Raw genomic sequence first — 72089 nt, 5'->3', positions numbered from 1 at the left:
GACTTTGGGGTGGCAGTAGTGATATGGTGTTTGTTGTCAGATGTAGCAGTGCAAAGACAGTATTTGCATGTGTGGTGTTTAGTGGTTAGATAGCCAGCGGAAAGAAATGTATATTATATAAGATAATTTAGTAAAGGAAGTTTGCTAGGAAATAAGGCTAAAGATCATTAAAAGTAACTGCTTGGATTACTCTTCTCACTCTTTGCTTTCTCTGCAGTTTGCAGCCATCACTTGATTGGATCCCATTCCTTAAACTCTGCCCTTTGCCCCACCTTGTCTAAACTTGACCTTACTACTAAAGTCACCAACTCTGACACATTTTGTGGGAATCTTCAATTTGCAGTTCAAATGCTACTTTCCTGCAAACTTGAACAAACCTCCAGCAGTCTGACTTGTTCTCAAATAATAATGCATTAAATTATTTGATAACAGCAAGTGAGTTTGTTGATTTAACAGAAAGAATACCAGATATAATGTCCAATGTCAAATGTCATAATCCACTGACACGTACTGACATTGAGAGAGTTTTAGTGTGGGAGATGGAGCTTCTGTGTTGGTAAAAACAGCAGAGCTGACGGCTATCAGTGCTACATCTCCAATGTATATTGTGTGTGATGCACAAATAGGCATGGAACAGAATATGAAAAATGGCAGGCCAGCATTTAACAGCAGTACCCCCCCACACACACACAGTGCCACAATGCACACATACATCAGTTATCTGAATGAAGTGTGAGCAGCAATAAGTAAACTTTCTACTGTTAATATAAACTAAACTTTCTACTGTTAATATAAACTATCTCAATGGAGTGAATGACTGAACTGACTACAAAATTTGCTTTTGTTATTTCAACTAGTACTGTATTGTTGGAATTACATTACTAAATTGCTTGGTATTTATTCTTTTGTCTCAAAGTTAAAAAATTGCAGCACACGTTGGTTTTGGGTGGTCTTCTGAAACACACTCTGGTGTTACTTCACGAATTGAAACTCAGTGACCAGTACTGTCAAATCTGGGCATTTCATTTCAGGCACCCAATTTTCTGTGTATTAAGTATTTTTTAGTCAGCCAGGTCATTTATCTGGCTATAGTCATTGATTTACAAAAGTTGATGCAGAGGTGTAAAGACATGTATAATTGAAGATGAGGGGCTGCTTGCTTTTGTACATGTCCATCTGGAAGAAGCAGTAGGACTAAAGTAGAGTAGCTTCAGTTATCTGCGTTCATGGTTAAGGACTTAGTACAAAATAGCCAACAGCACTGGCTTGCTGATCTTTAGCAGGCATTTAGTTAACTTAAATGGTAGCAGCTAGAAGTGGCATGTTAAATAGCAGTACCCTTTTCTACTTATAGTGATGCAGGTAATGTTTGGTGGGCAGATGTGATAAAAGCTGCAGGTAGGGCTGAGATGAGATATTTGTATCTTAGGTTGTTGAGCTTGCAAGAAACCAATGCTAAAACTAATTTGTTTTAGTGTGAGTCAGAACCTATGTAGATTTCTGAGCAGGAAATACAGACTACGGAATTCACTTTCTAAGGAATGTCAACCCCTGTTTTACATAAGTCTATTATAAGGTATGGCATCATATGTACTATCAGGGTTGCCAGATTTGGAAAGGGACAGGTAGGGAAAAATAAGTCCTTCACGCTAAGTGAAGACCAAAAAAAAAAAAATATCTTACATGCAGAACAGCAGGCAGTTCTGCATTAAACAGAAGTTGCTCCACTTTGCGATTTTTGATCGGCTCATATGCCGTTATATGAGCCAATCAAAAAAATCACACAGTAGAGCCTCTTCTGTTCAATAAACAGAAGTGTCTCTGCTTTGTGTTTTATGATTGGCACATATGCCGGTATATGAGCCAATCAAAAATCACAGAGTGGAGGCTGTTTTGCCAGGATTTTAACCGGCAGTGAAGGACTCGGGTTAGGCTGCTGATCCCAGGACAGTCCCACTCAAAAATGGACATCTGGCAATCCTGTGTACAATATTCATTCGTGGTTAAGCCACTTCTATCCAAGCCTCTCTAGTCAATATACCAGATGTCAGTCATAATATTGGGTGTGCTTTATGCTCTGTGTATGAGACAAAGCAAAGTCTTTATTTGAACATGTTAAAAGGGAGATGTGTAATTGTGACTGAAGGATAGTTTCCCATGGAGTTTGGGAGCCTGTGAACTGAGCATTAGCTTTCTTGAACTAATAAGGTTCCACATGTCCTGCCTTTCACTAGTCACCATCTCTATATGTCAGTGAATTATAAAATAGTAGAAACACAAAGTTTGTCCAATAGTAGTAAAGCGGAAGGTCAAAGGCAAGGGTAGACCATGGGTAATAATTCAGTTACACTTGTTACATTTATTACCCACCTTTTAAAGACTGTATTTGCTTGTATGTTAGCCTTCCTGATAGTTCATTCTAGAAAGTTTTTCAAGTATGGAATCCTTGCTGCAGAATGTGAGGCACGGGTTCACTCTGAGGAACAATATTAGACACAGAAAAAGAAACACTTCATAATAATTTCAGAGTAACTTAAGTGTCCATGCCCATCAGCTGTTTTGGTCGTGAATCATTGCATCATTTTAAGATTAACAAGCTGTTTTGCTAGGTACATACAGATGTATCCAGTTTGAGTTTTTTTCCGCTTATAATAATAGATCAGAGGACTTACTTGCTTATAAAATGTGACTGCACTGCATTTGTTTGCATTGCAACATTGTTTTTATACCAGGAGCAGGCCAAATCCAAAACCTGTAGGAGTACTGATGCATCTGATCTGAAAAGGGCAATAACATTTAATTTGCTATCAACACCAAACTTAGTCATCCAAAGGGGGTTGCTGTCAAACTAAGAATCTGAGGAAAAAGATGCTAAAAAGCAGAAGACAGAATGTAGCCCCTTACAGCACACACTGGTGACTTCTATTGATGTGGATGGTTGATCATATATCCTTTTGTTGGTTGTTCCAGACACTCAGGTGGCTATGCAGAAGACCACATAAGTATTAACATTAATCTAACCATCCATCCAGCCCTCCATCCCAAAAACCTTTTTTCCATTTTGCACATGGGCTAGGGGTGTCACATCGACAGTGACAATCATCTGGAGTCAATTTCCACACCTCCAGGTAGGTAACACTGCTGCAGTTGTTCTTCCATATCACACACTCACAAGCACACTCAAACCATTGGCTAATTTAGTGTCTCAATCTACCTACAGTATGTCTTTGGAATGTGGGAGGAAACTTGAACCCCCAAAGAAAACCCACATGAACACTGGGGGGGGCATGTGAATTCTACACAGATAAGTTTATTTATGACTCCAATGTGTGGGATGATTTTGAATGCTTTGAGACGATACCAGTGGTTTGCATGCACTGACAATTCCTTGTCTAGAGCAGTTGTGAGTTCCTCAGAAAAGGTAGCTATGATCCGCCCTTAATAAGCTCATATGGATACATACCGGGTCTATATTAGAACATTGAAATTTCATTATTTCGAACGTTCTAACATCAAACCCTATTCAGTGAACGCTGAAAATAGTGAAACGACAGATAACTGAATTTTTTCATAGGGAAGAATTTGGTTGTCCGTTTCTGTCGTTTCGCTATTTTCAGCGCTGTGGTGGAAAGTTACGGGTCGAGTTCAGGTAAGTGTGCGATTTGGCATGGGTTAGGTGAGTTAGGGTTAGGGCGTGAGGGAGGTATTTGTGCGATTGTGGGGATGTGAGGGTTAGGGCGGGTTAGGTGAGTTAGGGTTAGGGCGCGGGTGAGGTGAGTGTGTGATAGTGACAGACCTTAGGGTTAGGGTTTGGGTTAAAGTAAGTGGATAGTTAGTGGTGTTTGTAGTTTAGTGTAGGGTTAGCTGCAAGATTTTGGGTGTATGTGTGTGGATTGCTGTTTGTTTGGTGTGCTTGAGTTGTGTGTATGTGTTTTGGAACAGCAAATTTTTTCCCTAGGAAAAAATTTGCTGTTCTAAATGTTCGATGTTGTCAGCGTTTGCTGAATAGGATTCAATGTTAGAACATTCGAAATAATGAAATTTCAATGTTCTAATATAGACCCATACATACCTATAAGTAGCAAATGACCACAATTCAGTGGAAGATCTAGGGACACATGTCTTTAAAGTCCAACAGTTGGGGACCCTGTCTCACTGAAACAGGGTACTGACTATTGAATTGGCTGAAGGGGGATGAAATCCACAGTGGCAAAATACTCCACTCCCTGCAACATGCAGGTAATTATTAGGACATGCTGCTGTGAGTAACTATGGGGACTCAGCAGTGAAGTGCAGGCATTCTAGGGAATGTCAACCAATGTACAGTCCAAAGTACAGAAGTATGTCTAGTGAATGCCAGCCAATGTACAGTCCAAAGTACAGAAATATGCACAGCAATGATTGGAGTTCTCATGTGCTGTAACTCTGGAGCAGCAACTGTGTTCATTCCCATCATTTGTTTATTACAAGCCCTCTGTCCACTTCTGCACAGACAACAATCATATGGCCAGTACATATAACGAACACACGGATATGTGGCAATATAGGTGTCTACTGTGGCCCACTGTATAACCATTCCCATGACCACAGCTAGCATGCCATCCTCTTTGTTGTTATGTCAATATCTAGATGTTAATTTCCTATTTATATTTTCCTTGGAAAGCAGTCAGACAGGCATTTATTCTTCTTAACAGCTGTAGCTGTTTCAACTCTTGGTGATTTGTTTCAGTGGGACACGACCACCACACATGGGTCTTTGTGGCCACATGTTCCTCAGCCTCCCAGCCAGATACTAAATTAAGAGAATGCTTTCAAATTAGTTTCAAGAATATTCTCTTGGGCTTGGATGGCAAGCTGAAAGCAGCAGAGTTCTTGAACTCTGCAGTCTTAATTTTTTCCTGACAGGATTTTTTATTCAATTTCACCAACAAAGATCTAACACTACTAAAATCAGATTTGGAAGGTGCAAGCTACAAGTGGTGTAATTTTTAAGCTAAACATTTCATATTTTCCAGTCAAACTTTCCAATTGAAGGGATATTGAAACTATGTCCTCAAAGGAAGATGAGCAGCTCCAAGTTTTCTCAGCAAGAAACTCCAGTGAAGAAAGAAATACAGGCAAGCCTTACTACAGTTCAAGACTTGGTGGGTAAAATTGACAAATTAAACTTAAAAGTGGACAACATAAAGGAAGATACCATCAAGCAAATAACCTTATTAAATGCAGGCCTTAAAACAACAAACTGACCAGATTGCTGCTTTACAAGATTCTGTAACAGATATAGGCTACAGGTTAACAAAAAGAGAGAAAAACATAAGACATTTTTCTTCAAGAAAATACCAGACTCATTGAAAAAATAGATGGCATTGAGAATAGAACAAGAAGAAATTACTTAAGAATTTATGGCACCTTAGAGCAGATGGAGGGGGACAATTTGATTAATATCCTGACTTCTTGGATTCCTAAAATCCTAAACCTACCTGAAGCACTATCCTTTGGGATAGAAAGGGCATATAGGTCTTTAAATACAGCTTCTGTATCCATAAAAAAACACCAACCAAGGTCTATTAATGGAAATTTTATCTCCACTGAAGACAGAGAACTTGTTTTAAAAATTGCCTGGTCCCTTGTTCCATTAAAAAATGGTGACCAAACTATCAGGTTTGACAGTGACTTTTCACCCTAAAAGAAGAGAATGTGTCCCTTTAATAAAATCACTAAAAAAGGAAGGAGTCAAAGCTCAACTCATATTCCCAGCAAGAATAAGACTGTCCTTGCCAGAAGGAAATAAAATTTTTGACTCTCTCAAAGAAACATCCACAGTTGTCTAAAAAAGAACCTTTTAAGTCAACCTTAACCAATGGATTCTTCAATGAACCTAAAAAGACAAGCTTCAAAAATGAGTGGACTATTAAAGAAAACAAAAAAGAAACCCAGAGACAAATGTTTATTCATAACTTCACATTCCATGCAAGTTCTTGTTTTCTCCCTTTTAAATAATGAGGAATCATACACAGAAGGTAATGCAACTTCTTTTTATTTCTCTCCTATTATCTTTTCCACAACTTAGCTAACTTTATAAATAACATATTATCCTCAAAATTCAAGTAAAGCAAAATCTCTTCCAACTGCAAACTATTATTTTATATCTTTATCTCTTTACATACAGGGCATAGTACTAGTGAAATTATATACAGCCACTCACTCATTTCAGATATCTATATTTCCTTTATACCCTATACTTATTTTTTCATGTATATGCCTTCCCTTTCTGTTTTAGCCATAGTGCCATAGTATTTAATCACTGCAGGAGAGAGAAATGCTTACTGTGTTACTTTTAAGTATTTAAAAAGAAAGTGGTGACATTTTATTAGGGTCTACTTTAATTAAACAAAAGCAGAATCCGTCGACTATGAATCCGTTGACAAGTAAACAGCGAAATGAGGAAATGTCAAACGCACTAAATAGTGAAATCGGAAATGTTGAATTGTTATAGTTGGCCTGTCTGCGGTATAGCTCCGTAAGGTAAGTGTGCGATAGTTATGGACCTTAAGGTTAGGGTGCGGGTTAAGGTAAGTGCATAGATAGGTAATGAATGTAAGGTTTAGTGTAGGGTTTTGTTAAGTGTATGTGTGTGGAATATTTACTTTGTGTGGGTATAGTTCTGTAGGGTAAGTGTGCGGTAGTTACGGACCTTAGGGTTAGGGAGGGGTTAAGGGTAGTGCATAGATAGTTGTGTATGTGGGGTTTAGTGTAGGATTACAAGTGGGGTTTTGGTGCTTTAATTTAGGGTTAGTAGTAGGGTTTTGGTTAGTGTATGTATGTGTTTTTTGTTGTGTTTTCATAGGTAGTATGTTACGGGGCTGGGGTTGGTCGACTATTGCGGTTTTGATATATAAATTTTGTGGTTTTGCGTGTTCAACGTTATCGCATTTCACTGTTTATGTGTCGACGGATTCGTATTCGACGGATTCCGCTTTCGTTTAATTAAAGTAGACCCATTTTATTATTATACATACATTTACTATTTAACTGAACTTCTGCAATGTGCTCCTTTTAACTAATATATCTTATAGATGTGTTTGGTTGATAATTTGGAGCTTTTATTTTAAATATTCACCATTTTATAAGTAATTGCTTCAAAAACAGCTTTTTTACATTGCTCGCGGCTGGTATCAACATCTGTGAGAGGTTTTTCTTTCTTAAAAGTGTCACTTTACTAGAAAATTCCCACCTACTTGCTTTTTTGATGGATTTTGACAACGTTTGTGACAAGCTCATGCTTCTAAAGGCTTCAGGTAGCTTGCAGACTTTGAGGAACAATCTGTGATGTCTTTTAGGAAGTAGGCATGACCTTTGAACTTGTTTCTTTTCACTGAGCTCTAACAGCCTATCAGATTCAAGAATGATCATTTTGAACTGTGTTTTCATTCATTTAACAATTATTTTATCAAAAAAGTCTTATAAGTATATGTTTTACTGTAAATAGTGATTTATTTAATCTGAACTACATTTACATTTAAATAATAATTACAAATATGTTTCTGACAGTGGCAGTTTTAAATGCATTTTTTTTCTTTTCTCTCTGCTTTAATGACATTTTAGTCCTGTATTTACTCATAGGAACAAATTATTTTTAGGATTAATCAATTTATCTTATTTAGTCTGTTTAGATAAGAAAATTCTAAGATATTATATACAGCTTCATGTTCGTAATTCATGCATACATAGTATATTAAATCGAATTTCTCCTTTTGTATATTTTTTTACTCAAAAAGTTTTTATTAATTTTCTTCAAGATATAATAAACAACTTATTAATGTTATATAATGATATAATGAAATAAGCAAGATAACATTACTATATACAATATTTACATAGATCTGAAAAAATATAGAATGAACCAATCTGATCAAATTTGAAAGACATTTAAACAAATGTTCTTCTTCAACTACGTTCCTCTTTAAGTAAGGTCTGGGTCAGTTCTAAGTGTCTCAATAAGAGATAGTACCTTTTTCCAAGGGTTGTTGGACCACACTTTTGGAGTGATTCTTAGTTCTTTAACTCTGACTTCCATTGCTGCAGTTTCTTTTAGTAACTTAAAAAAATCTTCAAATGTTGATTCAGAAGTGGAATTCCACTTTCTAGTGACGCATTTCCTTGCAACTGCTAATATGGTCCATAGTAAATATAGGTCTTTTTTGTTCAATTCAGATCCTTCATTAATATTCAAAAAAATTAAAGATTTAGTTAATGTAAACATGTCTGTAAATAAAGCTTGTAAAAAATCACCAACATCTTCCCAGTACTTTTTAAGTTTAATGCAATCATGAAATATGTGTAGCCAATCCGCATTGCATACTAAAAGGCATCTCCAACAGATAACATTATTGGAAGAGCCAAATTTGGCTAATTTATTGGGGGTATAGAATAATCTATGCAGAAATCTCCACATGAATATTCTCCAATATTGTATGTTAGATGTTAATTTGACAGACTATAATAAGTTTTTTTTTTCATGGCTAAATTTAATGAATGACATTTGATGATAAAGTCCCAAAATGTTTGTTTAACTTCAATTTTATAATTCATTAATAAGTTATATAATTTAGAAGTTATATTTTTCCAATTATTTTTGTTATATATAATAGAATCTAGAAAGTTTATAAATTTGGGTCTAATTTTAAAAAGAGAATTGTTTATTATTCTGCATAGATCTTGTGTATGTGTCAAAACACTGGAGAATTAGCCAATCTGCAGATGAGATTTCTTAAATAGTAGTTATCTGTTGGCTATCTGCTATTTTTTGATTAATAATACATTGTTGCGAACAAGTAAAGTTATTTTGTTCCCATGTATTAAAAATATCTTTGTGCATCTTATTATGAAAGTTTTTTTGTGAAGCTGAAAGGGATTATTAAATCCATCCATGTTTGTATATCTGTGTTGACAATAACAAATTTCCTGAATGTATTAAAAATGTAATTTGTAAAATTTAGTTTAGTAGGCTTCGTTAAATTATATTGAATTCCTATACATAAGATGTGCCATGGTTTATTGATTTGATTATCTAACTTACAGTTTTTTATTATAGGATTTTCATTTAAATAAATGATGGTGTGTAAAGTTTTCCAGTTAGAGGAATAATTTGGGTCTATCCAATTTATGATTATTCTAAATATAGAAGCTTTTATATAAGTCTCTATGTCTGGAAAGTTAATTCCCCCTCTATCCCATGATCTGACATGATGAATGAGAGCTACTCTATTTTTATTAGGGTACCAAAGAAATTTTAATAAAAGTCTATTTCTTTTAGAATAAGTTTTTCTGGAATCTTAGGAATGGCTTGAGCTATATATAAAATTTTTGGTAGTAATATCATTTTTATTATTTGTAATCTATCTTCAAAAGTTAAATATGTTTTATTCCAATTAGCTATATGGCTATTTATATTGTTTAAGGTATTATTATAATTTGTAACAATTGTTTCTTCTATATTTTTACATAGAACAATGCCTAAATAATTTAGAGGTGAAACTTGCTTGCCTATTATTTGATTCCCTTCTGTTAGATAATCATTATTCCTGTTCAATATTAGGAAATTAGACTTTGCTTTATTGAAGTAAAGTCCAGACATTAGAAAAATAATTCTACTAGTTCATCCAGTTCTTTTATAGATTCTTTTGAGTTGGATAGTGTGAGAAGAATGTCATCTGCAAATAACATAATTTTGGAATCATACTGGCCATATAAATCAATAACTTTTATTTTCTTATTGAAACGTATTGAAGAGGCAAATAATTCAATCGCTAGTGCAAATAGAATAGGTGACATGGGGCAGCCCTGTTTTGTTCCTTTTGTTATAGCTATAGGTTCAGAAGTAAATGGTCCTAATTTAACATATGATAAATTATTTTTATATATGTTTTTCATTAATGAAATAAAGGTTTGAGGAAAATCATAAAGCACTAATATCTTAAATAAATATTCCCAATTTAGTGACTCAAAAGCTTTTTCTATGTCCAATGTTATTATTAGGGCTTCCTTTTTTTTCTATTTAGTATATCTATAAGAGTTAATACTCTTTGAATGTTATCATATGTACGTCTATTGTAAATAAAACCTGTTTGGTCCTCATTTATGGTGTAGGTCAGAGATTTTTTAATTCTATTAACTAAGATGAACATAAACATTTTATAATCATTGTTGAGTAGAGATACTGGTCTGTAAGATTTGCATTGTGTGGGATTTTTATTTTCTTTTATAATGGGCATAATTAGTAAATATTTCCATGAGGGTGGTATAATATTTTGTGATTGAATTTCTAATAAAGTTTTGTGAAACATTGAGATTATGGATGTTGGAAAAATTTTATATAGTTCAACTATGATACCATCTAATCCTGGCACTTTGTTGCATTTACTTTCCTTGATAACATCTGTGATTTCTTTATGTGTAATTTGTTTTGGGATATCTATTCTTAATTTTTCTGAATTTTATTAACATTGTTAAAGTTAAGTTCTATATTTGGACAAGTGGTTTGATATTTATTACTCCCAAAATGTTCCACATAATGATGTTTGAAGGCTTCAAGAATTTCACTTATATCTGAGACTAATTTGTATTCTCTTCCTTCATTAATAATATTAGTAATGTTATTTTGTCTGGATTGTCTTTTAATTCTAGCTGCTAAATTATGCATATGTCTTGGTGATGTAGCACAAGAGTTTAGTTTCAGTTTTTCTAATGTTATGTATGTTTTATGGGTTAGAATTTCATTATATTTTTGTTTAAGTCATCTATTTTTTATTAGAGATATTTGATGAAGAATTGTTCATTTTTATAAGTTGTTTTTGTATGTTGTTTAATTCAGACTCCCACTCTTTTGATTTGTTTTTGAACCATACAAGAATTTTCCCATATATATATATATATATATATATATATATATATATATATATATATATATATATATATATATACTTGCAAGGTATCCCATATGATTACTATATTTATCTCTTCTGAATAGTTAGTTTACAGATAATATTGAAGTTCCATAATTAACCAGGGTTTGAATTCTTTTCATTTTGTAATATAAGCTGGTATTCTAGTTACAAAATGTAATCTTTTAAAGTCTATTTGAATATTAAGAATAAGAGAATTATGATCTGATAAGAGGTAGGGGTTTATTATAAATTTGTTTATTTTTGTATTTATCTCTTGCGATAAATATATTTTATCTATTCTTGTTTGGGTATTAAATTGAAAATCTTGATGGGAAAATAGTAATGAATTGTCTTCCGTAAATTTGAATGTATCAATTAAGTTGTAACTTTCAATCCAGTTTGTAAGTAGTTTTGCTATAGGCTTAAGACGCAAAATTATTTTGTTGGTAGTCTCTGAATTATTTAAGATTCCATTAAACTCACCTCCTATTATTAAATTGCCTTTATATGTTCTGTTAATTAAATCTAGTTGTTTGTTAACAGTTTCTGTGCCTATGCCAGGAAACCAATATAAGTTTACTAGAGTCCAAATCCTATTATTAAACTATAGGATAACAAGTGCTATAAGCCCATCTTTATCTTCATATTTGTAAATAATCTGGGGATTGATAACTTTCTTTTGCCATAAAATTATTACTCCTCTTTTTTTGTTATTTTATATGAGGAATGAGGAATGGTGAGGAAACAGGGAGTAGAGGTGGTAAAGGTGGATGAGTTTAAATACTTGGGATCAACAGTTCACAGTAATGGTGAGTGTGGAAGAGAGGTGAAGAAGAGAGTACAGGCAGGATGGAGTGGGTGGAGAAAAGTGTCAGGAGTGATTTGTGACAGACGAGTACCAGTAAGAGTGAAAGGGAAGGTCTACAAGAGGGTAGTCAGACCAGCTATATTATATGGGTTGGAGACAGTGGCATTGACAAAAAGGCAGGAGTCAGAGCTGGATGTGGCAGAGTTAAATATGTTAAGATTTGCACTGGGTGTGACGAGGGTGGACAGGATTAGGAATAAGTATATTAGAGGGTCAGCTCAGGTTGGAAGGTTTGGAGACAATGCCAGAGAGGCAAGATTACGTTGGTTTGGACATATGCTGAGGAGAGATGCAGAGTATATTGGGAAAAAGATGCTAAGGATGAAGCTGCCAGATAACAGGAAAAAAGGAAGGCCTAAGAATAGGTTTATGGATGTGGTGAGAGAGGACATGCAGGTGGTTGGTGTGAAAGAGCAAGATGCAGAGGACAGGCAGAAATGGAAACAGATGATCCACTATGGTGAGCCCTAATGGGAGCAGCCGAAAGAAGAAGATGAGGAATGAACTAATGTTAAATATTCATGCGAATTCCAAATGTGTTCATCATTGGCTTTGATATGTGATTCTTGTAAGAATACCACCTGATCTTTATTTAATTTTAGATATCTTAATAGATCTGATCTCTTCTTAGAATTGTTCAAGCCATTGAAATTTAGAGAAAGTAATGTTAGATCCATAAGTTGTTCCTTGGTTGTCGTATTTTAAATTATACTTGTAATCTAATCAGTCCTATAACTCTTCTTTGATATTTTACTTGTTCAAGTTTCTTGTCCCTTTTATTTTTTATTATCAGATTGATTCCTATTACTATAGAATATGTTATGAATTTTAGTTCAAACCTGCAAAAAATAAAAAACAGTAGTAAAAAATAATTAAACACAAAAAAATCCAACAATTCAAAAAATTCCCTCACTGTACATGGAATGATATACATTCCCAATCCAATAGATAAAAAATAATCTATCAAATTGTCTGTCATACTTATCAATAAAAGTACCCTTTGAGCTCCATAACTAATTACTGGAGATCAATTGAATTTATATAATAAAATAGATTTTAACTTATTTATAAATTAGTTATAATTAACTAAACTAATGTCTTTTATCAAAGAAAAAAACAAATTAATAAAATACTGGCTTATCTAGAATAACAGATATGTATAAGATACATGTGAATGAATTATTTCTTATGAAAAGAAGGTTAGGTAAGAAATTAAACTCTAAGTAAACTTTCAATGGACTTTCTGTGGACACAATCTAGTCCTCAATTACAAATCAGATTGCTCCTTCCAGAGTCTTTATTTTTTAGTAGATAACTGAGAGAAAAGAAATCAGTAGTTTGCAAACATTAGAGTCTGAAACTGTAAATTTTCCACAATGTTCATGCCTAAGCATCACGTTTTAATTTAGTAAATTCCTCTGTCTGAGTATTGTTCAAAATCCATTACCATTTGTTTCTCCATCACAGTAAGTCTTATCCAAATTAATTTGATCCTACTTGTCGATCAACCGAGTACTCTTTTTTTAGCTTATATTTGTCTGCTGTAACTGATGCCATAACATTTTCTGCCTTTAATTAGCAAACTTAGGCAGATTTAATTTATCGAGAAACTATCTTATCAATAGGGAATTTAATTGGTGTGGTGCTGCTACCAAATACAGTTTTTAATAATGATCTTTAAAAACTCACCAAGTTAACTGTGCATATCTTTCATTTATTCCCCCCCTCCTTAATAATAAATATTGGGCCGGATTCACGAAGGCTTGCACGGAGTCTAAGAGTAGTGTAAGACTCCATGCAGCCTTCGCGATCCAAGAACAGCCCAAAGTCCGTGTAAGAGTCAGGCTAAAACGGCTCTTACACGGAGTGGGCGTGGCTAAGCTAATCAGCCCACTTGCAGCCGAATAGCATGCAAATGAGGCTGATTAGTGATCCAGGAAGCCAAGAACAGCCCGTGTAAGAGCCGTGTTAGCTGCAGAAATGTACTCAGTTGACAACTGAGTACGTTTCTGCAACACGCAATGGAGCCATGTCAGCTCCAAATAAAGGGTGCATATGTTATAGGCAGCATGCCAATGGCCAAATATGTGGCCATTGGCAAGGTAACCCCATGCAAAAATATTAAAAATATAATTTTTTTTCGGCAATTGCCGATGTGTAAACCAGCGCAGCCCAGCATAACGGTCTGCGCTGCATAGAACATAAAAACGAAGGTTTTAAACCTACAAATGTAGGTTTTATGCAATACATGGAATGTCAATGGAGGGACCAGCAGAGGAAAACCAACATGGCCACCGTGTAGTGGTTGCTAAGGGGGGAAGCCAAGTCTAAGAGATGTAACTAAGCATTAGTAGGCAATCTGATGCAAATGAGTGTAAGGATACTGAATTCCACTGTCACATAGCAAATGAGCACATTCTGAGTAGTGTAAGAGTTACATATGGGGGAGGAACAGAGTAGGAGATAGGTGACATCACAGGGGGGAATGGTAGAAAGGGATGGAGTCCATTGGAGGGTAGAGTTACATGACAGATGTCAGACAGATATCAAGGAAGGAGGTGTGCCACTAAGTAAACATGAGAAAGTCAAGAAATGGAAGGTGTACACTGTTGCCTACACCAAAGTTTCTTGCTGGACGTGTATGCGCCATGAAGCATGAGTAAGGCGGTGTGCGCGCGTGTAAGACAGTGTGCGCGTGTGTAAGGCAGACTGAGCATGTGGGAGCGTGTTGGGAGATGTTTAACACCGTTTGCGCGGGCGTGCATGCGTTTTAATCCGAATAAGCAGATCCAAAACTGTGTAAGTATGTGTGCGCGCGTGTAAGCCACTGTGAGCGTGTTTCTGCTGGTTTGCACACGGCTCCACCCTGAGGAAACAGAGAGGAAAAAGGAAGCAACAGATGTACTAGGAAGTTAGCAGGGAATACTGCTGGAGCTAGCAGGTGAAAACAATTAGATGCAGGCAATTACACAGGCAGAATACTAGGCCAGCCCAGCACTTAAAACTCTGCAAACAGCAGTGCAGAATGTTTCTCTCAAGAGACACTGCAAGACAGGAGTTAAGTTATCAGAAGTGAAAACTGAAATAGCTGAACTCACAGCAGAAATGTTAGGGGCTGCCATAGCTGTCATAATGAGACATAGGCGACTTGCTGAGGGTGGTGACAATGCAGATGGTGCCAGACAACCTGCAGTGAGGAGACGGAGAAGAGTGTACAGGCCCAGGGTCACCTACCACGGGTTACATGAGCTGGAGATAGTAGAGCGCTATAGAGTGGACAGAGACCTCCTGCAGCAAATAGTGGAGCTGTGCAGGCCACGCCTCACACACAGAACCAACAGAGGGGAACCCATCCCAGTGGAAACCAAGGTATGTGTTGGCCTAAGAATACTAGCAACAGGTACCTTCCAGAGACCAACTGGTGATATGATGGGGATATCACAGGCATCAGCTTCCAGGGTACTGCACCAGTTCCTGGATGCCATGTCAGCACATGTCAGTGATCATGTATACTTCCCCAATGCCCGTGAGGTATTGGCCAGCAACATGCGTCTCTTCCAGCAAATAGCGGAATACCCTGAGGTAGTGGGTGCAATAGACTGCATGCACATACGCATCAAAGCACCTGCCGGTGAGCGGGGTAGGGCATATATCAACCGCAAGGGCTTCCCCTCCATCAACTGCCAGGTCGTGTGTGATGCCCAGGGCATAATAATGAATGTGTGTGCTGGCTGTCCTGGGAGCTACCACGATTCCCACATCTGGCATTTGACGCAGCTGTACCAGACATTTGCCAATGGGGACATCCCGCACGGACACCTAGTGGGGGATGCAGGATATGCACTGGAGCCGTGGCTGATGACACCCATCAGAAACGCACACACACCTGAACAGGTACGCCATAATGAGGCACACGCACAAACACGTAATGTAATACAGCGTGTGTTTGGGCTGCTCAAGTCACGGTTCCGGTGTCTGGACACATCCGGTGGAGCCTTGCAGTACACACCAACTACATGTACCCAAATTGTCATGGTATGTGCTATGCTACATAATATGATCTTGCGAAAACAGCTGCAGCAGGACCAGCATAGGGCTGGGCCAAACAGCCCCCCACCATCGCCAAGGCCACCACAGGCACAGCGTGACTCGGAGGAGGAACAACCTGAGCCTGCCCCAGTAGGCAGAAGGAGGTGTGCCCAGTATGCCCTGGCCTTGGCAAAGAGGCAACGCACATACATTGGCTCAGTAGGAACCTTGGGAATGATACCCCTCTCTGACTCACTCATATAGTAACAGGGATGCCTAACGTGACACAACCTGCTCACAAACATGTACAGGGAAGTGTAATATGTGCATCCGACAGAGGCAGCCCTGCAGCACCACCTGAGGCATGAATGCTATGTGTTAAGCAATGTAACACCAAGCACCATATGCACACCTGAGGACCCGACTAACATCCTACCCGCAATAAATAGCATGCCACAACATGACAATGAGATGAGGAAGTGCAACAATTGCTGAAGTATTGCAGTGAGGCAAAGGGGACCCAATGTGTGCCAGTCTGGGATGACATGCTGAGCATGACATGATGCACCACCTGCTAGGACTGGCGTGCACCTATCAGTGCAGGCCATATGGATACTGGCAAAGGCTGTTGTCATGCACAGTGTGCCCTGAATAGGTAAGGCTCAAAACACAAACCTATCTCCATAGGCACCAGAAGGGATAAGAATAAGATAAGGGATACGTTCAAACAGCAAGATGCATGCAGTCCAAGCCCACCCAGTATGGAGAATGTTGATAACTGTGCTGTAACAGAAACCTGAGGCAAGGCTCACAACAGCACCCTAACACTACCAGGTTACACCTCATACTGTGCCGTACATCCTCAAAACTTGGAACAAGCTACAAAAGGAGGGTGACTAGCAAGAACTGTCAAGGATAAACACCCCCCCATGTTGGTACCACCACGAAAAGCAGTATGGACTAGCCTTGCTCAAGTAACAGTGGCTAAAACTGCCCCCCAGTGTATAGCCTGCTACAGACTACTGGCCCAACACCAGGAACTGCATCCGGCCCATGCTGGAATACATGAATATATCAAGTCCTCCAAACCACATTATATTGGGTGACTGCAAATACCCAGACATAGACTGGGAGCATTATACTAGCTCCAACAGTGTAGGACAAAAGTTCATAGAATCCACAATCCAAAAGGCCCAGGAACAACGTACCACTCCCACAAGAGGGTAAGCATACTGGATGTGATAATCAGCAACATGGGTACGGGATGTCAAGATGAGAAGTGTATTGCTCACTGATAAAACCAGACCATATAGTAATCACACTGGATATACAAATCCTGACCACAGTCCCTGGCCGCAAAACCACAGTGGAAAACATGTGCTAAGCAATATTTGCACACCTCCAAACTGATGTGGAATCCATTAAAGGTCCCATGCAGGTGCAAACTATGGGCCACACCCCAGAACCTGTAATACAGCCATTCCATGAACACTGCCAGGAATGCTTGGATTATGCAGTCCCAAATTAAAACAGGACACAGTGCCTATAACTGGCATGGTGGACACCAGCCATAACCAAAACATGCAAGAGAATGAGGAAGCTACTACATGATAGAGCAAACATGAACATTGAAGTAATTACTGATCAGTAGTATGGCAATATATTCTGTCCACACATGCAATCCACTAAGGCCAGCCTCAACAAGTGGAATCTGTGAATCCTGAGGCAATCATACACCTGCCCCAAGTACACAGACAACCCCCAACTCCACCCAAGAAATACAAATATATGTGAAAGATGCAACCACCCATCCAAAATGGAGGCAGAGCTCCCCAACTCAGTACACCCAAAACAAGTCAGTAGGAGAAGGTAACCACACACACCACAAACACATACCCACATAGACCTATCACAACTGCAAACCAAACACATAAACACAGAAATACATTCCCGGAGGCAGAAATCACAAACACAGCACACCAACAGAGGCCACTAAAGCAGACACCCAATGAAACAGCCTCCAAACATAGCACATGCAACACATAGCACACAAAGCTGGTGTGCCAAACAGTCACAGGCCAGAAGGAGAAACAACATGCCTGATACAGGTGTAATAGGTGACCCCATAGTCAGACACACTGCTGTCCCGCACACCAGACTGAACAAGGGAAAGGGTACAGTAAGCTGCCTGTAGGCTGCCACAATATGCCACATAACAGAAATATGTATGTCACTCCAAAGCAAATAGAAATATGATGCAGTCATAGTCCATGCTGGTGTGAATGACCTGAGATGTACTGCCCTAGACTACATGTAAAGAGACACAGATGAGCTATCCGACTATGTAGTCCAGGCCGGTATGACACTCACCGTTCGCAGCAACCTACCCTTACCAAGAATAATGCCACAGTACAAACACGGAATGAGCAGTCATAGCAAGTAGCACACTTACTGGTGTCATTCCAAGGGGATCCAATGTCTGTCTGCGTGGGATGTCATGCCTGACAAGCCATGCAGCTGCCCTTGGGATGGCCTGCACCTGTTACCCCTGGGCGTCTGAATATTGGATAAGGCCTTTGCCACCTCCATACAGCCCTTTGCAGGCAAGGCTGAAAAGACTGACCCACCACCCGAGAAAACATAAGTGGGAAGAAACATAAGGGAAATGCTGACCAATGCCAGATGTGTACACCCCAATATGCCTGCTCCCGAGGCCATCCCCAGAATAGAGAACATCGATGTCTGTGCAGTGACAGAAACCTGCTGCAAGGCTCCTGACAGCACACCAGCACTACCAGGTTATACCACGTACCATGTGTCATGGCCCCAAAACCTGGAACACTACATAAAAGGAGGTGAGTATCCATAGGCAGCACAGACACCCATACGTCCAGGTAACTGACAATGCACAAGGCAGTGGAGTTCACCCATGTGCAACTAACTGTAGGCAAGACTGCTGTGCAGTCTGTAGCATGCTACAGACCACACTGTCACACACAATAACCCCCCAACCGTCCTGATGACACTGGACAGTATGAATGTCCCACCAAATACCAAACAAGGTAACACGAATTACCACATAGGTGGTAAACCAGTATGTATGGGAGGAGTAACCAGGGACCTAGGGACATTTGTGAACAGTAACCTGTTATGTGACACCCACATTGCCAATGTGGCTAGGAAGACTGTCTACATGTGACACCGTATCAGGAAAGGAGTCACATCTACGGCAACAGAGGTCACTGTGCCCCTATACTTCACCCCAATCATACCCATAATCCAGTACAATGCCTCACATGGGATCTACCTTACCTGACACCTGCAGCAGTTAGAAAGACCTCAAAGGTACCTCACCAAGAGGATAAAGTGTCACACATATATGTCATATGCTGCGTGGCTGTAGACACCCCAGCTGACTCCAGTCACAGACTGCCCACACAGAGGCATTGCATGCCTGTTGTAGGAGGCCATGCCCAACACAGGAGTAATGGACATGCTCCACCCCAGACAACACATATCCATCGGAGCTGCGAGAGTGAGAGATGTCAACCTCAACAAATAATGAAATAGGATGTGCCGGTGGGACAGATACATAATCCAGAGGCTCCCCACACCCTGGACTAGAATCCCACTCCATGTTAGGCAGAGCCCCTCACTGACACTGTTCAACAGGAATCTTGCCAAGTGGATGGATGATTGTAGAGATACAGTGGGGCCTTCACTGTGTCATGTCCAGACAGAGGCACAGCAAAGCAAATCATAACTGGCCATAATATCCACATAGCAAGGGGTCTCAAAAGCCACACACACTCTGGCTAGGCTAACAAATGCCCAGGGTGGATAGCCTAGTATGAACCTATGAACGTATGTAGATACAAATTGTACAGGACACTAAGGATAATCCCAAGGCTTACACAACTGATGGTAGGAGCCATGTTGGGAATTCACAGATATGCCCTGAATCACACAAATACCACAAACACACACACATATTGCCAACATACATCCCGACAGGTGCAGTGCAAACCCCCCCACCCCCACGAATGCAGAATATCTATTCCAGCAGACTGCTGGCCCCCTGACATTGCAGATGCTGAGGTAACAGACAACATCTCCAAAGCAAAACACACAGCAGCAATGGTATGAGATGGTGTCCTGGGCTTAGTGCAACATGGAGTCTAAGATGTATGGAATGCCAAACCACACTACTGCTCAATGTCAGCCCTACCACAGAATATGTACCCAAAGAGCAGTGTACAACAACAGTGGTCCTTCTCAACAAAGGTGTTGCCTGAATGGATACTGAACAGTACTACCCCAGAATCCTGAGAAGCCCAGATTGCACAGCTATGGAAAGGATCAGCATGTACCACAGACATAAGGATGTTGGGGACCTACTGACACCGGACCCAACCCAGTGTGGCCTTCTCAAGTGCAGATCCTGCCCCCAACCATGTTTGACTCAATTGAAACAGTCATTAAGGTCATTGATGAGGGCAATGTGCTCCACACAGTGTAGCTGGACCTTGCAAAGGCATCTATACAATACCCTACATGTTCAGTATAGATAGGCTCACCAGCGTAAATATAAACCCACATGTCAGTAGAGGGGTTGCAAACCAGGCCAAGGACAGAACAGACATGGTCAGACATGCTACAGCCATGTTAGACTACAAACCGGATATAACTGGCATCCCACAAGGCTTTGTCCTGGTATCCCCCTCGTCTGGTATATATGTCCCATAGGTACAGGCAAACATGGAAGGACTGTGTCCTAACATGTTTGCAGAGGACTACAAACTGCTCACCACATACGATCCACCAGCTGACACATGCATCCCACAAAAGGGCCACATAGAAACAGACAACTGGTGCCATAGCTATGTCAGCAAGCTAAGTTCAGAAATGTGTATAGTCAATCCCCGTGGATATACAGTAAGGCCCACCAATTACCACATAGGTGTTAACCCATTATGTAGTTAACATGTAATGAGAGACCTGGGGACACAGGGTGATAGATATCCTGCATTGGACAAACATGTGCTGTAGTGTTGACAGAAACATACCATATACCCACCTAATCATGAAGGCTGTCAGATCTACAGAAGGGGAGGACATTGTGGCTCCGCAGTCATCCTGCAGCAGTGGTACAATCGACCACAATAGCCCCTGTGGGATGTACCTCAGCAGACACCTCCATCAACTGTAAAGTCCCCAACAGTACCTCATCAGGAGTATCAAACAGCCTACACAGATGCCATGTGTTGCCTGTGTTGCTGGCATCAATAAACATGATGCACATAGTACAAACTGAATGGCAGTGAGCTATGCACATGACAGACCTGAACCCCAGCACTGACTTACATAGGACAAGCTGTACTGTGTGATCCATAACACAGAAGCCACTCCCACCCATGAGTGAACCCTCAGCACAGGCTACCCATAGAGTCACTTATCAATCTTCCTCAATAGGAATCCTGATGGGTGGACGGGAGATGGTAGGTTCATCCTGGGTATCACTGTCATGTCACAGGTAGACAGAGGCACAGTATACTAACCATGACATATGTCATGGCAAACCCTCTTACAATGTGTGTCGGAGGACAAACACACTCTCCAACTTGCATTAGACATGGACTAGGGCACATCGCTAGTGTTTGCAATTGTACACCTATGTTGTGGAATACACTAACAATGTTGGACAAGCCTGGTGTAAGTAGTTCATATCTGAACAGAATGCAACATGGTCAGATGTACACAACTGGCCCCAACCAGGCTGTTGTGCCCACTATCGAAATGTAAAGCGGTGATAGCAGTAAAGCCCAGGATACTGTCCACCACAGTCAAAGTACTACCAGTACACTATACAGTACTACAGTGTTAGGTCAGTGTGAAAGGATGTTGACAACTGTATGCAAAGTATCCCATGCAAACACTGCAGGCACAGTATAATCCTGTTGTGTTCACACACAAAGCAGTTGTACAGTAACTACACAACATGACACACAACCCACAACCATAAATGGGTGATAGTTTGTGAAGTTCACACACATCCACACATGTGGTGGGCTGCAGAGTCCAACATATGGAATGCTCACACTGGGCATGCTCACACACTTTGACAACATGCCATGGGAAGGCTGAACTGGGCATGCTCACACACTTAGTCCAAATCTTGGGTTAGCAGTTGGACACACATATCTGGTATTGTTATGTGTTATGCCAGGAACCAACCACATGACAGCAGTCTGCCCAGTGCACACAGTTAAATGACTGCAGAGACATACGTGATATAGTGGATCCCTCCCATATGCAAACATATTCCACAGATGCAGAAGTTGTTCATACCAACAGGGAATGCTATGGCAATAAAGATATGCACACAGTCTATCAGCAACAAATAATGTGCATTTCACATGTAAACATAATGGTGTAGAGGTCAACACTAGGCTGTTTGCCCTAGGGAATGACAGCTTAGCCATAGTGTGCTTGCTGTCTGCCTCCCCACAGGATGCACATTCCCCTTTCCAAACACAGATGATGTCAGCACCCTATAAGTACAGCAGGAGAAATGAAACCTCCCAGTAATCCGAATAGCGCGCTCTGCTAATGCGTCTGTCTCAAGTGTCATTACATAGTTAGGTAGGGGTTTCAAATCCTGCAAGTGCTCAGTGTGTGTGTGAGTGGGGTTGGTGTGTGTGTAAGTCTGTGTGAGGGAAATGTGCCTTTTGGCAAATAGGAAAAGACACTACAGGATGCACATTCCCTTTCTAAACACCGATGATGTCAGCACCCTATAAGTACAGCAGGAGAACAGAAACCTCCCAGTAATGCGAATAGCGCACTCTGCTAATGCGTCTGTCTCAAGTGTCATAACATAGTTAAGTAGGGGTTTGAATCCTGTGAATGGCAAGTGTGTGTGTTTGTCTGAGGGGGGTTAGTGTGTGAGAGAAATGTCCCTTTTGGCAAATAGGATAAGACACTACAGGATGCACATTCCCTTTCTAAACACCGATGATGTCAGCACCCTATAAGTACAGCAGGAGAACAGAAACCTCCCAGTAATGCGAATAGCACGCTCTGCTAATGTGTCCGTCTCAAGTGTCATAACATAGTTAGGTAGGGGTTTGAATCCTGTGAATGGCAAGTGTGTGTGTTTGTCTGAGGGGGGTTAGTGTGTGTGAGGGAAATGTCCCTTTTGGCAAATAGGATAAGACACTACAGGATGCACATTCCCTTTCTAAACACCGATGATGTCAGCACCCTATAAGTACAGCAGGAGAACAGAAACCTCCCAGTAATGCGAATAGCGCTCTGCTAATGCGTCTGTCTCAAGTGTCATAACATAGTTAGGTAGGGGTTTGAATCCTGTGAATGGCAAGTGTGTGTGTTTGTCTGAGGGGGGTTAGTGTGTGAGGGAAATGTCCCTTTGGCAAATAGGATAAGACACTACAGGATGCACATTCCCTTTCTAAACACCGATGATGTCAGCACCCTATAAGTACAGCAGGAGAACAGAAACCTCCCAGTAATGCGAATAGCACGCTTTGCTAATGCGTCCGTCTCAAGTGTCATAACATAGTTAGGTAGGGGTTTGAATCCTGTGAATGGCAAGTGTGTGTGTTTGTCTGAGGGGGGTTAGTGTGTGTGAGGGAAATGTCCCTTTTGGCAAATAGGACAAGACACTACAGGATGCACATTCCCTTTCTAAACACCGATGATGTCAGCACCCTATAAGTACAGCAGGAGAACAGAAACCTCCCAGTAATGCGAATAGCACGCTCTGCTAATGCGTCCGTCTCAAGTGTCATAACATAGTTAGGTAGGAGTTTGAATCCTGTGAATGGCAAGTGTGTGTGTTTGTCTGAGGGGGTTAGTGTGTGTGAAAGGAATGTCCCTTTTGGCAAATAGGACAGGACACTACAGGATGCCCATTCCCTTTTCCGAAACACTGATGATGTCAGCACTCTGTAAGTATAGCAGGGGAAGAGGAAACCCCCAGTAATGCAAATAGCATGCTCTGCTAATGTGTCCGTCTCAAGTGTCACAACAGTCAGATAGGGGTTTGACTCCTGCAATTGGCAAGTGTGTGTGTTTGGCTGAGGGGGGTTAGTGTGTTTGAGGACAATGTCCCTTTTGGCAACTAGGTGAACAGACTACAGGATGCACATGTCCCTTCTAAACACTGTTCAGCAGACGGCCATGGCTCTGGCACAAGTCACCTGTTGCTATGATGCCCCTTTGGATGATACTTGTGTCAGCTGGAGAGTTGAGTATGGTGGCCAGTTCGCAGTCATCTGCACAGGTGTACAGCCACAGTCCATCCGTGTTGGCCTGTACCTCCAATAAACATATACCAAACAAGAGGGTCCCAGGACTGAGCCTTGTGGGACACAACCTGCAACTGTTATGGGGTCTGGCATGGCTCCAGCAATGCTAACCATGTGGGTTCTGTTCTTGAGCCACTGTGCAATCCAGCTAGTGACATAGGGGCCCATATGTAAGCTGGAGAGCTTCCCTAGAATGCCCAAGTGGGGTATTGTTGCAAAGGCGTTTGCAGGGTCCAGGTAGTCTGTGTGGACCACCTTCCCCTCGGCAATGGCCTTGGAGACTGTATCAAAGAAACAAACGGGTTACACCCAGTAGTGCTGCTGGGCCCCCCACTAGCCCTGAACCAGGCATCTGATACTGCATAGATATCGATGTGTTCCATGCCAAGGAGTGTGTCGGGTGCATGCATCTGGAGGTTTAGACATCTGGCGGTGGGTAGCATTGCTCCTAGTGTCTTATCCCTTGTGATACCTATGAAGGTGGGTTTGTCATCTGAGCCCTGCCTAACATAGGCAACATGGGTGTAGCTAGAGCCTATGCCAATATGTGGAAGGCCAGGGGTGACAGGTGCAGGCTGTCCCTAGCAAAGCAGGTAGTTCAACAGAAGATGAATGTGTGAAGGTGTAGTGCCTGTGATTAGTTAGCAGTAGCATATATGACTGCTCACGTGGACACATGCCAGGCAGGTCATATGCACTGTGTCACAGGCAATGTACATGTGAACAGGACCAACAGTGACAATCTGTCAAGTGGGACATGGACATACATATAGTAGGCTATGCAGATGGCAGTAGGAGTCCACAGAAGCTCTATAACTATGCATCGCAGGTGTGATCAGTATTCCAGGGTAATTGCAAGCTCACATGCATGCAAACAATGTTACAGTAAACAGGGCTCCATGTAGTCCGTTGTACAACAAACAAGCTGTACCAGTTCCAGTAGGTAACACTGCAACTATGCAGGCACTATGCACATGTACATGGAAATACACGGGTCAGATGGCTAGGGTCCAGTCTCAGTGCACACAAGTGTACAGAACATGCATGTACTGTCAGGCTGTACAATAACTGGATAGAAACCCATGTGCACATACCTGCAGTAATACACATGTCAAATACCAGACGGTGAGCCCTCGCTCAGTGGTGCCATACTTAGTAGGATGTATGCTCCCTGGCCTGCCACCACAGTATCCCTGACATATATGGGGACCCCTCCTGTGACAGTTAGTTATGTGTCTTGGGGCTGTCTAGCATGGTATGATATGTGCGCATGCAGTGCTAGGGTGCCCCTGTGTGTCCTGTACCAGTCGTGTAGTACTGCACACATATCAACATCCTCAAACATCTGCATTGCAGAGTCTAGTGTGGGCAACATGCCACTTGCAATCTACATGTCCATCATTGTGTATTACTACATTCATTACCCTATCCCCCGTGCTACCTATGTATGTCACCTTCTGTTTACATCATTACCACCAGTATGCCAACATGTGCAGATGATACACTATGGTACCTACCATGGGTGTAGACAACAGGACGTGACAACCACACACTTACTGCATCAGGCATGCTGTGATATACCCACAATTAATTCAGCACACAGTACTGTTAACAACATGATGCTATTACTACACATCTATGTGGTCACCCTGTGCATCAGCAACATGTTAACCTGTACCTGCACAGTTGTTACAGATTGCAGGAGGTGGCACAGTTTCATCATATGCACAGGGTGTGAACTTGGTATGCCTGAGCCAGCCACCCATACCGCCAATTGACATGTATGTGTATGTGTGTTGGTGAGGGACAGCAGTAGAAGGTGGGGCAATGTTGGTGCAGTGTGTGTGTATGCGGTAGCCCTAGGTGTTGTCAATTTGCATGTGTGTATGGATGCACACAGTTCCACCTCATGGCTGCCATATACTGGTGTTTGTGGACAGCCACAGACTGTACCTGCCAGGTCAAACAGATCAGTGTCTCTGGCCACGGACACGGTACCTGTGCCTTGCAGGGGTGCTACGGACTGTATCCGGTACCAACCCAGACTGGGTACTGTCATCAGAAGCAGGTGTTCATTGACTGGACACAGAGCCCTGTCGGGCCTGGCCAGAGCCACGTGCACGTGGTCTCCTGGGGTGGTCAGATGACAGCACAGACCCAGCATTGCTGGGGCTGCTGCTGGCACTATGGGGGCGGCCGCGGCCCTGTTGCCGTCCGCGCCGACTGCCAGCTGCTGCTGTTGCTGGCATACGGCCACGTCGACGCCTCAACCGCCCACCATCACCCTGGCTCATGGACATGTAGTTGTGGAACTGGTCTAATATGTCCCCACAACGTCTGTCTATGACATTGGTGAAATCACGGATGGCAGCCGCAATGTCACGCATACTGTCAGTCATGGCTGTGCGACATGCTGCCAGCTCCCTCAGACCCTGTCTGGTGTACCGTTCCATACGTGACTGTGCCTGCATGACAGTCCGAAACATAGCTGAGGTTGTAAGACCTCTGTGGGCACGTCTGACAGGGGCAGTATGCCCACGGATGCTCCCACGAGAACCCCTGGACATCTGTCTGTGTGGTACCATCTCTGGGCCATGGCCATGGCTGCTGTGTGGGGAGGCATGTGCCACAGGTACCACATTACCCTGGTCAGTGCCCACTGTATGCTGTCCATCACCTAGGGACAGTGGTGACAAGGGGTATATTGGCAGGATAACTGTGCGCATTGATGGGGTCGACAGCTGTGTACTGTCAATCGGCTGACCAATGGCGGACCCTGGCATACCATCCTGTGCCATTACACAGATGTCATCATCATCAGTACCCATGGCACCTGACTCAGGTTCCCTGCTACATGACACCAGAGCAGCAACAGAACCTGTGGGAAGGAAACAGGAAACACAGTTTACAGTGTCTACACATTACCAGCGATGCACACATGCACAGGTGCACACATGCACACATGCAGACATGCACACATGCACAGGTGCACACCTGCACACATGCACAGGTGCACAGGTGCACACATGCACACATGCACAGGTGCACACATGCACACATGCACAGGTGCACACATGCACACATGCACACATGCACACATGCACAGGTGCACACATGCACACATGCACACATGCACACATGCACACATGCACAGGTGCACACATGCACACATGCACACATGCACACATGCACACATGCACAGGTGCACACATGCACAGGTGCACACATGCACACATGCACACATGCACACATGCACAGGTGCACACATGCACACATGCACACATGCACACATGCACAGGTGCACACATGCACACATGCACACATTCACACATGCACACATTCACACAGTTTCACACAATTGTACAGTACTCAGTATGCGTGATATCGACACACAGACACAGACACACCTACATGCATACAAAGAGCACTACTAAGTGTGCCAAATAGTACTATTACTATCAACACTTTTACAGGTATTGTAAATAGACACTCACCAGCATGGATAGGCTGCAATGCAGTGATACCAGAGGGTCCTGCAGACATGAGGAAACTAATGTTAGTGGGCACAACTGTGCCAATGTTACTGAGTATGATACAGGTCAGGAGTACAACAGTCGCCTTTCACAGGTCTGCAGCTAATATTGAGGATATCACGCTTGCACATTAAATACTATGGTGGCAGCTACGAACCAAGGACACACCACACACATGCATTAACTACCAGTGTACACAACAGTCAACTACACATATGACATATTACCTGCACGTTCACTGTCCTGCTGCTGTGTGGCTCCAGCCTCCATCATGATGCATGTCTGCTGCTGTTGTTGTTGCAGGTGGACTGGAGCCACTACACTCAGGAGTAGTCCCTCCAGTCTGGTGAGTGGGGGATGTGTAGCCACCCCACCACCTGTGGCGACCTGTTGCCTGTGGATATCTGATGCACGCTGACGGACATGTCTGATCAAATCACTGCAGTGATGTCGTACCTGCTCATATGTCCTATTATGCATGCCTATATCATTTACCTGACAGACAAGGTCCTGCCACAGTGCAGCCCTCACCTGCTGATTCTGGCTGGTGCGGGAAAAGAGTGTTGCATAATCCCGCACCAGGCTCTGGTGTATCTCCTCATCCTCAGCCGCGGAGTAGGTGGGATGCCTTGGGTGGGCCATGTACCTGAGAAAGAAGATAACCTGGTATCAGCAATATATGTCAGCAGACTTTGGCACACATACTACACATGCTACTTGACTGTTATGATACAACATATCTCACATATGTAGCATCTGTCTGTCTATTGGTGGATACACATGTAGATGGCCAGGTATCAGTGCTCGGCCAGCAACTGTGCAACAGTACCTGCCAGGCTCCATACGACATACTACCAAACACCAGCAGTCAGAACACCAATTCAGGTCAGGAGCACCTCCTCACTCTGGGGGTTTGTATCTAGGTACTGTATGGCGTACATCGGCGAATACTGTGGGCTGACCACACCCTGCTTGCCCTGGATATGCATATCCCACCTCCACCACCAGCACAGATGGCTACAGTGCACAACATTACAGATACAGACATTACACTTTGTAACAGTGATATGGTATCCTTACAGCCCACTGGGCCAGTGGCAGAGACAACCCACAATGCTGACCCCTACACAATTGCTTTCTACAGACATCTCCAAGAATGCATGGCTCATGCATTCCCATATATGGCCAAGACACTATCCACAAAGGGACAGCATCCTGTCTGGCGGACCCCAGCCATATACAGATTGTATTACAGAAGATGTAAGCTACTGCAAGACAGAGCATCAGTCACTGAAGGGAGGGCATGTCTGAGCAGCACTGGTAAGGATCTATTTCCCATCATACTGACTACATGGGCAATGTTGAGTGAGACGTCAAGCGTGACACTACAGATGACCAGGAGGCCTACCTGAGTTATGTTAGCGACCTGGTCAGGAGCCATCCTCTATGCCCATAGGTAGTACACAACACATATTCCACTGACACCACAGATAGACGACATTGTGGCAGACAGGTTCAGTGCAGGTGTCACCCCGCCCTCTCCCCTGTAATAAGGCATAGTTATCCCAGCTGACCCTAACCTCCAAGTCATCACAGATGTCCAGGTGAGAGACACCCGCAGGTCAGCAGAATACACAACATGGATGGGACCTGATGGTATCCCCAGTTGCATGCTACATAACCTCTGACAGGAGCTAAACACACATATAGAAGTGCTATGTTACACTACCTTGACTACAGGGTATGTACCTGTACACTGGCGCACAGCACCAGTGGTTCCACTCCATGAAGGAGGCACCTCACCATACCAATACAATACAACACAATACATTACATTATAATACAATACTATACAATATGGTAATGCCCCTGTGTCTACAGCAGCGTACTGTTCTGCTAACCTGACCATTGTGACACATGTGGTGTGATGGTACCTGCTGCCATCACACAGTTACACAGGGTGACCCATATGGCATATTACCTATCTGACTAACATTCAGCAGGGGTATGTGTGACATGTACACATGGGGAGTCTCGCTGCTTAACACTGTGTGGTTTGTTGCAGGGTGTGTCCTATCTGTGAGTTGGAACCCGTACCTACACATGTGCACACTATTGCAGTGGCACAGACGACACACAGCAGACATTTAGGTTGTGGATGGTGGGTGGTGTTACTATGGTTGTTGGACATCTGTCATGGGTGTGACCTCCATATGTGCATCTGGGGGTGGTAACCTCTACGTGGGTAGCATATGTGTACTCTGTGGTGTTGTCAGTCACTGTGCATTGGTACTGTGTTTGGGTGCATTGTCACAGTGTTGTACATGTCACTGTGTCCTTCTCCATATCTGTTGCTGTCATGTGAGGTCCATACCATGGCATCCATTATGTGCTGTGGGGGGTACACCGACCTACATGTCCATGCCTGACTCACCATGTCTGCGGACACATACCATGTGCAGCTATTCCAGGGATAGTGTGCCACTGTGACTATCATTGGGGCCACTATTGTACACATGTCTGACCCTGCCCACCCCTGACACATGCAGTGGTGGCGGACACTCACATATATGGTGGTTACTGGTGTAGGTGATCTGGAATGTGGTATGTTACTCCGGATTTGACACTGGTGTTCACTCCGTGCCTTTGTCACCAGGCACCTGTTGCAATACATCTGTACACATGTGCCTCACTCAGACTCTATATACATCTCTCTCTCTCTCTCTCTCTCTATACATATATATATGTATATAGATATGTCTATATGTATATAGATATATATATATATATATGTAAATATGTCTGTATACATTTGCACATATATATATATTGATGTACATATTCTGCTGTAGATGTGGAGGGGGGGCGCAGAGGGGCTGTGGGCGACAGGGGGGGGACAGGCTGTGTTGCAGGTCATCATATACAATCATACCTGTAGGTGGTCAGATCAGTCTGTCTATGTATATGTATCTACATATATCTATCTCTGCATGTGTGCATTACATAGATATGTTGCTACAATATTCTATCGACATCTGTCTATGTAGTCCTACATCTCTCTCTCTATGTATGTATACATATATGCATATCATATGTATATATATACATATATATATATATATACACATACATATGTTGACATACATACATAGCCATATGTTAGACAGGTATATCAGCATATTTGTCTACCTTACTGTATACACACACTAACATACTGCTAAACATACATAGCTGTGTAACCTAATTTGTACATGGCAGTACAACCTACAATCAAACAACATTTATATGTGCACATAGATGCTCACACATACAAATGTATGTACAGCCTTCACTGATAGTTGCTGTATGTCTCCTGCCCTTTACACATCTTCATATACATATGGATACAGACCAATGACACATATGGAGGGTTCACAGTATGTACACCTTTATAGTATTACTTTACAGTACCTGTGTTTGTCACAGCTGCTTCTGCTACTGTCTGGCTCTCTGTCCTGCTGCTCCACTTCACAGTTGTCAGCTTCCAGGTAGCTGTTGCTGAGGGATTCGTTTCCGTCTGCTTAGTTGCAGTCTAGTCCTCTCTCTCTCTCTCTCTCTCTCTCTCTCTGTCTCTCTTTCTCTCTCAGGGTGCAATGAAAGTATTGCATGCGTGGACATGGAGTACAGCATACTTTTGTAGGTATCTGCATATGCCCATGTGATGGCCTCTGCACCAATTGTTAGCCAGCATTTGCTAATTGCATGCAGCCTGTTGTGTACTGATTGCAGTTCTCACTGTGATTTCAGAACTGTGCTATAAAAGGGTGTGTGAAATAGGTGTAGCCCTTTCAGATGTTAAGGGCAGGGACCATGCTGTTATGCTGTGGACAACGTTCTGTGAGTGTAAAGGTTGGTATCTCTCATTTTTCTCGGTGTGTTGTGGATTAACATTCCTCCATTCATTTCTCCAGTTTCCTGTACTGACTGTGTATGTACACTAACAACTACAACTACTACTATTGTTAATGTGTGTGTGTGTGTGTGTGTGTGTGTGCTTTCCTTTCACCTTTGCTTGCACTCTGTTGCTTAGGCTTCAATAGTTGCCCTTTACTGTCAGTACTGGTATGCCTGCTAGGTGTCTTGACTGTAGTGTGCTGCTGTAGCTTTCCTATTTTCCATGTACATTCACACCCTGGGATGCTTGCTATATCTGCTAGGGTGTTACAGCATGCAGTGTGGTCTGGCCATGGTGTGGGCCTTGACATCTATTAGGGTATGTGAGTATGCTGCTGAGCAGGCCCCAGAGGCTTTCAGGTTCATCAGTTATGTGCCTCATGGAATGGTACATATCAGTGGGGTACACCCATTGAACTGTCTGGTATGCTGCAGTTGTGACTGTGGGTTAGCATGGGCATATGTATTATTACTGTTTTTCTGCCATGCAAGTGGTGAATACTTTCCAGACTCCATAGTTACCATTGCATGTGTTACACCTTTCTGCCTACTGTTTGTACATTTCACATGGGGTCTGTGGTACATCCCGTAAGACATTCACTGTTGCTATGTCTAGGTCCTTGACTATGCAAATATGGTGGTGTTGGACCCGTCATGTGTACAGATATCTGCAGGCTGTCCACATGTCTGCCTCATATTTGGTCAGTATCTCATGCACACCTTTATCTGGCAAGGCAGTCTGGGCTGTAGTCAGAATATGGTGACAAACATTCATGTGCCAGACTGCATACCCTTCCAAACATCCCACAAGGTGTAGACCCTGTTACTTTCTGCACTGTCTGCGTGTGTTGTACCATTATTTGTAATGTGTCCCTGGTTTTGGGCCTTTGCCCCACATATGTTATTACTTGGTCCGGATGTGTTCCTGTAAGGGGTTGTGGGGTATGGGCAGTGCTTATCCTGCTGTGAGTATGTGTGTGTCTTGCAAGGTGCTATGGTGACATTATTACCTACTAGATTCCCACTAGCATGGCTGTTTCTGTTCACACACTACTATTATTGTAATCCACCATTTTTGTTTGTGATTCTAAATGTCATGCTTTGTGTACTACACATCTATATTCCCTTTACATTCATTCCTACTGTTACATGACATATTTACTTTAGCACAGTGATTTTATATCAGAGTCATGGCTTAGTGGTAAGTCATGCAGACAATAGTTGCCAAGGTCCTGGGTTCGGGACTCACAGTGGGATTATATTTTTCTTTGGAACTGAGTACAGGACCTGTCAATCAAAGTGCCTAAGGCACTTTTAAGCAGTTGTAACTGGGTTAGCGCTGGTTTGCGCGGAGCTCACGCATGCGCACTGGCGGTTAGCTCCGCACACAAGCGCACACCCGCTTACAACCGCTAAACGTGCTTACTCTTGCGACACCAGCTATTTTCTTTGAAAGAAAAGAAAACGGGGAGACAGGAAAGTGGTGAAAAAGGGGTCACAAAGAGGGTAAGACAGTAGGGAAACAAGCGTGGGATGTGCAGGAGGGATGTAGGTAAGGCCCATAGCTGCCCATTTCTTCAGCAGCAACAGCTGTGCATATGTATGTAATTTGGTGTGACATTTGAAACCTTCCACCCCTGAGAGAGGTGTCAGGACAACAATAATACCTGTTGTACAGCCAATTGGAATTGATAGGTTCCATGTCCAGTAGACATGTGTGCGGAATGGGCAGCTATGTATGGGGCATAATTTTTTTGTGGGTACAGAGTGCCGTTTTTTTTTCAGGTGAGAGTGGTATGTCAGGTGAAGGTAGTCGGTACAGCTGGGGAGGTAGGTTGGGTAGGTTAACAGACAAGACAAACAAGACGCATACAGTGGCGGTGTATGACACGTGGGGGGGGGTTACACAATTGACGGGGACAGAGGTTTGGATGTCCAGAGCCCATGAGCCCACAGATGGCAACAGTGGAACTGATATCCCCACCCATATGCAGTTGCCACTGTTCCTTCACTGCCCAGGACGGGGCTGTGCTGGGGGCTGTGTAGGCGGGGCAACGGGCATGCCCGTTAGTTGCGCCACCCGTGCCTCGAGCTGGCGTAGGGCCTCAAGGACAGAGTCCCGAATCTCCCTACGCACCACAGTCCGGACGCTACGGAGGGTGAGTGGTGGATCTCCTCTGGCCACACTTGCAGAGGGGAGGTGAGCCCCATCCCCTGCAGCGCTTCCACCCGCAGGTGACACAGGGCCACCGGAGGAGGGTCCGGACTGGGCACTAGTGCCAGGTGCACTCGCCAGCTGAGGTGGGAGAGGTGGGTCCGCCGGAACCCGCCTTCCCTGTCGTTCTATGTTTTGCATTATGTCATGACAGTTTGGGTTAGTGACATATAAATACCATTCACAGTTAGTTGTAACAGCATGCATTAGTATTCCCATTAACCAAACACCCAGTTATTCACACCATTGAACAGCGTGCATAGCACATGCATAATTTGAACAGTAATACACAGTCCAACAACATGCAGGGTTGATTGATGGCAACAGGCCATCAGGTGTGGATGTATGAACGGGGCGGATGCATCAACAGACATGCAAATATATATGACCCAACAGGACAGACGTCCAGGGGTGGTAATTGTGATTGCACATACCATTTTCCTGTGGAATGGGTTATAGATGGTTAGAGGGTGGGGTAAATCAAACATATTATTAACACCTTCGAATACAACCACATATGCTGTACATTTCTGATAGCTACAGTTATATACACACTACTGTTCTAACTACAGTGTCCTATATGTTAACTACTTCACCTTGCAGATGGGACTGTTACTGCAACATAACTCTACATTTTATTGCTGTTCATACACATTCATATCGAACTTTGTGCAGATACATCATCCTGTTAACTGTGCTTTCTATACTTGTAGACAGGTGTGGATGTTTGGTATATCAGACAATCATCCTATCTGCATATTTCAGACTGGGAGCAACATATCCAGATTTTGGTGTACACATTCCACATGCAGCAACACTTTGAACAGATGTTTCTGTTTGGTTCTGAGTCTCACATGCATTTAATTATGTCCTGACTGCAGTATAGTTTATTCAGGGGTTATTACTACTGTAGTGCTGTATTCCTGGCACTTTCTCACACTCTCTCACTTGCTTTCATGTTACTATTCAGACTGGTACTTCTAGGCTTTATTGACATGTTTTAACAGTAGTTATTACAGTTCTTTCCAGCACTCTCACTTCTGTCATGTTTCAGTATTTCCACAGGGATATATTTCACACATGTGATTTCATCCTCTTCTGCAGCTATACTTTACCTGCTGCTGCAGGTTGTGTACTATTTTCTTACAGGCAGGGCAGTTTTATTTCAAAATATGTGTTGGACAGTCTCATGATTAGTTTCAACTTACAGGCTGGGAACTGTTGTAGTCAGGCAATACTTGCATACACTTTCACACTGTGACTTGCAGATTTAATTCCTTCCTGGCTACACTGCACTCTTATGCTGACTGTCATACATTTATATATCTTTACAGTTACTAGTAGTGGATTACTGACCTGCCTGGTGGCGCAACCGCACCAGCCTATCGGCATAGGCTCTGCGGTTCGCAGAACGGACACCTGCAGCTGTAATATAAATGAAGTAATATTGGAATACACATCTCCATGATTTCAGGTAGTTTAACTTTCTACAAACATAATTAATTGATACTTACTCAGTGGTGGGGCGTTGGGTGATTGCCGGGCCTCCTGGATCCAACGGTTCAGTTGGTCCTGCTTACGTCTCTTCAGGTCCGCATGGTGGTGACGGACCTGCTCACCTGTCCTAGGAATTCCTGTGGCACTGGTGAGTTCATGAGCCAACTGGTCCCACGCCTCAGCCTTGTACGCTCCCCAGAGGACCTGGCCCTGCATGAGTTGGGCCTCATGGTTGTGGACTAGGAGCCAGGCCATGTACCTGGACTCCTCAACACCCCACCTCTGCGCTCGAAAGCGACTACCCTCACCTACACCTGACATTCTGCCTGCAGGTCTGTTCTACAATCGTTTATGCTGTGTATTCCTGCCTATGGGGCTTATATAGTCCGTTTTTCCCGCACATATCTGTGATTGGCCAATTTGGAATTGTATCAACTTCAGTAAACCTGCATTGTCATGCTGCAGTTTGTATTCATTCCTATATATAAGCTATTATTGCATTTCTAGGTACTGCTGTCATGGCTCAGTGGTTCTGTGCCTTGACTATGGTGTATAGTATCCTGGGTTCGAACCTGACCACTGCTTTTTATTTTTCATGACTGTCTAGACATGCTGTGGGGTGTGTCTGTGTGAAGGCAGTTTTGATACGGCTTGCTCAACGTTGCCCTTCGGTTACCTTGTTTTGCTTGGTGCGCAGCTCCGCAAACGGGGTACGCTGGTTTAAGCCTCATTTGGCTATTGGCACGCATATGCCACTTAGCTCACTCAGGGGCACATATATTTAGCGTGGTAAACCACTGCTCGGCTACAGGCACTCATTTTGCACCAGTTAAACCAATGCTTATCTACGGGCACATACCCTCACTCTGTTGAACTGTAGCTCAGCCATGGGCACATCTGGCAGTTTATATTCATTTTTTAGCTCACATTTATTAAATATAAATGGGCTATTACATTCCATTTTACATATATTCAGGTTATATGTGTTCTATGTGTCAGGGACTTGTTTCCTGCTTATTTTGCAAAAAAAAAAAATTTGTGTTGTGGGGGCTCGAACCATGAATGCCTGCTCTGCAGCCAGCATCTCTACCGCTTCGCTATTGCTTCCTGGCTTATTTTGCATATTTAGTTCTTATATGCTTTCCCATTGACTGCTAACTGTAGCTGCGCTACGGGCACGCCCGCGCACACGAGCGCACTCACGGTTAAACATCTTTACAATTTAAAAAAAATATGACATGTTCATTTAGATTGTTTTATGTTTAATAGTCTGTAGGGGCATGTGTTGTGTTGTGTTTATTCACATTTCCGTGGACTCTGTTGTGGGTGTCTGCTTTGGGCACTTTTACACTTCTGGGGGCGTGTCCGCTTGCAGGGCTCTGCCTACGGCCACGCCCCCTACTGTCTTACACGGCCGTGTTCGACTTAGGTGTGATTCAGCATGCTCTCATGAATATGCAGAGCATGCTGACATCACTCAGTTTAACTGCAGCCTCCGTGTAAGAGTTATAACTCTTACACGGAGGCTTCGTGAATCCTGGGGATTGTCTGTTTAACCATTTACTGATTGAATTTAAGTGCTTCAGATCTTAATGGCCTTAGTATTTTGTCAAAGGAAATGCTGCCTTTTGGAATTACAGACCTGAATCTATGTTAGACTGCCATTTCTTCTTTTGTTTTGTATAACATTTTCTGTCTTAATCTTAGCAACAGATATCATCATTGTCTTGAAGTTCTTTTCAAGTATAAACCCCTAAGAGAAGCATTCTGGAATTGTAACATTCATACTAAATAAATTGCTGGTTTCCCTTTTGTCTTTTAAAAATGAAATTGTCTGAAAAAGATTATTTGCTTGATCAATTTTGAGTTTTAATCTCATCTAGGTGTAGCTGTGAGACAAAGTGTAAAGGTAGTGGTATCAAAAAATGTAAAAGGAAATGCTTATGTTTACATATCAGAAATGACAGATGTTGGGTAACACTATGAAGTTAATGCAAAACGAGTATGGCTGTAACTGTTTATTCTAATTACATTTTAACATGGCAATTGTAGGTATAGTGTTTGTGTTACAGTTGTGATCCAGCAAAAAGTCATATCAAGACAGTGTTCAAGAGGAGCCAAAAAATATTGCCTGTGTCTTTAAAAGAGTGAGGAAGTGTTTGAATATGCGCAAATGCACTAACACAGGTCTCCTCAATGTCTCATACATTTCGCTTGCAATCTCAAACTCTCTATAGCAAAACAATAATAAAAAGGCTGAAGCAAGCAAATCTCCACAAGCTTTGCTCATCTAATATCCATCTCCAACACATAGAATCAGGATGTGGATCAAATGCCAGAGAACATCAGCGCTGATTACCACAGGTGTGCTACTCTCTAGTAAGCATATGTTGTTCAACTCTCTACTTTTATTTCAATATTTCTTTTCTCTCCTCTCTTTATACTAAATAAAATTAGTGCTTGGATATACCTTGTGTATCACAGCTGCTCAGTTAGAAGAGGAAGCCTGAGCAGCTGCGAGGTATCTTGGTGCTCTGAGAAGTTGGAGCTGCACCAGAAAGGGTTTTTAGTAAACAAACAGCTTCTCAGAATGCCGCATTTTTAAAAAGTAAGTTGTATAATGGCAACTGTTCGCTTATACCAAATATTGTGAGATTATATATGTACATGGCCAGTAACACTGTTATAGTCACTGTTATATTGCAAAATAGGTTATTAAATGACCTTTCAATATTTCAAGCAGTTCACTTGAAAATCAATGCAGCTAGATCAAGCAGTTCATATCAAAGATGAAACTGCAACACAATGAAAACATCAAGGTTCACTATAAGCCCACAAAAAATTTCACTTCTATTTATTAATCTAACCTAGTGAATAAACCAAAAAAATATATAAAATACAAAATATGAAATCAACTCTATTCAAACTGTTTATATGTTTAGCATCTATGTTGCTGTTAGCTATAGGAAGATATCCTGATATATAGTGGCTCAAAAAAAAAGAAAAAAAAAAAGAAAAGGAGAGCTATATATTGTAATAAACATATTAGAAAAGATATATTAAAGAAAAAAATGATTGAACATGCATTTTTCTAATAAGATTCAGTTCTTAGTAGATTCTTAGAGAGTAATTGTGGATGCTATGTTTTTGGATTCAGTCCTTTGTTTCTTTCTTTTTTTTTTTTTTTTAAATCAGTCCAGGCATTTTTTTCCGGAGATCTTTTTAATGATCAGGATGAAGACAGTCCATTTCTTCTGGGATAGATATTATGTTGTTATTATTGATGAAAGTGAAGGCTTCCTCTGAATTATTTAAAGTTCTCATTTCATTTGAGTAGAAAATTCTTGTCTTTGCAGGGTATATCAGTTGAGCTTTTATTTTGTTTTGTTTCAGTAGTCTCACAAGTGGCCATGCTTTTTTCCTTATTTCTAATACACTAGTGGAATAATCATTATCAAACCTGATTTGACTTTGATTGTATTTCAATGGACTTTTCCTCTATGCTGCTTAGAGTACTAGTTCTTTGTCAGTATAGGATAAAAAAATTACTACAATAGATCTCTGTGATGTAGAAGGTGAAAAAGAAATAGGTTTTCCTATAGCTCTGTGTGCCCTCTCTATGTCATAAGATAAACCTTCTTTTAGATCTAAAATTTCAGGTAGCCAAGAGTTTAGAAACAAGACAATATCCTCACCTTCAGACCTCTCTGGTAATCCAAAAATCCTTCTGTTTGTTCTCCTCTCTCTGTTCTCCAAGTCATCCACCTTACTGATAAGCCAGTTGTTGTGCTGCAATAAAGTTCAGATTGATTTTCTTCCACTTTGAGTCTCTCTTCTATGTCATCTAGTGAAGTTTCAATATCTGTGATTTTTGATTGCTGCTGTTGTAGTAATTCTCTTAAGATGTCAGTTTGTTTTTTGACAACTTTCCTTAAGGTTTTCTAGATTGTCTTTAAATCCATCCATTTTTAGAGATAGTTCATGCAGGGTGGAAGACATCAGTTAGATTTCTTTCTTCAGAGTGCTTTCTGAGTGAGTATTCTTTGAGTTGCTCATTTTTTCAAAGTGGGATTTGTCTCCAGAATGTTTGACAGGAAAATTTCTATAGAAATACTCTGAGAAATTAGTTCAGGAGTTACTCTATAATATTTAGAAGTTTTTGTTTGAAAAAGTTTGATATTTTCCTGCTTTTTTAGGCTAATTTATGGAGCTCTAAAAAAGTGCTGCTTTCAGTTGGCCATCTAGGCTATGCCCCTTTTGTAATTTTTTAATGTACACGCAGTCTTCCTTCTGCTTGCCATTAAGCTGCAGTAGCTAGGACGTTCCACTAGATGTCATGAGAGGGTTAGTTTGTGGCTTCTATGAGAGACATAGTAAGTCTGGATTTGGTTTATCCATGCAGAAGTTTGTTAAAATGTACAGTTTTATTGTTTTCAAATTTAGAGTTTTTAAATTGTTCATAACAGTTTTAAAAATTGTATTTGTCATAATGCATCAAGGAAAGCACTTTTCAGTTTTACTTATAATAGCATTCTCCATCAAATGGTAATATTTAACATAATGTCTATTAATGTCAATGGGTTGAACAACCCCATGAAAAGTAGTGTCAACAAATATTTAATGGTACATAAAGCAGATTTTGCTTTAATTCAGGAATCTCACATAACAACAGAATATCTAAACAAATTAACTTTTGAGGACTATAAGATTTTGGCAAGTTCAAACTATAACCATAAGAGAAGGGGTGCCCTAATTTTACACAGAAAATCAATGAGAGTTCCAGAAATAGTTGACTCATATTTGAGCAATGATGGTATGCTTGCTTTAGTCATATTAAAAGTAGATAAAAAGATATACACTTTTGGAAACACCTACTGGATACTGAGTATCGGGACAAAAACTCTGAAAAAAAATTTAGACACTATAACATTAAAGTCTAAAAGTGAGTTACTATTAGCAGGTGATTTTAATTGTATCCTGTCCTCTACTGATACTACAAGTTTTAAGCCCTTCAAGATGTCCCCTGTTGCCAAACACTTAAACAACTATATAAAATACAGAAACCTAATTGACACTGATGGTATAAAAACATTGTCCTCCCTGAAATATTCTCACTACTCTTACAGATTTGGCATGCAGACCAACATAGGCAAAGTCTTTGTAACCGTTCTTTATTGGCCAAAATTGATAATGTAGTGCTGACATCATGCCTTATGTGTGACCACAATGCTATCACCTTCAATGTAACACTTAATACTGACCCCTTAAACATCTGCCAAAGACTGCCTGCTTATCTAGTAACAGTACAAGGATTTAAAGAATGGTTTCTAGATGAAATAAAGCTTTACCTAGATGTCAATAATAATGGAGAGGTTTCAGATATTATCCTATGGGACACTTTAAAGGTAGTCTTACATGGCAAAGTCAAAAGTCGGTATATAAAAAAAGAAAGAGTGGGATAAAAAACTGGTAGATATACAAAAAGAAATTGATGAACTAAAACTAAAACTTATAGCAAATGACAAATCTGCATTAGTTGACATATGTAAACTAAACAAGAAATATCAGGAGATCATGCAGCATAAAATATCAGTAAATCTGGAAAAAAATCAGATTACAATCCTATTCAGTTAACCCAAGAGTATGCATAGGATTGCAATTAGATCTAAACATTTAAATGAAAAAAGTCATATAAAAAATAATATATACTAGAAATAATAAGATTATCAAACCTACAGATCTAAAAAATATCTTATTATGCTTTAAAAACATTACAAGGATATTAATAATAACTCATCTACAAATGATAACGAAAGTGTAGACAACTTTATTGCTAATAATATTCAAAAGAAGTTATCCAAACACAGTATTAATAACACAGATAAACCCTTTTCCTTTCATGATTTAAAGAAATAAATAAAACAAATCTTAAGACAAAAAAGGCAATAAGGTGGGATGGTTTAATTCTGGAATTTTACAAGCTCCTACTTGATAACATCTTGAAAATATTACTCAGTGCATTCCAAGAAGTTAAAACTACAGCAGACATCCTTCCCTCATGTAAATATTCTATCATCTCTCCCATCTTAAAACCAAATAAAGAGCCCAACCTTTGCATTTCATACAGGCCAATTTATTTGCTTAACATTGATTACAAGTTATTTATATCTATCTTAGCAGACAGATTAAACAATATTCTTCCAATATTAATTCATGAAGACCAAACTGGGTTTATAAAAATAGGAAATGCAAGACAATGTGATTAGATTACTTTCCTTAATAGTCTTAACAAACAAGAAAAAAAATGAGCTTTCTATTTTAAGCCTTGCTATAGATAAAGCTTTTGACTCCCTAAGTTGCTACATTAAAGCTTTGCAAAAATACAATTTCTCCAAACTTTATAGGATTAATTAAAAAACGATATGAAAAAGCCCATAGCCTATGTAAAGATTGGATCTTATCTATCTAGCCCATTCAAAATACTAAGAGGTACTAAACAAAAGTGCCTCCTCTCTCCATTGCTGTTTGCCTAAGCAATTGAGCCTCTTGCAAATTATGTTAGAAATAATGACACCATTAAAGGATATAAAGTGTCAGACAAATTATCCCCAAGATACAATTGTTTGCTGATGACCTATTAATAACTTTTAATGATACTGAAAATTCAATAGATCACCTATTACATTATACAGACTTCTTTGTAAACATCTCTGGTCTAAAATTCAATCACAATAAAAGTCAGGCACTCCTAATGAATAAAAATGTTATTATGAAACTTAGATCAAAAAGGGACATAAACTGGGAGGGCACACATATTAAATATCTAGATATCATTATTGAATCTAATTATAAAAAAAAACCACTCACATCTAATTACCAACAACTTACAAACTCAATTACATGTTTAATCAACAGTTGGAACAGACTCTTCTTCACATTTGAAGACAGACTAACTTTAATCAAAATGAAACTCTTGCCTAAAATCTTATTCATTGGCCAAGCTTTAATAATACCCCCACCTACCAAAATTAAACAGAAAATTAATAGCTTATTACTCAACTTCCTTTGGTATCAAAAGAAACTAAGAATTTCTCTACTCTGGCACAACACAAGCTGGGATGAAGGAAGTGTAGGGGTTCTAAACACTGATTTTTATTTAAACTCTGTATTTATTAACACAGTGTTGCTTTGAAACAATACTTCTTATACATCATATTGGAAATCAGTACATGAAACATTACTTCTTAATAGTAATAGGGCATTGCTTGAACCATATACGCAAATACATACAAACATTTTTATATGGTTTTTAAAAATATACATTCAATGTGAAAGGTCAAAACTTGTTCTTACGCCGCTTACAAACCAAATATTGCTGTTGTTTAAAAAGCTTTTGCTTTCTAATCAATTAAGAATTTATTAATAATTATGCTTCCTATTGCTTACACAAATGAATGTTTGATATCTTTTGACACTCAGAAAAAGTTAGAATTTAGATGGGTGACCTATTATATTGGAATCAATTTCTCTCAACTAATAAAATAAGTTCTGCAGATTATTTCATCAGCCGATAGAGTTTGCAAATTTGTTACTGGCTGGACATCCAAACTTGTAAGGATATTATACATACTAAGCTCACACCCTCATTAGAGGCATACAATAATAGCAACTTCAAAATATTGGATTTTATCACAACAATAATTAATAGCTCACCCAAGAACACTTCCTACATATCTGTTATTTATAAAATTTCCGGAAATCATTTTAGCAAAACAGATGTTTCTTTTTGGAATTATTCCAGTGAAATTAAACAAGTATTCTCAGAAAAAGATAAAAAATCTTTGTTTACAGTCAGCGAAGGAATCCACATCTTCCCTGCCCTGGCATGTATACACATGGAAATGTTTACATAGATGTTTTTCACCTCACATAGATTAGTGGTAATGTACAATAAAGATGAAATGAAATGCTGGAGATGTGGACACCCTGATACTGACTGGATACATATGGTTGTTAACTGCAAAATAATTTCCCCACTTTGGTTAGACTCTAGATACCTTTGTAAAGCTCTATTTTATAATTTCTGATTCCCTTATCCTTTTCAGTGTTCCTGTTCATGAAGTCATTCCTAACAACCAAACATTTTTACCATGGTCTATCATCTCTATAGCAAGGACATTTGTTATTAAAAATTGGAAATCTCTATCTACTCCTGTCTTCAAAGTTGAGTTTATTCATCTTGTGAAATATTTTTGTAAAAATGAGATTGCTACTATAAAAGCAAGGACTAATAACATAACTCATCATTTAATTGCATGGGCAAAATTGTCTAATCTTTTAGAGAAATTTAAAGTGTTTTCTTATGTACATTGCTGTTTTAATTGTTATGGACAATGTATATAGTTCATTTGTCTTTTCTTGTTACTATACTGTTATGTTATTGCATTATAAAATGAATAGAACATTTTGAAAAAAAATATTTTCTCCATACACTTGCTGATGACACTGGTAAAGGTGATGGGTCTATAGTTTCTTATGTCAGTTGTCATCCACATTTCAGAATAGGAACTACTATGTCTTGCTGCTATGTTTTAGGAATCCCAGTGGTAAAACTTTTGTCAGTAAGTTATACAGTGGATCTATGAGATTTTGTATATTGAAAAAGTACCAGGAATAATAATTAAACCCATGGAACTGGTGGATTTTTAACCTTGGGTCTGGTTGACACAATTTGGAAAAATGTTGACAGTATTTTTGGATTCAGAGTGCTCTGTCCTATTTATCTGAAGAACATTAAAGCCCTGATAAATACTTGCAATTTTTTTATGTTATGTCTCTAAAAATAGTGAATGAGATACATCAGATTCATGGATGTTTGTCAACAAAAGCCCTAATTTTACTAAATTAGATTTTTAGTGCAAATTAACCCCAGGATTCAGTAAGGTTCCATGCACGAATAGCTTATTCCTGCACAGAAATGACAGTTTAAGAGCAGCACAGCAGCGCGCCATGCATAGTTATGAAGGCACTCTGCCTTTGCTCCTAAATGGACATGGAGTGTGGATGAGTACAGGGGGTTTGTCTGAGAGCAGAGGTCTCACAATATACATGCCCCTGCAGTAAAGAATTGCCATTCAGCAATTACAATGAGCGAGAACACTCATAGGGGTTGCATACCTCTCAACTGTACAGATCTTCGCAGTATGTCCAGATTTTTGGCTCATACTTTTGGCCTGGTCCTCATTTTTCCTGGCAAATCACTGGGATGATCTCAGGATTAAAATCAGTAAATAATTGCATACATTTGAGTTTCAGACTTCAAATCCTTCAGAAAATGTATATTAAAACAAATCCTATTACTCTAGCAACTTTCTTAAGTTTATAAGAGCAATATTTAAAATATGTCTGTTGTTGTCCCTCATTTTGTCAAGCTTTGTCCAGATCTTTTTCATGAAGAGGTTGAGAGGTATGGGGGTTTGCCACCTCTTCAAATACCCAAAGTGGGACTGTTAGTGTACAAACATGGCATGTTGCAGGAGAAAACACACTCACATCCATTGCAAAGGTCAAAGCCCCACTTCCCAGGAAAACTCTAAGCTGATAGCAACTGAAACACGCTAGGATGTCTGTCAAATGTGCAGATGCATGCAGCAATGCCCAGCAATTAGTGAAACCTGCCCCTTCCTAGAGAAAATAACACTAGAATTTTTTTTAATTCAACAGATTAAATTTAACAGTAGCTGTGCAGGTTTGTCCATTGCTTAGCTACGCATACTGTAGCTTAAATAGCACAAGAAGATAAATAGCAAGATACATTCAATAGAGAAGTACTGCAATAGTGTAGTGGTCGGAGCATTTGCTTTGTGAGCAGTTGTTCCTAATTCAACCCTCACTGTAGTAAATTCCATTTTCCATGTGAATGCAATTTATGAACATTTTTTTGCTGTATAACCTACTAAATAACATATATTTGTGAACTGGAGTACTGCATTAAGTGCAGATGTGAGGTTTCATTGTAATAATGTGTTAAAATCCACAGATAAACACAAGTGCCCCATACAGTATATGTACACATGAATCAGGGATACTAAAAGTTATAATGTGTAATGAATGAAAAATCCATGCAATACAGCAAATAGTGCAAACAATATATAAAGTGTCCAAGTCTACCATGTTCCCAAGACCCATGTTTCATTTTTTTCTAAATTAGTGTAGGGGTATGTGGGAGTAAGCACTTTTAAGCAGCAGTAAGTGGATTTAATCCTATTTGTGCAGGGGTAAGCAATGCCTACACAGGATAAGCAATTTAGTGGCTAACTGAGTGTAAGAAAATGTAACCAGAAGTTAGCATTGCTTACCGTTGTGCAAACCCGCACAAAACCCCTTACAATTGCTTAAAAGTGCCTTAATCACTCTGTATCCAACAGCCCCTGTTCTGCCCAGCAATAAAATAAACATCCCTTGCAAGTCTTGAACCCAGGACCCTGTATACTACAGTCACAGCAGTTAACTAGTAAGCCATCACAGCTGTACATTAAAATTGAGGTATACCCAAACAAATCCTCACTGTAGGAAAATCACAATTTACATGCAAAATTAATCTATAAACAGCTTTATGTTGTATAACCTACTAAATAACATATATATATATATATGTGAACTGGAGTACTGCATGAAGTCCAGATGTGAGGTGTCATTGTAATAAAGTGGTGAAATCCCCCAATAAACACAAGTAACCCATACAGTGTACATACCCATGAAATACAGATACTAAACAAATATATAATGTAATGAATGATAAATCAATACCAAACAGCAAATAGTGTGCAATTTTAAAAATAAGCAATGATAAGAATTGCACACCTCTGCTTACTATGTGTAAGCAATGCGTAGCCCTGCTAAATCGATTTGCCCATTGGTATGCCCCTTTAAGCAATGCCAACCTTAGATAAGCAGGTTTGCCCATAGCTTAGCATTTTCAAAACTGTCCAATCACGGCTAAGTGCAGGAAATCTGCCTTATTTAAACCCCACAGGCGGGAATACATCTCATAACTGGTTGCAGCTTCCTCCTGTAGGCACAATGGCTGTTGTCAGGGAAGGATCATGCTTCTGAGCACAGCGCTGGGGCATCCAGGAGTCCAAGGTCATGGCAGGACTTCTGGTAAAAGACCATAAAGAGAGACTGCTGCAGGGCCAGTACCAGGGTTGCCTGGGACTGTCTCACCTGTGACCTCACCAGTGCCACTGGCATCCCACAAACTGGTGAGCAGATCAGGCATCACTATGCCAACCTGAAATGGAGGAAGAGGGAGCTATTGGATAAGTGGATCCAAGAAGCTAGGCAGGGTGATGTCCCAGGAGTGTGTAAGTACTCATTCTACTAACTGTTTGATAATTGCCAGCTCATGCATATTATGGATAGGTATGGCAAAATATTCCTCTTATGTCTCCGACAGCGGCAGCGGAGTGGGCTGTGAATCAAGAAGCCCATGCACGTAGGCTGCAGAGGCTGCATTGCGAGGCAGGTTAGTAATAATCTTGCATTCACTGCCTTAAGAAATAAATCTAAAAGTAGTAGAAGGTTAATTGCCAATATAAAACCGGTATTGTGTATGGGATGTACTGAATAAACCAGACAATATGGCAGGAAGAGCCTCATATAGGTTGTATGTAAATAAAAGGGTAACAGCCTGGCAATAAAGGTTTGACTCCTAGACTGCTTGTGTTTACTCTGGTATCATATGGTAATGTAGCGTTGCATTCTCTTAATAGTACTGTTGCATTAAGCACTGTTACCCGCACTGTGCTACATAAATAAAATGTGTAGGAATGCCTGTATATGACTGTTGTAATCACAAGGTCATATTGTACAACTGAGGGAGACTTAGAAAGAAAACCATGAAAAGATACACAACAAAATCCAAATAGCACACTCAACTGAGATGTAAACTGCTGTATTTTTAGCACACACAGCCATGGTTCAAATCCTGGGTGTGGTAGCAAGCTGTATGCAGAATCATACCCCTCAACTGTACAGATTTTGTCAGAAATTCATATAATTGGCTTAAATTTCCTGCATGTCAACCTGTCCCCCTGGCAAATCAGTGGGATGATCCTAGACATTTATGCAGCAAATAATGACATACAACTGATTGTCAGACATCATAACCATCAGAAGTATATCTATAAGAACAAACCTGTCACTCTAGCAACTTACCAAAATGCTATGAGAGTAATATGCATAGTTTGTCCCAACTCTACCTCTATGTTGTGAAGCTATGATCAGAGTGTGTGCAGTAACAGAGTGAGATATATGTGCATAATAATAATGTGGAATCTGGTAATATGTGTGGCAACATTCAGATAGTGTTAACAGACATTCCCTCCACAGGTCTGTCAGATAAGAAAACTGTGCCTGGAAATAAAAGATTGAAATCCTGGACTGGTACTGTTTAGTCTGGTATTGTATGGCACTGTTAGTGTTGCAGTTTTTCTGAATAATAATGTATTACTCATCACTGTCACCCACACTGTGCTACATAATAAAACTGTCTAGGAATCCCTGTATAAAAAACTGTTGTAATTACAAGGTCAGATTGTAAAACCATAGGAGACTTATAGACAGAAATCAGTGAAGAGACACACAGCAGTATCTAAATAGCACACTCAACTGTGATGTGCACTGTTTTATTTTTATCCGCATAACCATGGTTAAAATCCTGGAAGTGGTAGTAAGCTGTATGCAGAATCATACCCCTGAACTGTACAGATTTGTTCAGAATGTCCAGATAATTGGCCCATATCCGCTGCCTGTTACCATGTCCCCCTGGCAAATCAGTGTGATGATCTCTGAAATTTAGGCAGCTTTTAATGACATATAACTGACTGTCTGACCTGTAAATATTTAGAAAATGTATATGAAAACAAACCTGTCATCGTAGCAACTCACCAAATGTTTATGAGGGCAATTGTCAGCATATGTCCCAGTTCCACCTGCATGTTGTCAAGCCTTGACCAGAGTGTGTGCAATAAGAGATTGAGAGATATGTGCATAACATCAACCTGGAATCAGGGAATATGCATAGAAACAGTCAGGTAGTGTTAACAAACACCTCCATAGATATACCAGGTAAGAGATGTATACTGCAGGTAAAACACAGTTCACATATATACTTGTCTACAAACATACCTCTGTCCAAACTAAGGCCATAGGGTAGTTTAATAATGCCTGTAAGGTACACATGACAGCAGTGACTAAGAAAGTAGTGAGAACTACAGGGATATACAAGTTGTTAATTGACATCCCCCCCACCATATCTGCAACAATAATCTAAATACACAACTTGATGGGTATATGTACAATTAAATCTACTGTTTGGACATATGTCCTATTGTTTGATAAATATTGAAATGTGTTTCTATGCATGTGCCATGTTGAAATACTCCCACATTGGTGTCATGCTGCCATCAATGTAACCTGCATGCTGTTATAATGGCCACTGTGGTTCCATAAATGCATGTGTTCTGTTTGCTATGCAACTGTTCCATAACTGGTGTTTTGGGTTAATGGGAATATCTATGCATGCTGTTATACCAAATCCTGGAATGTGTTGACTATTATTAACTCATAAATTTTAAAACTGAAACACCATACCATGTTTGGGAAGGCCGGTCCCAGCAGACCTACCTCTCCCACCTCATATGACCATGGCACCAGGGCACCAGCATGTCTGGGTCCCAACCCGGGTCCTCCTCATCTGCTGGCCCTGCACCACGTTCAGGTGGAACCACCTCAGGGGATGGGGCTTACCCCTCCGGGAGCGAGCACAGACAGGAAACTGTCAACCATCGTCAGGTCCAGGGTCTGGTGCGTAGCGAGCTCCACAGGGAGTTCGGAGATCAGCAACGCTAGCTTGAGGGCCATGTGGTGCATTGAAAGGGTCAGCCTGCCCCCCTATCCAGCCCCCATCTCAGCCACCTTTGGGACCGTGAAGTTGCAGTGGTGACTGCCCATGGGCACTGTCTCCATTTGGGGGCTCATGGACTTCCAACTTCCAAACACCTCTCCCCATCTAAGGTGTTTACCACCCACATGTGTCATATACTTCCCCTGTATGCTGTCTTGTCTGTCTTGGCTGTCCTCCTACCCAACCTTCCTCCCCAAATATACCTACTATCCTTCCCCAACATCCCACTCTCAGCTTAAAAAAAAGAAAAGGGCAATCTGTTCCCAAAAAAAAAAAATCTTGCCCCATACATAGCTGTCCATTTTGCACACATGTCCACTGGACACATGTAATCTGGTCTACTTGGCTACAAAACATATTATTGCTGTCCTCACCCCTCTCTTAGGGGTTTGAGTGTCCAAATCTATTTCCAAATCAGTGTGTATGCACAGCTGTTACTGTAGAAGAAATGGGCAGCTGTGGACCTTCCCTACACCCGTCCTTCACATCCCTAGCTATTTTCCTTACTGTTTTTCCCTCTTTGTGCCTCTTTTTCACCACTTTCCTATCACCCCTTTTTCTTTTTTTTTAAAGAAATTAGCATGGGGGTAAGTGAGATTAAGCACATTTAAGCAGCAGTAAGCGAGTTTAATCCTGTTTGCACAGGGATAAGCAAAGCCTACACAGGGTAAGCAATTTAGAGGCTAACTATAGCATTGGTTACCATCATGCAAACCCATGCAAATCCACTTACAACTGCTTAAAAGTGCCTTAGTCACTCTGTATTCAACAGCCCTTGTTCTACCCAGCAAGAAGATAACCAAACCTTGCAAGTTTCAAACCCAGGACTCTACACACTATAGCCAAAGTAATTTACCACTAAGCCATGTCAGATAAAAATAAATCTGATGTTATCTCAAACATATCATCCAGCATATTTATTCAACAGTAGAGGAAATGTATTTATATAAGTAGATGTATATATATATATATATATATATATATATATATACATATATATATATGTATGTGTGTGTGTGTGTGTGTGTGTGTGTGTGTGTGTGTGTGTGTGTGTGTATCTACATATATATATATATATATATATATATATATATATATATATATATATAAATATATATGTACTAGCTGTACCCGGCCACGCGTTGCTGTGGCTCAGTCTGGTTAAATGGAAAAGAAAAAACGAGAAAGCGCACGTTTCTAATATGTTTAATTTCAAAATGCTTGTGAGTATACAATATTTTTTGTTGTTCCATTGTCTGTGCAGATATAGAGATTGTCTGGTTTGCTGACTCTAGAACACGCAACATATAATTGTCCATATGAAAAGCAATCCGTGTGTAGATCTAAACTGCACAATTCTAAAGATTGGCCCTGAGCTTTGTTGATGGTGATTGCAAACGCCAATCGAATTGGGAATTGCAATCTCTTAAATTGAAAGGGCATATCCGTTGGAATCATAGGAATGCGAGGAATGAGGACATCTTCACCTCTGAAAGGTCCGGTCAAGACTGTTGCTTCTATGACGTTTCTCATTAATTTTTTTACTGCAAGCCGTGTGCCGTTGCAAAGCTTTGTCTGGTTGATATTTCGCAACATGATAATTGGCACGCCGATTTTCAATTGCAGTATGTGTGGTGTCATCCCTGGCAGATTGAGTGAATTCAAAAATTCTGTTGGATAATTAACCGCTTCATCTGCTTCCACAACAGTGTCGACGGACTTGCATGTGACTGCCTCGCTTTGAATTTTTGACTGAATAATATTGTTAAGTTCGTACTTGGCCGCAAGAATAGCTCATTCAGTCAGCCAATCGTGATTCTTATAATTGGTTTGAATATTGGGAAATACTTTTTCAACCAATTCTTCTTTTGACGTCACTAAATTGCAGAAGTTATGAGGTAATGAAATTTGTCCTGAGGTCAGATCAACCGGCACCTTTCCGTTCCCAATTTCCAGCAATTGATGTGAGAATATCTCAGCTGATCGATCGTTTTGCAGCTGGACATGCATATTTGTAGTTAATTTTAACATCTTTACATGTCATCACAAAGTAGAGTATTTCAGGCAAGCATTTATTTCGTCCACTGGTGTCGATCGAGGAGAACGAAGCAGATCTGGAGCTGCAGAACGCGATCGCCGTGCTCGCAACCGTGCATCCTCAAGTCTGGCTGCACATCGCTCTGCTGCTTCCTCGGCACGTATTTGAGCCATTCTTTGACTGTTTCGCTCATTCGCTGATGCCCATTCTTCCTCAGTTTGATTTGCAATTACTCGTCGTACTGCTTCTGCTCCGCGAGTATGATGACCTAAGTTTGATCTTCTGCGCGGCATTATTTGGATGAACTAAAGCAGATCGATTGCACTGAAAAAGAAGTAAGAAAGTTATAACGAAAACATATAAAATTGCATATTTGTATACAAATATATAAAATCCATAGTAGTTATATAAAAACACACGCATATTCAAATGCAACGTGTGACATCTATATAATAGTAGGTATACAAAAACACGCGCATATTCAAATGCAACATTGTGTGAAAATTTCAAAGCAATCGGTGAAGAACTTTCGGAGATTTAAGATTTTGAACAAATGAACATTTACATTTTTATTTATATAGATATGTCTATATATATATATATATATATATACATATATATATATATATATGTATATATATATATATATATATATGTATATATATATATATATATATATATATATATATATATATATATATATATATATATATATATATATATATATATATATATGACCAAAGGCACTGTTAATGGGGGTGAGGGGGTCCAATTAAAGTACCTCTTGTAATTATTGATATCATCCCCTCCCCCACAGCCAAACAAATCTGCCTTGCAACACAGTACCAACACTTGCAAGTCTCATACCCAGGACCGTACACAACATAGCCGCAAGAAGTTAACAGTAATCCATCTCACCTGTACGATGTCAGGATGGTATCAATAAGATATACAGAACAGTCTGTCTGCCATAGGGAATGTACAATGTGGAAGCAGTAAACATTCCAATGATACATCTACACACACACACACACATATATTCAGATACACACACACACACACACACACACACACATACATATATATATATATATATATATATATATATATATATATATATATATATATATATATATATACATACACACACACACATATATATAGATATATATGTATACACACACACACACATATATATATATTACTACATATAGATATGTATAGGAAGATAGATATTTAGAGGGTGCACAGCATATTGAACAGCCAGTATTCCTACAGTTGCCACCTTTTAAAATGGACAGTGTTTGATTATCTCATACAAAAGACAATTATTGCATGAAACATATACCTACAGACAAGTCAAAGGATATGACACCACACACAGGTTTGCATACATAAAAAATGTTTATTTGTGTACTATTTCAGTTGTATATGCCATGTCATATAGCTGTTAGGTGTTTAAAATACATACTAACTGAGTAATGCAACTCTCAATCAAAACATTTTATACAGTAATCTAAAAGCATAACATATGTTGCTGTCCAGGAAAGGCCTTCAAATATTACAACAGTAAAGAAACACTGGCCCAGAAGAGAAGAACCAATCAACAGTAAGAAATGCAGATGTAGTGCAGCAGCCTCCAATTACACTCTGTACTCAACCCCTAGGGGGAAAAGAATTAAGTTGTCACAATGAAGATGTATCTGTTACATAACAGTGCTTAACTTAAAACATCACTATCACATTGACAAACAGAACTGTCTATAAGACATTAAGCACTAACCCACCATGTTCTCAAGGTGAAATGTATGAAAATGTACAGCCATATACCTTAAGGTGTCTTACTACTGATATCCCTCACACGTTGTAACAGCCTAGGTTATATATGGTGCATACCCCTCCCTCATATAATGACTTACAGGGGCATATAACAGTGTTACATACACTGACCTCTGGACTTTACAAGGACACACATCTTTTTTTCCAGCTGCAGCCCACATATATATGGACCCTACCCCACAATATGTGTGGGGACCACAATATCACTGGAATGATGGCAGGAATGGCAGCATAACATAATGATAGACCACTACTTAACAACCGCTAACTGCATGACATATGGACAAAGCCTGGTATATAGGTGGAGGAAAGAGGCTGGAACACAGGGTCATATTTGCAATATTGTTGTTATACACTGAGAAAGTTGTTGGCATCACAGGATTGGTTGCAACATACCCTTATTTAGGAATATGAAGTCAGAAACACAAATGGATGTAGCCATGTACTGATAGCACTCAACAGACAGAATGACAGTGATATATCTGAGATACAGAGAGAGAGAGAGAGAGAGAGAGAGAGAGAACAAATGAACAACCAGTAAATAAATAGTTGTTCAACAACTGAACCTCTGTGGAGCTCCCTATGCACCAGACCCTGGACCTGACTTCAGGTGACAGGATCCTGTCTGTGTGTGCTCCCAGGGGGAAGGCGAACACCATCCCCTGAGGTGGTTCCACCTGAAGGTAGTGCAGGACCAGTAGATGATGAGGTCCCAGGGTGGGTCCCAGATGTTATGTGGCCTGGTAACATGGCCAAATGAGGTGGGAGAGGTGGTTCTGCTGGTAACTGTCTTCCCAAACATGCTATTGTGTCACTGTTATAGAACATATGTGGGTAGTAATAGTCCACACATTCCAGGATTATGTCTTACAGCATGCATAGATATCCCCATAACACAAAACAACAGATGTGCAGCAGTCACATAGCAAACAGAACACATGCATATATGGAACCATAGTGGCCTTTACAATGGCATGCAGGTGACATTGTTCATAACAGGCCACCAATGATAGTGTTTCAACATGGAACATGACTACAAACACATTGCACAAATTGTTGTACAATACGATATATCTCCCAACAGTAGGTCTGCTGTAGACATACCTGTTGAGATGTGTGATCAGATTGTTGTTGCAGATATGGTGGGGGGAGACAGGGATGTGTATTAACAACAATTATATCCTTGCAGTATGAGGTCCTCAGACCTGCTTCCCTTTTTATGTCTTTCAGGCATGATGTCCCTGGAGAGAATTCTGATTTACACACCCCAGTAGAATGAAGTCATCATCACATACCTGGTGCAGCACTACCACACCCTGTTTGGGCATACAGCCCATGATCTGCAGGAGAGGACCACCCTGTGGAATGATCTTGTCCAAAGGATAAACGATGTCAGCCTGCATAACCGCAGTTATGAGCAGGTCCAACATCGGTGCACCGATCTACTCCCCCATGTCCGTCAGCATGCTGCTGTGGTTCAGATGGAGAAGCTTGCCATGGGGGGGGTCATGCCATCCAGTCCCCCTGACACATGCTGAGGAGCTCCTCACCAGCCTCGGGGCACCTGCCCACCCACAAACACAAGACCCGGTGGAGAGCATAGTGGAGGTGGGTGCTACCCACACAATTGCTGAGGAGCGTGCAGGTAAGGCCACAGGGCACATCGGTAGACCACTGTTGCATATCCATCTGCATCTGTAGAGTTTAATCATACATATGTGAGATGAAATATATATAGTCTGTTGCTGCATTGCAGTCATAAACAGATGTGCATAATCTGTAGTATTGTGGGATTGTACTGTTGATGTACTGTAATACTGTTCCCACCCTGTACCAGTGACACAGGTGTGGTTACTGACATCACATCTCTCACACAACTATGTAGGTTCCTCTGGTATATCTCCGGGGCAGCAGCCTGTAGCTGGTGAGTATGGTGTTTGTTTAGGTTTGCCAATACACCGGTCATGTTATGGCCATGGTATATTCCATGCACACATTTAACACACCTACCCATAATGCATGCTGTACATGTTTACTTATTGTTAACTGCACTGCATCACAGTGATCACCATGGTGGCGTATCTGAACAGTATTTAAGAGTCCTGCATAATAGCTAACAACCTGTCATTGCAAGATGTGTACACAGAGATGAACATAATGGTGGGACAAATGGCCTACAGTAGGGACATGTCTGAAACATCACCCTTATACGGTGCTACAATAGTGCATATATCATGATTACAATGGCAACTGTTACAGATCTACACTATGGCATATCACAATAATGCATTCCACAACCCTTAAAACCTGCAATGTGGCCCTAACATGAGAATTGAATGTGTAATATGGAATCCTGTGTTAGGACAGCAAATATGAGGAATACATACCTTCACAAACACTGGAAGCATATGCATGCATACAGTCCAGATAACATATTGTGGAAGCAGCTTTTGAGGTACTGACAGCATGCAGTCTCCGAGAGTATGGACCTTCCAGCAAGTACAGATCTTCAATGTCACACCAAGAAATGGTCTGCTGTCCAAGACGTTTGGCCATCAAATGTGCCCACGTACCTGTAACAGAGGCAGCCGTGACTTGCACGATCTTACAAGCCATGAAATGGATCCCATACCCAACAGGTAGCACCCAGGAGTTGGACATGTAGCATTACCTCACCATTGCATATAACATGGCAAACAGTGCAAACAGTCATGTATGTGGTGAGGATGTATGGGACAGGATTAATGTAGAAAATAAACAGATGGCCATCCAAGACAGATGACGACACATTGCAAACTGGTCATGGAGGCTGCCTAGTAACATGCCACAGCACTGAGGGACTTGCAGGAATGTCTAGCAAGTACTGGCTGTGCAGTACCTGTGTCAGCAATTGCCTGGACTCTGCATAAGTATGACCAATGGGTTAGGGTAATCAGATGCAACAGTTGTACCACAGGAAACATCAGCCCGGCCTCTCTACAGGTAGTGTATGCATAACAGCAAAAGTCCCCCAAAGACATGTGTTGCAATGTGTACTGGTGTACCAAGACCAAGTTGGAAACCTACTGACAGTATCAATTAAGATACATGTGCTGCACAACCAACACATCACCCCACCTCAGGCCCACCATCCCTATCTGTACCTTGCTGGTGCCAATGTACACCTGTATGATTGCCATTCATTAGCGGGGACTAGGCTGGTACACATGGTGTTCGGAGTTTGGGACCCTGCAAAATGACACACATGTGTAGGCCATAGTTGTTAGAATCTGCAAAAAGGCTGAGGATGGGGAGGGGGGTGTCATCCTGAAACACAAAAGTGCACTAAAGCAGAAATCCAAAGTGCCTTAAGAATGTCTGTATCTGCACACAGTCAAGGTCATGAATTATGGCAGACATAACCCTGACTCCACAGCAATAGTGACGGCACTGTGTGACCTCCAAGGCCTGTGCACATGAGTTGATCTTGCAATCTTGCAGAGTTGGGGGACATTTGTAGGGCAGAGTGACCAAAAACTGCCAAATGCAGAGGGCCCATGCTAGTATACTCCTTCCAGGAATAGTGACTGCTGTAGTACACATAACAGTTGGTGCAACAAACCATCATGATAAGGGTGTGCACACATGTGCACCCACAAATTGTATGCATCTCAATAAGCATCTGCACAACTAACACATTTGTTTGACACTACATTTGATTGCACAGGTCAGGTGTCACATATCAGGTTCATGTAATGTTAACATATGCAGTAATATGGCCCCATGGCATATCAGGGTAGAGGGTGCCATATCAATAAGGGTGTGCACACTCCCCATAGCCATGGTAAGGTTTGAAGGTTGTCAGTGTAATTGTATTTTATTGGCCATACATGCACCGCTGATGATGAGATCTGTTAATCAGACATCAGGCATTCACAAATGACATCTGTCCACATATCATCCCAGGTATGTGTCGGACAAACATATAGGGGCTGTGAGCAGCAGAGCAAACATAACTGACACACATATACACATTCAGCAATGGTGTGTACACCTGTGAGGCATGGTGCACAGTACATGCCAGGGTGCCAAACAGGTGCACAGCAATACTGCGTACATGGTTGCAGTGTGTTCCAGGAGAAGGGGAATCACCTACTAACACAACCCATGCATTACAGAGATGTATAATGTTGATAACAGGGATTGCCTATGCGCTGCATGCTGTTGAGTGCTATATGTCATGCATGTTGACAGATGGGTAATGAGAGGTCTGTGTGTAATATCTTTGTGCAACCTCACCTGCAAGTGTGTGTGTGTGTGTTTGTATCTGTGTGCGTGTGTGTGTCTGTGCGTGTGTGCATGTGTGCGTGTGTGTGTGTGTGTGTGTGTGTGTGTGTGTGTGTGTATCTGTGTGTGGGAGGTGAATTTGTCTGTAGGTGCTATCTGGTGGAGTGGAGGGGGGGTTGATGTATGTAGAATGCGTGTGTGTATGTGTGTGTGTGCTTGTGTGTGTGTCCATGTATGCACATGTGTGAGTGTGGGGTTGTTCATACCTCTCAACTTCCCTTATAAATTGTGCAGTAGATGGACATGGACAGACGCATTAGACACCAGGAATACTTTTCTGAAATGTAATCACAGGACAGCTGATAGTATAATAAAGTCTGCAGCATGAAAGATGCATTGGGAGGGGAAAACTAAACACCAGAGATACTTTTTTAATTGCAATCAGAAGAAAGGTGAAAGAATACCCAGATCTGCAGCACTAAATATGCATTGGGGAATTACTAGACAACACCAAAGAGTGTTTCCAAATATTACTGTAGTCCACATAAAAAGTTAATAGAGCAACAGATCTTGCATCTACTGAACAATAGTTAAGTATTTAACCCAAGTGCATGACATTATTGACTGACTGTAGTAGCCTAAACATATGGGGGCCATGCTCAAGACGTCTGGACAACACCAGGTTGAACACTTGAGGACATCAGGGAGTCTTTGAAAAATGACTCCAATCAAGTTGAAGAGTTAATGAAGTAATAGGTTATGTTTTGTGATCACTTGTCACAGCAATTAGAAGAATGATACATTAATGAGGGTTCCTATTAGATGACCAAAGACGGAGTCTTTCGAATGTGTCTTGGTCAAACTTGAAAAGACGAAAAGGCAAAATGACGAAGTGGCATATAAGTGAATTCTTTCCCTAGGAAAGAAATCGCTTGGCTGTGTCCATTACTTTACCATTTTTGTCACTGTAGTGCACTCTCGGAGTTGGTATATTTAATTAGGGGGGTGCGGGGAGCAAGGCCCCCCACTTTATGTTATGTTTTAAGTGTTTTTTTTTTTTTTTTTTGGAACAGCGTTTTTTTTCCCTTGCAAAATAATCTCTGTTCTAAGTGTTCGAGTTTGTAAATTTTGCTTACATGGGGTCGATAAATCATTGTTCGCTTTTCTAAGCATTTGATAATTGAATATAGAGCCCACTAATGATTAGTATTATTGACTGTAATTATTCAAGACTGATGCAGGATGGGAAAATAAGAGAAAAAACTAGGGACAGTCTGTAAACTCAGAGACAGGTAAGTAGTATGGTGGAACGTCAGGGTGAGTGTGCGTGTGTGTGTGTGTGTGTGTGTGTGTGTGTGTGTGTGTGTGTGTGTGTGTGTGTGTGTTTGTGTGTACTGTAAAGCAATGATGTACAGGCCTTAAATTGCAAAGTGCATTTCTTGTTTTCCCCTCACAGGTGGCGAGGTGGGTCAGGGTCCCTCCTGCAGGCAATCTGATGTTGGTGTCCATACAGACACTGAAAATGATGATAGGTGTGTTGAGGCACATGTGGGGTTCTCAGGGGCTGAAACTTTTCCATAGTTTGACATCCCATTATTATCCACCCCATCCCCACACACAGTCACATTGCCCATACATACCCCACCACCAGTGGCCATAGCTGAGGGACAGTTGGTGGTTGGTGGCATGGGACAGGACAGTGTGGTATCTATGGCATGTGTGCTCATTGGAGGGCTGCTGGTCATAATGCCCCTGGCAGAAGTGCCACATCTGGTGCCACCAAATGCATGTTTCAGGCCATCATGGAATGTTATACCAGACAGGTTCTGAGGCGGCAGAGGGCTACTCATTCAGCTGTTACTGACAACATCCGTGATCTTGCAGGTGACACCATTATTTTTCAGAGGTCATGGCTAGATGGTTGGGTGAGATGGTGGGAATCCTCAACTGATAAATGTCTGTGCTCGAGCATATGGTGGGAGTGGTGCAATGGCCACGTGGATGTAGGCCAGTAACTCCAATAGCTGGAGGTCGACGTGGACGTGTCAGAACAAGGAGCCACTCCTGTAGTGGCAGTGCCAGCCCTAGCACTGCAGGGGGGACGCTGTCCACACCACACCAGAACAAGTTTACATGGCCCTGACCAGTCCCAAGAGGGTTCCAGATCCAGTGGACATATGCCATCATCTGGGGAGAGTACCATATCATGGCTTGTACCTGGTGGTGCCCATGGAACCCCTGGCAGGCACAGTTCTCATGTCTGTGGCCGGAGACTGTGAACTGCACACCCTGCTAGGTACAGTCTGCAGCTCTCCAACAAACCCCTGTATAGGGCAGCCACATGGCAGAACTGTGTGCATGCATACACACACAATACCAACACAGCTAGGGCAACCCATACCTACACATACCACATCACAACATCCCTATTAATAATTAAACCCCCTCACTCACACACATGGTGTCAAATGTATGGCTCAGCCTAGGTCTCTGGCAAACCAACAACACACCCTGTGCATATGATGATACCTGTGCCACATCCCTGTCATCCATAACATCGATGCAGGAACAGGCTAATATGGTTCTGATGCACAGGGTGACTGTACTATAGTGTACCAATGTAATGCTGTGTAACTTGTTGTCAGCAGTAAAGTTTAATGCTTACATGTCAGAAAGTGTAGGTGTCCAGCCATGATGCATTATAGCTGTTATTAACACTGAGTGATTGTGGTCTCCATAATGTATTCCGTTTGTGTTGTAGGTATCCATGTGTCAGCAGGATGATGGTATGATGTTGTATCCTACAAGGGGTATGGCACTGTTGTGACACCCTGGCTGTGCCATATCCTGGGTACAGGTGAACACATGTCACAGGTCTGTATAACAGTTACTGCATGTGCCAGATGGCCGATAGGTCTGGGGGTGGTGTATACAGGTGAGTGCATGGTGGCTGATGTCAGCAGCCTTTCTACAGTCGACAATGGTAAGTGTACTGGGTGGTACACACCACATGACATGTATGCAACATGTATTACATAACATGGTCAGCGTCTGTCTTGGAGACCTATACCCAAGCATGTTCTGTTGATTGTGGTAGTGTAGTTGAGGTATCCATGGCATGTGGTGCGTACAGGGTGTGGATTCCTAACTGTGGCATTCATAACACAGCTGGGTAGACATGTCAGTGTAAGTCAAGCATAGATTGCCTGTAAGCAGCCAAGATTGATACCTGACATCTGCACATCTGTACAGAGGACAGACAGACATCAGCTAGCCAACTGGTTATGCATTAGGATGAATGTGTTGACAGACAGATGTCTTGACACCAATAGGTATGCCATTACTACATGACAGCAGCCCTCAATGACATGTCCTATACATACAGTAGTCTACAGTTAATATTCACATGTCAGATCAATATCCACTTGGAAATATTTAATGAGACATAGCTCACACACCAAGAACATGACAGTGAAGACTCAAGAGTCCATATTTGCATGCAGAGGTGTTTGGTTCCAGTAATACAATCTGCATCTACTCTTACTTGTGAAAGCAATGTCAACAGTAGTAAAGTAATGATACACTACATGCCAGTGTGACTGCATATAACCTGGGATACTGCCCATGTATGTAACACATTCAAATGGAAAATAGTTTTGTACAAGCCATATATATACTCAGGTGTCCCAGACAGTAGACTCACACCCCTTGCTACTGTAATGACAGCACATAGACGCATGTTATGTACATGGAATTAAATACACTTATTAAAGATGTAATTACCCTGCTATTTTATCAGACTGGAATGTGAACCTGGTTACCAGGGCTGAGCTATGGTTAGCAGGTGTAAGCATTGCTTAAATGCAAATGCTAAGCAGATTTGCGCACTGGTAAGTGAAGCCTACATGGTGTAAGTGCCTGTACATTTAACAGTACGTTAGCAACACTTACTGTTGCACAAATCCACACAAACCCACTTAAAGCTGCTCAGAATTCCCTTAACCACTCTGTATCCAATAGCCTTTCTTCTGCCCAGCAACAAAACAAACAGCCCTTGCAGGTCTTGAACCCAGGACCCCATTCATACAGATATATTCTGTCTTAGTCCTGCTTAGCTTCATTCCTCTTCTCTTTAGAGCATACCTCCATCAATCCAGGGTCTCCTCCACCTGTTCCCTACTCTCACTTCAGATCACAATGTCATCTGCAAACATCATAGTCCACGGGGACTCCTGTCTGATCTTGTCAGTCAACCTGTCCATCACAGTTGCAAATAAGAAAGGGTTCAGAGCTGATCCTTGATGTAACCCCACCTCCACCATGAATGCATCCGTCACTCCCACCGCAGACCTCACCGCTGTCACACTACCCTCATACATATCCTGTACCACTCTTACATACTTCTCTGACACTCCCGACTTCCTCATACAATACTACAACTCCTCTCTAGGCACCCTGTCATATGCTTTCTCTAAGTCTACAAAAACACAATGCAACTCCTTCTGACCTTCTCTGTACTTCTCCATCAACACTCTCAGAGCAAACATCACATCTGTAGTGCTCTTTCCCGGCATGAAACCATACTACTGATCACTAATCATCATGTCCCTTCTTAACCTCGCTTCCACTACTCTTTCCCATAACTTCATGCTGTGACTGATCAATTTAATCCCTCCGTAGTTACTACAGCTCTGCACAACATCCTTATTTTTAAAAATCGGTACCAAAACACTTTTTCTCCATTCCTCAGGCATCCTCTCACCTTCCAAGATTTCATTAACAATCTGGTTAAAAACTCCACTGCCATTTCACCTGAACACCTCCATGCTTCCAGAGGTATGTCATCTGGGCCAACAGCCTTTCCATTCTTCATTCTCTTCATAGCTATCCTTACTTCCTCCTTGCTAATCCATTGTACTTCATGATTCACTAACCCTACATCATCCAACCTTCTCTCTCTCTCATTTTCTTCATTCATCAACCCCTCAAAGTACTCTTTCCATCTCCTCAACACACTCTCCTCACTCGTGAGTATGTTTCTCTCATTATCCTTTATCACCTTTACCTGCTGCACATCTTTCCTAGCTCGGTCCCTCTGTCTATCCAATCGGTACAGGTCCTTTTCTCCCTCCTTAGTGTCCAACCTTTCATACAACTCTTCAGATGCCTTATCCTTAGCCTTCGCCACCTCTCTCTTTGCCATGCACCTCATCTCCTTATACTCCTGTCTTTCTTCATCTCTCTGACAATCCCACTTCTTCTTTGCCAACCTCTTTCTCTGTATACTCTCCTGTACTTCCTCATTCCACCACCATGTCTCCTTGTCGTCCTTCCTCTATCCAGATGTCATACCAAGCACCTTTCCTAGCCGTCTCCCTTACTAGCTTTGCTGTAGTTACCCAGCTATTTGGCAACTCTTCACTGCCACCTAGTGCCTATCTTAACTCATCCGTGAACTCCACCTCACAATTACCCTTTTTCAATTTCGACCATTTGATCCTTGGTGCTGCCCTCACACTCCTCCTCCTCTTCTCGATCACCAATGTCATCCTACAAACCATCATCCTATGCTGCCTAACTACACTTTCCCCGGTCACCACTTTACAGTCTCCAATCTCCTTCAAACTGGCCCTCCTACATAAGATATAATCCACCTGTGTGCATCTTCCTCCACTCTTGTATGTCACCCTATGCTCCTCCCTCTTGTTAAAATACGTATTCACCACAGCCATGTCCATCCTTTTCGCAAAATCCACTACCATCTGACCTTCTGCATTCCTTTGTTTAACACCATACCTGCCCATCACTTCCTCATCCCCTCTGTTCCCTTCACTATGTCCATTGAAATCTGCTATGTAAACACACATATATATATATATATATATATATATATATATATATATATATATATATATATATATATATATATATATATATATATATATATATATATATATATATATATATATGTATATATATATATATATATATATATGTGTGTGTGTGTGTGTGTGTGTGTGTATATGTATATATATATATATGTATATATATATATATATATATATATATATATATATATATATATATATATGTGTGTGTGTGTGTGTGTATATATATATATCTATATCTATATAGACATATATGTTTAACATATGTCCAGAACATGTGGTGGAGTCATACCTTAGCAACAATAGTCACAACCTCTTAGTGTAAGGGGATGTCATGTAAGTATTGCAGGTATAAATGTAGACTGTTGCTACTGTAACAGGGGTTGTCTTAACAGAAATGTTGTGTGTGGGAAGTCACATCTGATATTGACATGTACGCCATCAGTGACTGACAGACATTATAAGATCATCATAGTGCAGTACCACAGATATCACAGTAATGGTACTGTGGAATACAGCAGAGATATGACCAATAAATGTGGATGGTCTTACACACTCTGGTCAGTCCAGAGGTATAAACAGATCCCCTTAGTGCAAGACGTGTGGACCAAGGCTGACAAAGTGGATGTTTACAGCCATGTAAATGGGGATATTACGTAAATACTGGAATAGATATGTGCACACAGTTTATGCATTCACACACTCCTGTCTGTCCTGACACATAACTGGAGGAGCAGAAGTCACAAGCCCAGATACTACCCACTAGTTAGTTACATACATCTGTACAGCATCCCACTGCTTTGTCAGAAATACACAGCAGTTGTAGTGGCCCGGTAGCACTACATCTGACAAATGTCTGGACATAACATCACACTGGGTAAGTACACTGAACTGCTAGGCATAGCACAAAGCACTGTGCAAACTACAGGCAGACTGCCACAACACTGGCCTACATTTCTTATGGGGGAATACACGTGTACCTGAAAATATAGCAGGCTCTACAGGCATGTAACAGCATGGAGTAACAGACAGCTGTGTGAAAGCGCATACACACAACCAATCTGAACACAGCCACATCCACATATGGTGATTGTGCTTAATATTACAGTATATGGACTGTGTGATCAACACCATCCTCATATGTGTCACTCACACACTAACCTTACATATACTGGGCCAATACACAGTGTATTCCGATGCCTGACTTTGGTATGGGACATGTGTGGATTTGGCCCTACAAACATGTACGCCGATAGGGTACCATACACTGGAGCAGCATGCAACATCAGATAGAACAGGACCAAGATGAATGACATCTATCACAGTCTATCCACTGGCCAAGCTACATATTCACAATACACACTCTGTTGACAATCACCATAAGTACACTGGACACACTACAACAGAATGTCCAGGTTTTGTCCTCAAATATAAGCCCTACTATGCATAACATGTCTAGCAGTCTGATATCTCACTGGCTTGTTATCAGGTATGATATCAGTAAATAACGGTGTATTGAACATATGCACCTCTTACTGTATGACATGTGTACAAAGGTTGACAGAGTTGTGGCTGGAGGCACAAACACAGGGCCAATATTGACATGTTGCTTTGATAAATTCATACATTTACTGGTGTAACAGGGTTTGTTGTGACATATGTCTTCTGAGGGATATGAAGTCAGTAACTCACATGGCTTTCACCTTTTACTGACTGCAATCCTCAGAGTATTCTACTGCATTTCTAAAGATAGGACATCTATGAGTAACACAACACATGTAAGAATCCAAACACTGGCCAGTCTGCAGATAGCCCTACAGGTTAGAGTTTCCTCAACCACATAACACTGTAATGACAGATATTAAATCATGTAGACCAGCCATATCCACACAAACCCTGTTAAACCATTACTTCAAATGTAGAATAGCAAGCCTTACCTTCTGTCCTCATGTCTGGAACATCCCCCTCCTATTTGTTGGCCTGTCTCCACAGTGTATGTTGTAAGAGGTATATCCCACTACCCTCTGTGATGCTGTTTGCCAAACACCGACATGAAGTCCTGCTCACAGTGAATGAAAAGGGCCAACACCCACATCATGTTTCTAGTTATAGGAGTGTGTTTCCACGCAATTGGCTGTGGGAATGTTACCACAGCTGTTCCACATGCAATCAGCTAGTGGGGGACTGAAATTCCTGCACAGGCCATCAGCTGATCATGAGCATTATTTACAAAACACAAGCTGCTGTCTAAGTAAAGCAGGTGTACTTTTCCACATTCACCAGAGAGGCAGTGAGAGAGACAGACAGAGACAAAGTAAAAAAGGAAGAGGGTAGGAGAGTAAGAGCTAAGCATGTTTTTGTCACACACTTACCAGTACAGGGTTTCAAACCCCTGCATGACAATGCATTGCTATTACATTTTTTGCAGTTATTGCATGCGCCACAGGGCTTACATGTTGGAAAGCTATCCAAAGGTGTCTTTGAAGGTGAGTGACATCAGCAACAGTGATAAAGGAGGGATAAGGTAAGTGCAGTACATGTGCCTGTCCACAAAATCAGGTGTCAAGGAATATACATCCACACTTTCTCAGGGACTCACACACATTATCACATTTGGCAGAGTCAGGATTAGAATTCCTAACTAACTAATTTGCTACACTACAGTATTATGCAGGTATCACATGCACCACAGAGGTTATCAGGCTGATATAAGGGCAAAGAGTATGACAAGGTAACTGACATCAGAAGGCATGCTTCAGTAGGGCACTGGGAGGTGTAGTGAGTGTGAATGGCTTCCAAATCATTACTCTCCACACACATACAGGCACAGATTTGCCAGTACTGACATGCATGGGTTCATTGCTTCACAGGTGTGTAGTGGTTGACTGTGCCAGAAGGCTGTACAAGGCTAGGCAAAGGGTATACCTTGACATCAGGCCACATGACAATGGTCTCCAGTGTGGCCCAGGGATGTAGTCCCTGGATTGGCCCACACATGTGGGTATTGCATTCACTATCCACTCATCTGGGTTACTATTGTGAGTGGCCAGTGCTGTGCAATGCTTGCCATGTATGTGTTCTATATTCCATAACATGGACGGTGTCTGGGATATGCACATATCCCACATGCATGTTCTGTGACATTTGGAAGTGTACCTGGGGTGTCTAGGGCATGTTGTGTGGACAGATTGTTATCATCTGATGTGGCATTCCTGACCTCATGTGGTGAGAATTGGCTATGGAACTGAGGTTGATCCTGCACCTACATTGACAGCATGATACAAGTATTCCCTGGTGTCACTGGAGTTAGTGGCATCTGTCCATACAGGACATGTGTATAAGGCATGTTATTTTCTTTGTGGGTTACATTTGCCAACTCTACATTTGTTGCAGGCGTCCAGTGGGGGAGATAGCAAAGGACCACTGTAAGCAATTATTTGCCTATTGTAGGGATGGAACAGGGTGCCATGTCCTCTGTAGTCAACTGCAATCACAACCATGGCTACTATCTATGGGCAATATGCAGGAAACTACCAACATAGTGGTTGTTGCCTAGCCAAGTGTGTTTGTGTATGAGACATGGGTGGAGAGTGTTCTCTGGGTAATACAAGGGTTGCCTATATTGTTCCCCAATCCATAATGTTACATGTAGGGGTATGGATTGTCTACATCAGCCTCTCTGCTGTTTGACATCTGTTGTTCTTGTAAGGTGGACACTGTGATATATAATAGGGCCTCAATATAAGAAATTTGCAAAACCCAACTCGCAATGAGTTCTGTTATTACACAATCACAACTATCTCCACACAGGATACTGATGACAAACACACACCATTGCCAGTGCTAAGATTCAAACCCCTACTTAGTTATGCATGGCTACTACAGTATGCTGCATTTATCGCATGTGCCATGGAGCTTACAGGGGGAGTCTTTCCCCCAAAGGTGTATTTCAAGGTGAATGAAATCAGCAGGCTTGCCAAAGTAGGGGACTGGAAAGTGTATTGACTGTGAATGGCCTCAAAAGCATTGATTCCTGCACACACAGAGTCTCACCATTGCCATGTCTAGGATTAGAACTCCTATCTAACTAGTACATCACACTATAGAAATACACAGTTACAGCATGTGCTATGGAGCTTAGAGGGTTAGCCCTTCCTCAAAGGTGTATTTCAAGGTGAATGACACCAGCAAGCTTGCCAAATTAGGGCAATGGAAAGTGTAGTGACTGTGAATGGCCTCAAAAACATTGATCCCTATACACACAAAGCCTCATAGTTGTCACATCTGGGATTAGAACTCCTACCTAACTAGTATATCGCACTACAACATTATGCAGTCATAGCACACGCCACAGAGCTTATAGGGCTACCCTTTCCCCAAAAGTGTATTTCAAGGTGAACAACATCAGCAGGATTGCCAAAGTAGGGCACTGGGGAGTGCAGTGTGTGTGAATGGGCCATAAACCATTCATCTGGAAGCACACACACACACACACACACACACACACACACACACACACACACACACACACACACACACACACACACACACACACACACACACACCACTCAGTCACACACAGGTTTACATTTAACAGGAACATGTATACAACTGCTAGATGAATAATGACTTGCACAGTCATATTACACAGTTATCACAAACACCACAGACACTATAGTGCTGAGGGCTACCAGAAACAATTGTCTACAGTGATAGACATTTGCACATCATGTGGTATTGGCCAATTGGATGTGTGCTGGGTGGGACAGGCCTCATGATGGGAAGGTCTTTGTTACTGTCTGTCACTCTTTTCCACACATCTATGTATGTGTATGTTTGACCTATTATAGTGTGTTGTCCTTGAATATATGTGTGTATTCCTATCCAATGTGTGTGCAAAGTGGAGTGTGTGCACACACATCTGTGACTGACAGATATGTATAGTCCACTGTTGTTCCCAGACATAGGCTTCATTTTGTGGGAGCATGCCCAGTATGACCTTCTGTATTGGATGTGTGAATCCATTCCAGATAGATTGTACTCCAGTGCAGGCATTTGTGTTCTACGCCTACAGATAGCAACTTGTTTCTGTAGGATATTTGTAGAACGGTTGACAATATTGGGTCACAATGGGCAAAGGATAGTGGGATACTATAAGTAATTTTATTTGTGCTGCTTCTGCTACATGGTTTTGGTGTTAACAGAGATATTCAGACATATCTGCTGTTTTACACTGTGATGTTTTATGTCATCAACTACTCATAGGTATACATATTTGCTTGCAGTAATTTCCTGTGGAACACAAGATGAATGAAGCTGTGTCCAGTATTGTGGTCTGCAGCCTACATATTCTTGCACACTCATGCCATTCTGGAGGGGGAGCTGCAGACGCTTGCTGATGGGTCTGTGTAAATGGTTCAGCACCTCGGTACTGTGATGGCTGAAGATCCCATGCTTGTACATCCATTAATGTGACAGTATGGCCATATCCTGCTGTGGCCATACCTCACAGCTGTACAGATTCACACAGGTTACCCAGAGATAGGGCTAATATTTCTTGTCATTACCCCTTCACATTGTGGTTTATGGGAAGGTTTGTGGCCACCCATTCCTGTGTTTTTAGGCAGGGATAGTATGTGCACACATCTGAGTTTCAGAATTCACACACTCCATGGCATCCATGCTTCTACCCCCCTCTCCCCGTTATTCTATTCTCTTTTCAACATTATGCAAGCACTATGTGATAAGTATCCCTATAGTTATCACTTCATCCCAGCAGTATTTAGTGGTTGGTCCACAGCTCATGCAGTAGGACATGGTGGACATGCTACTGGGATTTGTCAACATGGCCTTGCATTTGTGTTTGGTGGACTGTGTTATGTTGTTATTTGTGAGTCCATGAGATAAAATACATTGGCGGTATGGGTGAGACACAGATCTTTGACAGAGGACTGCAGGGCATTTAGTAGAGATGCAGACCATCTGTAGCAGGCTGGTGCATTGTGTCACTCCTGCAGTCCCAGGCTGTAAGCCACTATATTCCCCTGGGGTGACAGGGTAGGTGTGCAAGGTGTTAATGTCAATAGTTTCTGACCTTATTGATCCATTGGTGTGGATGCTGGCAGGGTGCTGCTTACAGCTAGGGACACACCTGCATGGGGCACCTCTTCAGCATTCTGCATTCTGTGGCTATTCCCATTCAGAGGTGGGTGTCATATTGTACTCATTTCCAACAGCAGGGATAAGACCTGTGAGGTACCTGTGGCTGATGGTGGGGTGAGCTGGGTGCATGTGTGCTATGGAAGCTACTTGCAGCTGACTCACAGATATACGTGGGGCATTCCACTTATGCTGGCTTGTGCAGGGACATTAGCAGTTTCTCAGTACTTCATACCTGTGCCTTTTGTGGTCTGCCAGTGCTTGGCCAGACTACATCAGTATTCCATGCTACACAGCCAACTAATGTGTTGCTAACCTGTATGTACAATTCCAAAGGTATGTCCATTTGACAGTAACATTTTATACACTCTCTGTCTAGGGTACTTCCACCTGTGTACTGTTTTTATGTCTGGGCCCACATTCATGCCATGTCTGTTTTCCAGATGGTGACAGATATTACATCTGAACAATTAATATGGATTACTGCTGGATCATGTCTTGCTGGGATGCATTGTACTTGGCACTGCAGTTGTGAGAACTTGGCCCTGCCATTAACAGTACTGGCCACTGGCCACAAGGACACAACCCTCCATGCCTACATGCTGACCACTTTCGCACACTATACAACACACAACAACCTAACACACAGAGTCCTGCATATTGTACATGTGCTACAATCTACCCTGCTACTTTGGCCAGCTCAGGTAATCTGTGCTCCACTATTATTATACCTACACATACATGTCACTACATTTCTACATAGGATTGTGGGGGGGGGTAAACCTGACAAGTGTAAACATTTGATATGACTGTACTGGTATTTCATGTACTCCATTTCATTCTGTATTCTGACCTATCATGCAGACTAGAGGCATATCAGTGTACTACAATTCTTAGGTTTTACTGGCCTATATTTCAGTTTCAGACTTCTTACCCTTCAGAACTAGCATCCCACTGCCTGACCTGCTGTAGTCTGTCTGTGTAGGTCTGGAGGGGGGCTGTTCTCCATAGCCATCAAGCAGAGGCCTTGTCACAGCCTTTCTTTGTGCTTGTCTACACCTGTCCTGTTGGCTGAAACTGTTGTTGGGTATGTAAACCTCACTGCCACACATGTGTGTGTCCTATGGACACACATTTGACCCACCACATGTCCTGCAGTGGGTTTTGTCACTTTGTCTAGTACTGCCTACTATGTCGATACCAGTATTTGTTAAGGATTTCATGCTGCTGATATAGGTGTCTATCTGCTGCCATCCCATTCAGACACCCGATTCCCTAACATGCTCACATCCATCCCATAGATGCAGGTAGCAGAACATACTACTACATTCAGCAACTGATAGTGACTGTGACTTACCTTGTGGGTGTGCCAGCATTGAGGATGGTGCTGGAGGGCTGACTATGTCAGATGCACATAGTACACTCCCTATACATGATTAAGCACAGGTAGTGTGATGTTTGGCATCCCTTTTACTGTATGTGTGAGTCAGAGTGAGGTGTCATTCCCTTGGTTCTTACAGTGTCAGTGTATGTGCTATGCTTTGCCTCTTTGCCAAGGCCTGGGCATACTGGGGACACCTCCTTCTGCCTACTGGGGCAGGCTCAGGTTGTTCCTCCTCCGAGTCACTCTGTGCCTGTGCTGGCCTTGGCAATGGTGGAGGGTTGTGTGGCCCTGCCCCATGCTGTTCCTGCTGCAGCTGTTTTTGCAGGATCATATTGAGTAGCATGGCACATACAATGTCAATTTGGGTACATGTAGCTGGTGAGTACTGCAAGGCTCCACTGGATCTGTCCAGGCACCAGAACCATGACTTGAGCATCCCAAACACACGCTCTATTATGATTCTGGTCTGTGTGTATGCCTCATTATGGAGTTCTTGTTCGTGTGTGTGTGTGTACATGTCTGTACCATATGGGATGTCCCCATTGGCAAATCTCTGGTACAGCTGCATCATATGCCAGATGTGGGAGTCATGATAGCTTCCAGGGCTGCCAGCACACACATTCATTATAATGCCCTGGGCATCACACATGACCTGGCAATTGATGGAGGGGAAGCCCTTGCTGTTTATGTAGACTCTACCCCACTCACCGGGTGGTGCTTTGATGTGTATGTGCATGCAGTCTATAGCACCCACTACCTCAGGGTATTCTGCTATTTGGTGGAAGAGAGACGTATATTGCTGGTCAACGTCTCATGGGTGTTGAAGGAATATATGTGCTCACTGGCATGTGCTGACATGGCATCCAGGAACTGGTGGAGTCCACTGGATGATGATGCTGGTGAGATCCCCATGATATCCCCAGTTGGCCTTTGGAAGGTACCTGTGGCTTATATTCTTAAGCCTACGCATACCTTGGTATCCACTGGGATGGGTTCCCCTCTGTTGGTTCTGTGTGTGAGGTGTGGCCAGCACAGCTCAACAATTTGGTGTAAGAGGTCCCTGTCCAGCCTATAGTGCTACACTATCTCCAGCTAATGTAGCCCCTGGTAGGTTACCCTGGGTCTGTACACTCTTCTCCTTCTCCTCACTGTGAGTTGGTTATCAGTATTCTCAACCTCACCCCCTTCAGCCTCT

The sequence above is a fragment of the Protopterus annectens genome, chromosome 5.part0 (assembly GCF_019279795.1).
Source record: "Protopterus annectens isolate FY-2018-M chromosome 5.part0, PAN1.0, whole genome shotgun sequence".
NCBI classification, from domain to species: Eukaryota; Metazoa; Chordata; order Ceratodontiformes; family Protopteridae; genus Protopterus; species Protopterus annectens.
This window is presented reverse-complemented; position numbering follows the sequence as displayed.